General features: G+C 36.1%; 6 protein-coding genes across 9 annotated transcripts; 3 read left to right on the top strand and 3 right to left on the bottom strand.

The window, feature by feature from the left end:
- The first annotated feature begins 2,178 nt into the window (after positions 1-2,178).
- LOC127793042 (myb-related protein 305-like) lies at positions 2,179-3,755 on the top strand. The gene is made up of 3 exons (XM_052323807.1): positions 2,179-2,537; positions 2,637-2,766; positions 2,929-3,755. Exons 1-3 carry the CDS (start codon positions 2,357-2,359, stop codon positions 3,518-3,520), a joined length of 903 nt encoding a protein of 300 aa, XP_052179767.1. The 5' UTR covers positions 2,179-2,356; the 3' UTR covers positions 3,521-3,755.
- A 2,527-nt stretch (positions 3,756-6,282) lies between these two features.
- On the top strand, positions 6,283-9,432 carry LOC127792807 (40S ribosomal protein S7-like). Of its 4 annotated transcripts, none has more exons than XM_052323405.1 (6): positions 6,283-6,365; positions 7,951-8,035; positions 8,156-8,229; positions 8,321-8,444; positions 8,741-8,923; positions 9,231-9,432. In XM_052323405.1, exons 2-6 carry the CDS (start codon positions 7,961-7,963, stop codon positions 9,348-9,350), a joined length of 576 nt encoding a protein of 191 aa, XP_052179365.1. In that variant the 5' UTR covers positions 6,283-6,365; positions 7,951-7,960; the 3' UTR covers positions 9,351-9,432. The 4 variants fall into 4 exon arrangements, with proteins under 4 accessions (XP_052179365.1, XP_052179366.1, XP_052179364.1 ...); XM_052323406.1 differs by having other exon boundaries at positions 6,339-6,482; XM_052323404.1 differs by lacking the exon at positions 6,283-6,365 and adding an exon at positions 6,378-6,722.
- A 2,627-nt stretch (positions 9,433-12,059) lies between these two features.
- LOC127793207 (cysteine-rich receptor-like protein kinase 44) lies at positions 12,060-22,106 on the bottom strand. Its single transcript, XM_052324009.1, has 5 exons — positions 21,757-22,106; positions 14,052-14,262; positions 13,705-13,942; positions 13,384-13,534; positions 12,060-12,606 (listed from the first exon to the last, which is right to left on the bottom strand). Exons 1-5 carry the CDS (start codon positions 21,973-21,975, stop codon positions 12,226-12,228), a joined length of 1,200 nt encoding a protein of 399 aa, XP_052179969.1. The 5' UTR covers positions 21,976-22,106; the 3' UTR covers positions 12,060-12,225.
- An 11,810-nt stretch (positions 22,107-33,916) lies between these two features.
- Positions 33,917-35,596, top strand: LOC127792812 (uncharacterized). The gene has a single exon (XM_052323412.1). It carries the CDS (start codon positions 34,279-34,281, stop codon positions 35,062-35,064), a length of 786 nt encoding a protein of 261 aa, XP_052179372.1. The 5' UTR covers positions 33,917-34,278; the 3' UTR covers positions 35,065-35,596.
- A 5,550-nt stretch (positions 35,597-41,146) lies between these two features.
- LOC127792837 (uncharacterized) lies at positions 41,147-42,556 on the bottom strand. The gene is made up of 3 exons (XM_052323449.1): positions 41,677-42,556; positions 41,474-41,551; positions 41,147-41,350 (listed from the first exon to the last, which is right to left on the bottom strand). Exons 1-3 carry the CDS (start codon positions 42,355-42,357, stop codon positions 41,345-41,347), a joined length of 765 nt encoding a protein of 254 aa, XP_052179409.1. The 5' UTR covers positions 42,358-42,556; the 3' UTR covers positions 41,147-41,344.
- Positions 42,557-43,661: 1,105 nt separating this feature from the next.
- On the bottom strand, positions 43,662-58,403 carry LOC127792976 (zinc finger protein BRUTUS). The gene is made up of 14 exons (XM_052323684.1): positions 57,917-58,403; positions 54,352-54,561; positions 52,912-53,106; positions 52,423-52,793; positions 51,383-51,611; positions 50,971-51,139; positions 49,654-50,865; positions 49,329-49,500; positions 48,950-49,171; positions 48,740-48,877; positions 47,449-47,683; positions 47,260-47,319; positions 44,523-44,594; positions 43,662-44,188 (listed from the first exon to the last, which is right to left on the bottom strand). The coding sequence occupies exons 1-14, from the start codon at positions 58,199-58,201 to the stop codon at positions 44,042-44,044; spliced, it is 3,717 nt and encodes a 1,238-aa protein (XP_052179644.1). The 5' UTR covers positions 58,202-58,403; the 3' UTR covers positions 43,662-44,041.
- Between the last annotated feature and the right edge of the window lie 12,984 nt (positions 58,404-71,387).

Genomic DNA, 71,387 nt, shown 5'->3' with positions numbered 1-71,387 from the left:
TATTAATTAATTAACCATTCATCTTCATCAACCCAACATCTAACGATAGAGTACTATCAATAATAATATTATCAATCGCGATAAGTCAAAAATCATATTTTTTAAGATAAAAATATCACATTAAATGCGAATCTATTTTTATTTTTTTAGAGAATTAAAATTAAAAAAAGAAAAGAAAAAGGAGAGAAGAAAGAAAAAAACAATATTGTTAAGCGAAGTGGATGTCGTGGATATATGCATGCACATGAGAAGCCAAGAAATTAAAAAGATATTAATTAATTTGGGCGTTGTTTTGAGATTCCAAACAAAACCTTAAACCGCCGCCACCCTCATTCGTTAACGTAAACAAATCGACACCACGTTCTGGTTGGTGTATATTTTGTTCAGTCAACCACGGTTTCATGTCTGCTGATCATTCACAAGATAAGATAATGTTATATAGTACAAATGAAACATTTATATCCATTCAAATTGGTAGTTCCAATGGTCATATCTATCTATCTTGTCACGTTTTAATTTTCGGCTTTCTATTTAATATATATATATATATATATATTACTGTTGTGTGATGATGAGAATAAAGTATTATTTAATGTTGGATGACAAATAAGCAACTATATGGAATTTTAAAAATTAAAATGAAAAGAAAAATGGCATAATAGGAGATTCAAAGTTTGTGACTGCTAAAATTAAAATTAAAGGTGAACAAAATTTTGATTAAATCAAAATAATTGAATTAAATTAATTAAAATCGATGGTTCGATTTGATTTTTGAATTTGAAGTTTTTTGTTGTTGTGGTTATGTTTGATTTGGCTTCTTATTGAAAAAAAATAAAATAATTAACTAATTGAAGTGTAAAAAATGATATTTTTTTTTTCAAAATTGGACAATTCGGTTTGATTTTCAAATTTGAATTTTTCGATTATTTTGATTCGATTCGATTTAGTCTTCTTATTGAAAATAATTAAAAAAATCAAACTGACCAAAATATAAAAAAAATGTTTTTAATCAAAATTGGATTTAATTGAAATTTTGAATATCCCTACTTATTTCTATCACTTACATTTAATTTGTTATTTTTGATTTTTTAATTTTTTTTATTTAAAAAACTATTTGATTAGTTCAATTTTTAAAAATAATTCAATTTATTTGATTTGAACAACTCAGCTATTTCAACTATGGTCACTCTTAGTTAAAATTTTGTTTACTATTAGAGTCACGGTGGAAATAGGTGGTGGTGACGGAGGAAATATTTGGATTTAAAAATATTTTAATAATTAATAAAAAAATTAAATATTAAAAATAAAACATATTAAACAAACCTTAAATTGCTAATTTTAATAATCTTATTTACTTGTGACCTGGGAATGTGTACGTTTGGATCAAATTAATTTTGACAAAATTATGTGGAATTGATGACAAAAGTCAAACCGAATGACTGCTTGGAGTGCAGTATTTGAAGACGTATTCGCTAAGGAAGGAAATTTGACATTCCCAGGTCACAAGTAAATAAGATGAGATTTTTTTTTGTTTTTTTGTTTTTTTTTTTGAGAACCCACAATTATTATTATTATTATTATTTTTATTGTAATGGTATTAATTAACTTAATTATTATATAAAAAATAATAGTCTACTAATCAAATATATTATACTAATTAATGAAAAATCACTTTTTTAAGTTGAAGTGGGTACCGGCTATAGCTATTGGATTAAAACTAAACCATCCATGTCATTTTCCTTAATTGAGAAGCTAATCTAGCTAGGTTTGGGCACCATTCTCATTCTGGGACCCCCCTGCTTGAATTTCATGGGCGACAAAGCTAGGGATGGTCATTTTATTTATTTATTTATTTAATTTCACAACTAGTTACATTAAACAACAAACCCAACCCAACCCCCTCCCTAGGAATAGGATGGGGTTGGTCCGTCTGGTAAAAAGAGGTTATAATAGTGTAGTAGTGATTGTGGGTTTTTACTGATAATAAGCCATCTGCAGAACAACAGACAACGCTGCTCATTTGTTTGGATGCTCCTTTTTCCAAATTAAAATTTGTATTGAACTACTGATAGAGATGGACAAACTGAGTTTAAAGCTCAACGTGGGCTTTGTGGCCACCGTCCGCAGCTTCTTTTGAAAAGTTGCAATATAGCAGTGTGATAAGACCAGCAGGGCTGCACCTTTAGCCGGCCCCCTATAAAGCCTTCTTCAACTGGCTTCTTTTTTGGTTCACTGCTTTTAACATCAAATTAAAACTGCAAGCTCCAGCAGCTCCCAATACAGCCCACTTCTACCTCCTTTCTTACTCGATTTAGAAATCTTATCCTTTTTTTCTGGGAAACTAAGATTAGCAGCCATGTCCAGTTTGAGAAAGTGCTCTGCAAGCCGTACTACTGCAACTACCCTTACTACTGCATCCAGTGATGAAGAAGCTGAGCTCAGAAGAGGTCCATGGACTCTTGAAGAAGACACCCTTCTCATCCAATACATCTCTTGCCATGGCGAAGGCCGCTGGAACATGCTTGCCAAGCGTTCTGGTAATAATTAATTGGGTTTTCAATCTTCTTTGATTATCTTGAGGTTTAATTATCTCACCAAGTAATTAGTTTCGATAATTATCTTATTATTATAATTAGGTTTGAGGAGAACCGGCAAGAGTTGCCGGCTGCGATGGCTGAATTACCTTAAACCCGACGTTAAGCGCGGCAATCTCACCCCCCGGGAGCAGCTCTTGATCCTCGAACTCCACTCCAAGTGGGGCAACAGGTACTTCCCATTCTAATGGCTTCTGTTTTAATCATCCGATTATGATGAATAAGTTGACATAAGAACAGTTCCCAATTAGTCCCATCAACACAGCAAAGCAACTCACCACTGTTGCTGACAACATTGTCTTTTGATTCCAACTGTTCCCAAACTCTTCACCAGATGGTCCAAGATTGCGCAGCATTTGCCGGGGAGGACGGACAACGAGATCAAGAACTACTGGAGAACACAGGTGCAGAAACAGGCGAGGCGGCTGAAGATTGATTCAAACAGCAAAGCCTTCCAGGAAGTGATCCAGTGCCTCTGGATGCCGAGGCTGCTCCAGAAGTTGCAAGCATCATCATCATCTCCTTCTCACACCTTTCATCCGTCCCCGAACCAGCAGCAGCCTCCGACTCTGATCAAACCGTTTCCCCCCATTGATCAAGCAACACCCAACGGCCTCGATCATCATCCTCTCTGGAGCTTCCCCTTGGAACAATGCACCAGCCCGCAGATGAACGCCATCTCTGAAACCATAATCCCTCAGATTAACCCAGAGAGTCCGTTTCAAGCCATGAGTAAGAGTGATTGCTGTTACAATCTCGACAGCAATATTGGGTTTGATACAGAGATGTTTAGCTCGGCATCCATGCCGGATTTTGAAGACCCGAATGTTGCCGGGTCGGATTCGGCTCAGAACAACTGGTTTGGCAATGGCATGGTGGACAGCTTGTGGAACATGGATGAATCGTGGCAGTTCATGGAATTCTAACAATTCTATGATACTAATTAATTAGATTTTTCGATAGATTTGCTTACAGTGAGTGAGGTACATTTATTCTATAATTTTTAGGATTAGACAACATTTGGGTTCCCCAAATTAATCATTTTGCAGAATGTGGACTGGAAAATGACAAGTTGATGCTTAATTTAACTCTAAACTCGTGTTTATGGGCTTAATCTCTGGCATTTTACAAAGTATATATGAATGAGCTTAATTATTTCAATCACTATTTGCTTAAATTAGGATTAAAAACTTTGGTAATTAGTTTCATAATATATACTATCAGCATCCAACTTAGTTTCTCTGTTCAACTAATCAGCTCAAAACAACCCACTAATCAAACTGATTATAGTCAACCTCCAATTACTAACTTACCTTCCTACTCCAATGTTTATTCATATATCCGTCATTTATAATTTTCTTTAAAAATGACCTCCTTAATAATTTTATAAAAATAAAAAATATATTTTTTTTTAATTGTGATGCAAAATCCAAGATCAGAAACTAAATAAAAAGAACGATTGGTCTTACTAACATTAGTCTTAGAAGAACTCCTTAAAATAAGTACATCTAGTTAATCACGTGTGATTGTGAAGGAGAATTTAGTTATTGTAACATCATTAGATTGATTCACACTCCATGTGAAAGTGTTAGCTGTTATTATTTGAGGGGTCATAGCTCTCTCCTTTGCATAGCGACTCACCTAGTCTTGCATCTAAGAAGGCAAAAGAGAGATTGGTCTGCTACTCAACCGAAGACCAACAAAAGACCCAATTAATGCAACATTAGTTAATTATAAATAAATGATGTAACTAATTGGTGGGTCATTAATTTCCATTAGAGATTACAAATTGATCATGTAATCACATGTTGAAATTCATGGCTGGGCAGCAGGGAGGAATGGGATGAGAACAAACTTGACCGGAAGAAGATAAAGAACAGAAGATATGGGGAGGGATTCGAATTGACAAGTCATTGCTATGGTAAGTGAACACAGGGAAGAGTCTGGTCTCTGATGGAGAACCCAAGCATGCATGGAGCTGCACATTAAGAGATGTGATGGCCAACAATGACTGCTTTAGCATATTCTCTTCCTACTCCATTCATTTCCCCCTTCTCTCATGCACATATCCTGCATCCTACGCTAGTTTAAGATCGTTGGAGAAGCACTAGTGACGTGTCGTAGTCGGTTTGGACAGTTGGAGAAGTATTTTTAAAATTAAATTGTTAACGATCATTTGTTTATTTCTCTAACTTATAGTTAAGTCGTCACGTAAATTATAACTTAACGATTTGAGTGATTTGTGAAACATAAAAAATATATTAATTGAAATTCAAAAATCACTTGAACTATAACGTAGCGATTTGAGTGATTTGTGAAACGTAAAATATATAACAATTGAAATTCAATAAAATTAAAGTAACCATAAAATATCAAAATCTCAAAACATGTAAAGTTTCAAATTAAAAGAAGACAATCATATATTGATGTGTCCAAATTGGCACAATTACCGAGAATTAGTAGCTACGATAATTTTTAGAGTTTTAATTAAGAGGCAATTTTAATTAAAGGGTATAAAATTTTAAGCGTTAAGTCACGAAATTGTGAATTCGAAACTGATCTCCATAGTCAATTTTTTCAATCGTCCAAACTACCACCGACCACCCAAATTAAAAAATTTGCAATTTGACAATTTGGGTTTGCAATTAGTTCAATTTGGACAATTTGTTTTTTTGTGATCGAAAATAAATAATCTTACAACTTGGATGGATGCTAAAAATAAAATCGAAAACTCTTGCTAGTAAGAAATTTTAAAATTTAAGCATTTTCTATTGCTTTTTTCTTATAAAAAAAAGAAGTTATATTTTGATAAAATTCATTACCCGTTACCTATTTTTTTCCACTAATAAAGCCATAAGTAGTTTAAAGATGATAGAATTCTTCCCATTCTCAAAAGACTTTTTTTCTTTTTGAGTTTTTAATTATTTGTAGTTCCAATTGTCAAATGCTAACATCTCTTTCTTTCTATGAAAAGGGCCTCTTCACTCGACCTGGAAGAGAGGCAAGTCTCTCCACGCATCTTCGACAGTGAGACTTCCATTAATATTATAAATAAATAAAACATAATATATATATATATATATTTTCTTTTTTAATAATTTAGTTTTTATCAGATCAAACTAATTACCGAGCAATTAAAACGAGCTTAAACTAAATGCAATAATGCCTTAAAATCAAAATTTGTAGAACTTGAGAAACTTATTGGAGAGTTTACGTGTAATTTTAAATTTATTGATTTAGATTTTAATAATATAATATGATTTAATTTAATGTCATGTCAATTTATAATTAAGATTAACGTTGATATGATTGTTCCAAATTAGAAAACATTTTAATTTTAAAATATTAATAAAAAAATTAGTAAATGTTTTTAAATTCAAAACTAAGACATTTTAATTTGAAACAATAGAAATAGGACATACGTGGTCACATCGGAGTGTTTTGCTATATGAAAAGACAATTTTGCCCCTTTTACTTTTCAAATGTAATGTGCATATATCAGCCCAGCCCATAAAACAGGTCTTATGGGCCTGGAAACAAGAATTCTGGCCCGATCTCTCCGGTGCGGGATGAGTATAAATCAACGGATCAGATTCAATATCACACTCTGATGTGGGCCAACTAAATCTTTGCCGTCTAGTCTAGGCTTCGATATGAGCCCATCTGGGCTGCTGAGTCCTTCACATATATAAGCACCAAGGCCTTGGGTTTCTCTGCCCGTGAGGCTAGGGTTTTCCTTCGAGCCACGGATATATCTGCCTTCACCTTTGTGTACGTTTATGGTTTTCTTGCTCCTCTTTCGCTCTGTTTGATAGCTGAGAAACTGTAATGAGAACATGAAAACTGTTGAAAATGAGGTTTCTGAACCTAATCTGAACGGAAAAAGTGGTACAAGAAGCTCCGGTTTTCTATTTTGATCTGTTGATCTACGTTTTCCAGCCAATTCGCCTTTTTTCTTCACTTTTGGAATTCGTTGCCTGAATTCTTTTTGTCAGTCTGGTGGTTTTCCTTTATAAGTCTATAAGCATGGTTGTCTAGGCTTCCAGATTGATTATTCCTTGTATAATGCCGATAAATTGAACGGCTAATGAGTAAAAAGTACACCTTTGAATGCGATATCGACGGGAGGTAAACAGTACGAAAAAGCAAAACCAGTTTACGTTAACTGTGTCGATCTGAAGTTTTTATTCAATCATTAAAATTCCTCTTTATCTCTATATTTTGATTTCTGCATTGTATTGTTCGTACTCTGGTTGTTTTAGGTTAATTTCCATGATGTTTTGATCGTGGGTGCCAAATGAAGCTCTGTTGTTAATGAGGTTCTGGGGATGTAGTTTGTACTAATTCAAAGTCTACTTTTACTTGAACCGAAACTTGCATAGTATTTCAAGTTGGATTGTCGAATTGTTAGTTTCTGTTCAATCTCAGTTGAATTGAAAGGTATAGTAGTGTTGAAAAAGTAAAATGCTTGAAGTGGGAGGGACAGGTGGAACTCCGAGGTTCATATGGCAAGCTATAGCAATGTGAATGTTTGATGAGGCAATGCTTTAGATGGCTAGTCTTCCTGTATCAGTTTTTTTTTTCAACTGTCCATAAGAATGCTGAGAAACCGAAACAAAGTGTAATATAATTGCTATATCAGTTTTCTTTTCAAGTGTCCATGAGAATGCTGATAAACTGAAATATATTTGCTCGAATTGTTTATGCAGCTTAAAGGGCATCTTGAAATATGTGAAACCAAAACAAAGTGGGATATGTTTGCTTAAATTGTTCTTTTCCCTGAAAGGGCAATTTCCTCATCCCGTTTGAAGAGATAATAGTGAGGAGTATAAGTGTTGGAATCAGTTAACATTTTGGGGTTATATTAGAGGTTGCTGCCCGTGAGTTCTGATTTATTTTTCTTTTTGATGTATATTGTAGAAAACTTGTCAGTAGCCGAAAAGAGTCAAAATGTTTACCAGGTGTTAAGTGTAGCAGAAGTTTTATTTAATATGAAGTGCCTTTGGTTATCAATAGCCGTAGGTCACAAATTGTTTTTATGTGAGATTTAAGTTTTCTTGTAATTTATTATTAAGTCAAGAAACTGTCACTCTTATTCTGGGTCGTTTCCATATGCAGTAAAATAGTTTTGTTTGCATTCACCACCCTCTTTCTTTGAATGGTCAAGGCTTCTTTTATCTTGGCTTGACACTTCTTACTGAACTTTTTTCAACATAAATGATTAAAACATTTACACATGTTCTGCTGTTTTACATGTTCTTCTTATTAAAAAGAGAGTAAACCCGTCTAAATATTTAACATACCTATGACCTATCTTCTGCATAGTAAATCTGTTACCTACCTACCATTTCCTCAGATCCGTGAAGATGTACACCTCAAGGAAGAAAATCCATAAAGATAAGGAAGCTGAACCGACTGAATTTGAGGAGTCTGTTGCTCAGGTTCTTACTATTCCTGCTTCAACAGTTTTTTTTTTTTTAACTATTTACAATAAAGCTGCATCTTCTCTGCTAAGTCCAGCAAGTTTACGCGTTTCAGAACCTACTCAACTGTCTGTGCAGGCCTTCTTTGATTTGGAGAACACTAACACAGAGCTGAAAAGTGACTTGAAGGATCTATTTATAAATTCGGCAGCGTAAGAATGGTCTACAAAATCATGCTTAGATAAAAAGTCTGGTCCTTGCATAGCATGTGAATACCTTGTATTTTTCTCTAAACTGCTGCAGTCAAGTTGATGTTTCTGGAAACCGGAAGGCTGTTGTTATCCATGTACCTTACAGGCTGAGAAAAGCCTTCAGGAAGATTCATGTCAGGCTCGTGAGAGAGCTTGAGAAAAAATTCAGTGGGAAGGTAATCAATATCAATCCTGTTCCCTGCCTAATAAAGCATTTCCAATAGTTTTTCTTTATTTTTCTTTGCCTTTTCTGGGAAAAATAATCACGGTGCTTGTTCATCCTTACGAATCTTATGAAACATTGCTTGGAATTCTACAATAATGACCAGGGTTTGCACCTAGGAGCACACACAGCTGGGAATTTCTTTACTTTGTGACGATTCATGTGTATTAGAGGGAGAATTGTGCCGGCAAATCTCTCTGCCTGCGACCCTCCTCTCTATGGTTAATAGTTTTATGATATTTCTTGTAGGATGTGATTCTGATTGCAACTCGGCGGATAATGAGACCTCCAAAGAAAGGTTCATCTGTACAGCGGCCCCGCAGCCGAACACTCACTGCAGTGCATGATGCGATGCTTGAGGACATCGTTGTGCCTGCTGAGATTGTTGGGAAACGAGTTAGATACTGCCTTGATGGATCCAAGATTATGAAGGTAACTTAACTTACCATAATAACCGTTGAAGAAAATTGCTTTTCCTGATTTCCGCTTGCTTCTTTCAATCTAGCGATTCTCCTGTGGCAGTATGCCTTACATATCTTAGGCAAAATAAAACTAAAGGTAAGTTCCAATTTTTTTTTCCCAAAAAGCAAAAAAGTGAAATGAACTGAAAACACTGCAAGAATAGAAAAGTGAAGAAATTAAACAAGGAACAAAGTAGATCACCCAAAATGGATGGTGTTGGCCTAGAAAGAGCATTTAGGTATGGTGTTCTAATTTTCCCTTGTTTGGTATTGCGTAGGTATTTTTGGACCCCAAGGAGAGAAACAACACCGAGTACAAACTGGGAACTTATGCTTCGGTATACAGGAAGCTTTCAGGCAAAGAGGTGGTATTTGAATACCCTGTGATAGAGGCTTAAAGCTTAGGAAGCACTGCCTTTTTTACATTTAGTTAATCAATTCTTTCCCACCTGCAATGAAGTAACTTCAATTAGTTTGGTCTATTTGGGAGTTAAAAAAGTTTTCATGAGTTTATGGCCGAAGGGCATATAAACGTGCATTTCTTTAACATTTTCCCCCTCTGAATATTTTCGCTGCACTTTCGTTGTTTTGATTGTAGAAGAAGATTCATAAGAGTAAATTCTGTGAAGAGTTTTAGTAAGATTCTTTCTATTTGAGATAATCCCATTAGTTTATAACACATGCGATGATGCTGTTTTATTATTTCAGCAATTAAATTCCTAAAAGAAAAATATGTAGTAGGGAAATGTTATTATACCCATGTTTTATAAGTAATCTTTATAAACTGATGTGATACAAAATTTACATAAATATATGATCGTTTTATTTATATTCATATTAATTTTATCTAAAATTAATAAGGATGTCTTTGATTGCATTTAGTTGAAAAATAAAACATTAACCATAGAAAACAAAAATCACCCTATTTTAGAATCAATTTTTCATGGTAAATAGGTTAAAACATGCTTTAAAGAGTTGTATCATAAAATTTAGTTCCATAAAAAATTGTAGTATGTCCAATAATAAAAGTGGAATTTAATTCTTTGAACATGATATTTTTTTAAGAAATTTTTATATTATCAAACACTCTCTAATGATGTGTTTGATTGTATTTAGTTGAAAAAAAAAATAATTATAAATTTTAATGAAAAATAAAAATGATCCCATCTTAGAATTAATTTTTTTTTATAAAAAATAAGTCAAAATATGTTTTAAAATGTTATATTATGAAATTCCATTTTATGATAAATGTAATATGTTAAATAGTAAAGATGAAATTTAATTCTTTGGAAGTAATATTTTTTATCAAATTTTCATGTTATCAAACACATCTTAACTATTAACTATTTATTTTAAAATGAATTTGATTTATTATTTATTTTAAATAAAACAGATAAAATATTATAAATTTGTGAGAGTGAATGAATTTATGTGTGATATCAATTTGTGGAAGTTATTTGTCAAATTTATTTGTGAATATGATATTTTCCCATTTAAAATGAGTCTTGGTTGGGATTGTTTAAATTAAAAAAAAATAAAATTTATATTTATATTTATATTTTTAAGTAAATTATCAAGAAAAAGTTGTTTACACATGAATTTTAAATAGCTTAAAATTATTTTAGATCAACCAACCTCTTTCTTGACTACATGCTCACGGTTTTTCTTTTAAATTTGTTTATACTAATAAATAAATTATCTAAATCATTTATAAAAGATAAATTATCTAACAAATAAATGACGCACCCAGGATTTTTTAAATTTTATATATATGCATAACAAAAAAAAAAAAAATGTATAAATAGATTTGTTTTTTCTTTTATTGAAAATGAACAGTCAGATGATGTGTACTCAAGGTGAAGAGACAATTTTTGAAAATGAACCGTCAAGGGAATGAATGGACCTACCTCCAGTCCAGTTATCATTAACACGAGAATATCGATCCCAGCTTTAAAATTTGTTAAGTGTGTAGTATACGGTGGGTGGTTTAAGAGTATAACAATAGAGATCAAATAAAGTTAAGGGTGAAATAATAATAATAAAAATATGAGTTGAGGGTGAATTGAAGGCATATTAATTGATTCAGGTTGCAATTCAAATCAAGTAATTAAAATTGTGGGTGTCAAATAATAAGAAAGGTAAACCCAAAAATTAAATCTTCTTAGAAATTAAATATTTATATATATATATATATGAATATTTTATTTTATGTATGTTTTTGTTGTTTAAGAATGAATGAATATTTAATTAATTGTGCAATGCAGTGGAAGTACCTAAAAGCAATGGTATCATCATTTTGCTGAATAATAATAAATAAATACATAATAATAATAATAATAATAATAATTAAAATAAGGCGTTAAGTGGCGGCACCGATACAAAAGGCCGCCAGTCAAACAGCCGCCACCCACACTTTGTATTGCATCTACCATTTAGTGGCCGCAAGCAACGATACCCGCCAATGACACTTGGACCCTTTTTCAACCAAAGAAAACAAATTAATGAAATGAAAATACTACTTAAGACAATTAATCTTAATATTTTAAATAATATTTTGTACTAACATATTATATGTATTTATATTAATATGATATGTCAACGTAATATGTTCATTTAAGTGTTAAAAGTGATATTTCTAAAAAATTAATTAGATGATGATTGATAATACATTTTCATTTTAGTATAAAAACTACACTATTTTTAAACAACGTGTGAACAATTAAATGGGCTTTTTTAAATGTGCGTGACATTTGCTTTGGGGAGGAAAGTTTATGTAATGTAGCTATGTCCAAAATTTTAAATTCACAATTCTTGCTTTAATCAGAACCTTACCAACCAAGGCTTGCTTTCAATGGCTTGTGAAAAATTAAAAATGTAATGGTTAAAAGTCCATTCCCATGTAATTTAGCTTATACAATTTCGATTCATTTAAACTCTCTTATTTTTCTATATATTTAATGTATATATAATTATAATAATACCATGTAATATTATAATTACGTTAAATATTTTCTCCTCCCTTACATCTACCAAAAAGTATAACAGGTAACAGAATATCAACAATCCCAAGCAAGCAAAATATACATACATACATACATACATATAGATAAGAAAATATCAATAATGAAAATCAAACACTACCAAAGAATTAATCTACTTGAATAATTACATAAATATGGGCCGCCGGGCGAGGAAAGAAAAATAATAAGGCTTTACAGAAAACCTTTGAAAAAACATGCGAAGGGAGGGAGGGAGGGAGATCTTACAACTAACTCATCTACCTTCGTCAATAGAAGAATAAGAGATGGAATTTCTTGAATAATCCTCAATAAAGCTGCTGCCTACAGAAGCTTTGGTGGCGGCTGTGATGCTGCTGCTGCTAGCATTGTTATTAGTGCTAGTGAGAGCAGAAGTGGAGGTAGTGGTCCACCGCTCTCTGCGCCCTTGGATCGCGGGTTTTCCAGGCCGGGGCAGGGTGAATGAGTCGCTGGACAGCATCAGATGAACAGAGTTCATGTCAGGCCTGTCTGCAACAGTTGCTTGGCAGCATAGCAACCCCAGCTGAATGCACATTGCTGCCTCATCAGGATTACACCCTGTCAGACTTGGGTCAACCAAGTCCAGTGTTTTCCCTGCTTGATACAGCCCCCATGTCTGCAGGGGAGGAGGAGAAACACTGATACATGTCAGCTAACTCATCCTATGTTTGTGTGTGTAGGGGCAGATTCAGGAGAGAGTTGGATTAGACTTTAACCCGTGCCAACCTCAGTTAAGACATCAATATATATATATATATATATAAAACTGTCAGTGTTACATTATTTCTACGCATCATGCAGCCATGCCATGCATCTCTGCTCACTCCACGCAATTCACTGCCCAACTGCTCCCTAGATTCGCCTGTGCGCGCGCGAGCGTGCATGTATATGTACTCCTTAAGAATTGAGGGTTTCGCTAACCCACTTGATGAGAAGGAGCCCACATGCTTCTATGAAGCAAAATATGTCCGGTTTTGCTAATCCACTTAATGAGTCTACCGTCTACGCGCTTTGATGAAACAAAAGGCATCATGGTTCTTCTAGACTCATCCTATATCAAGTCCTAAGAGTTTTGAAAGTGCAGGCTACAAGCTCTCATAAGACAATTATCATTTGAAGGGAGCAAGAATGATGAATATCTAATTGGCGCTCCTCAGACGTGTTGTATAGTGTTCTAGTTTTTGTCTCATTTGCCAACATGCGGTCTTGGTAAATGAGACAAAAGAAGGTGGTTAAGCTTGAATTATGGAGAAATGCATTAGAATCAACAGAATTTAACTTCAATAGGTTGAGAACTGAATATATGAAATGTAAGTTCAAGAACAAAAACATTGATGAAGTTGTGCAATTTGAAAAAATCAAGATTGCATTAGAATTTTTCCAGGAAACTTACATAGATTAAGAGGTCTGTGTTATCTCCACCAAGATTCCTACCATGATTCTTTCTTCCGCTCACAATCTCCAAAACTAAAACTCCAAAGCTGAACACATCAGTCTTCACAGACAGAAATCCGTGCAGTGCATATTCAGGAGCCATATAGCCACTGCATTGGAGAACACAAATTGCTTGTTATGTACTTTTCTTGGCTCTTCACAACAGAATTTGACATGGAAATTGGCGGGGGAAGAAAAAATGTCCCAAGATGTGATGATAAAATCAAGAGTCAGACCAATAAATGAGGATAAGGCACAAAGGTTGAGAAGAACTACTCACTAAGTACCAGAAATCCTAAATGTATTTACATGGGTATCTTCCCCAGGGAAAAGCCTAGCCAAGCCAAAATCTGAGATCTTTGGATTTAACTGCTCGTCTAGCAAGATGTTGCTAGCTTTAATGTCTCTGTGGATAATCCTTTCCGGAGCTTCTTCATGTAAGTAGAGAAGACCTCTTGCAATGCCTAGGACGATTCGAAATCGTGTCGACCAATCCAAGGATGAAGACTTCTTTTTATCTGCGAGAATTGGAAGTCATATGAAGATTGCAAAATAAGCTTCGAAATCCTATTATGCTTCAGCCACAGATACAAGTTGTGAAGTCGGGAAGATTTTTATTTTCTTTACCAAAAAGGACATAGTCAAGGCTCTTGTTTGGAAGATACTCATATACCAGCATCTTTTCAGGTCCTTCTACACAACATCCCAACAAAGTCACCAAGTTCTTGTGTTGAATTTTCAATAATAATTTCACCTCATTAGTGAATTCTTTCATCCCCTGCCTTGAATTTAGTGATAGCTTCTTTACAGCCACTTCTTGGCCATTCGGCATCAATCCCTGTAAAAAAATACACGTCAAAATTTGATAAAAATTAGATGGGCATAACTGAATGGATATTGTTTTGTGGATGATCATTTTACAATAGAAACCCAAGCTGTCTCCTTGACATCATTTGCAGGTAACGGAAACAGTATACATGATAGTGACAAGGAAGAGAGGAGCTAAATGATTTCTAAGCCCACAAAACAAAAACAAGGGAAGTGTCCACCAACAACCAAAAAGTGGGATAAGTGCTATAGTGTGCTACTACTGTTCCCACTCAGCATGGGCAACTGATCTCTTAAAATCAACCCCCAATAGATTCACTGGCCCCTATACCTCTTTATCTGTTTCTGGATAACACCCATGGCCCATTCTCTGCTAAAGCTAAACTTCAAAATGTGTCCTTAAATTCCCTAACTTGGGCTTGCATTTGGAGCAAGGTGAGATATAAGTATTCTTCTCAAGTTCTTTCAGAATATAAATCGGATACAATGCCTAAAAACCTGTAATTTCCAACTTGCTGCAATATTCATTGATATGTTATTTCACAAATATATCCTAAATCGACAAATACAAATATCAAAATAAACTAATAAAGTTCCTGTCAGATGTGCTTATATATGTTTCAACGACAACTTAAGGAGCTCTCCCAAGATACACATAAGCCTTTCTGGATCTTCAAACAAAAGATATTTGGTGCTTGCTGAGGTTCTTTATTAAATCTTTGATGATGTTATAACAACTTAATTGGTTATATGGTTGTTACATAGTCATTTTTCCATGTTATACAAGTTAGTTTCACAATATCAACTATGTGATGAAACATAACCATGTCAATTATCTTCATTCACTGCCACCTAATGAAATTTTTCCATATGAAAAAGGTGGTGAAACTTTAAGTCGTCGTTCCCTCGTGTCATAGCCCAAGGGCAAGTCTGTAATTAGAGGAATATAGCAGGGTATAAGGGGAGGTTGGTATAACTGTAATAACCCCACTTGGCACGTGGCCACTTGGAGGTTCTAGAGAAGCAGTTAGAGGAAGTCTCTAGTTGTAACCAACCCCTATAAATAAGAAGCGGCTCACGAGGATGGGGATATGTGAAGATTAATCCACAAGTCATTTCCCTCCTAATTCAATCTCTATTCTTTCTCTCTCTATCTCTCCCTCTCCTTATTTTCCTTCTTCCCGCCTATTCTCTTCCTAAATTCTGGAAGAGCTCCCCGATCAGATCCCGAGATCTGACAAGATCTGACATTTGGTATCAGAGTTGGCAACCTGTCGGAGCATGGAATGGCTAAAGGAACGCGAGCAAAGCAAGCGAAATCGTGACTGGATGCCATGGAAGCTGAGCTGGGCTAGAACCAGGCACAAGTAGAGGATTGCTTGGAAGTTCTGGAATTAGGCATCCGGAACACCCAGGAGGAGATTAGCAGGAGTCGATCCGAATACACAACTAATCTGGATCGGGTTGCGAGTGGAATTCGATCGAAATTTGCGAGGTATGCTGCCAACTTAGATCGGACCATTAGTGGAATCAGGGAGGAATTTGTGGGGTTAAGCTAGCAAGTGAGTGCTGCTCTGAGCATCTTTGCTAGGCATCCCCAAGCCAATTTGCCAACTAATTTTCCCCTGAGGGCCTCATTGGCGCCAATTCTGACTACACCAAAGGCGAGGCAAGGGCTTGATGACCCAGTAAAGGCAGGGGACAAGGGGGAAATAGAGGACGGTATCACGAACTGAGGAGGAGGATTAAACCACTTCAATCCTCAAGGGTCGCAGATGGACATTCCCCTGTTCGAACGCGACCGACCTCGATGGTGGGTGAGATGTTGCAAGATGGTCTTCTACCAGTACAGAGTGGCGAAAAGGGACGAGGTGAATATGGTCATGGCTTACTTGGATGATGTAGTCGATGTCTGGTTCCAGAATTGGAGCAGGGGAAGAGAAGAGCTGGGTTGGCCACGATTCGTAAATAACATATGCAACTGGTTTGGGGAGAAGACAAGGACCAATGTCATAGAAGAATTTAATAAGCTAAAGCAGAAGGGATCAGTGGAAGAGTACTTAGTGAAATTTGAGGAACTGAGATCGCTGTTGTCCTTAACTCACCCCTCCTTGGATGAGGCTTATTTCGTATCTAGCTTCATCATTGGGTTGGATGAACAAATCTACCACATGGTCAAGATGCTCTATCCTACGTCAGTGGGACAAGCCGCTGAACAAGCTTACCTACATGAGATGACCCTGGACGCCTTCGCTAAGAGGCATAAGTTGTCTCCTAAAGGGAGCAGGGAGGAGAATTTGTTTGGAATTGCGAACAAATGCAGCAATCCACCATGGCAGAGGAATGGGGTTGCAGGAAGGTCTCAATTCGCGCCAAACCAGACTAAGGACCTCACTCTCGATCAGAAGCGACAGCTAAGACTCTACTTCCGTTGTGGGGAGAAGTTCGGCCCTGGACACCAATGCAAACGAATGTAGCTTACTATGGAAGGCCACCGGGAGGAAGAGAAGGAAAATGATAGGGGGAGGAAACGGAAGAAGACGAAGGCGGGGAAATATCAATACATGCATTGCAAGGTCATGAATCGGGCAAAGTATTGAAAGTAAGGGGAACAACAAGGAAGAGGAGTCTGGTGGTGCTCATTGATAGCGAGAGCACTCACAGTTTCCTTCAGGAGGAAACAACCTCTGCCCTCCAGTGTGAAATGCAAGAGACGATCCCTTTATCGGTAATGATTGCAAATGGAAGCTGGGTGGTAAGCCACTACAAGTGCAGAGAATTCAGGTGGAAGATGGGGGGGGGGGGGGGGATCATAAGTTTGCAGTAGACCTAAGGATCCTCAGGCTTGGGGGATGTCACATTGTGTTAAGCGTGGACTGGATGAGAACGGTAAGCCCTATCGTGTTTGATTTCAACACCCTAGAGGTCACTTTTGATAAGGAAGGCCAAAAAATTACTTTGAAGGGGTGTCAAGAGACAGGGGAGTGCAAGGCAGTGTCAGGCAAAAGATTGTAGAAGCTACTGGATCAAGGGGGAACATCGATAGGACAACTGCATTCCTTATATGCCCTGGAGAGGGGCAGCTACCGAGGGGAAGGCAATGCCTCTGATAAGCTAAGGAAAGGTGGCCAACCTACAGTCCATTCTTCTGAGCTTAACCACACTTAGGTACACTCTCTAGACCCTATTCACTTATTGTTGATGGAGTTTGAGGATTTATTTGCCACCCCTACTAGCCTACCCCCACACTAATTCCTTGATCACTCCATTCACCTCGCACCAAATGTTGAACCGGTTAACCTAGAGCCTACCAATACTCACATGTCCAAAAGGCAAAGATTGAGAAACTTATTAAAGACATGATAGACAAATCCCTCATTCAACCCAGCCAAAGTCCCTTTGCCTCTCCAGTCCTCCTAGTCAAGAAAAAGGACGGATCATGGAGGTTTTGTGTCGATTATGGACAGTTAAACACACTAACCATCAAAAACAAATTTCCAATTCCTATCATTGAGGACCTCCTAGACGAACTGACAGAAGCAACCATCTTCTCACAGCTAGACCTTATCTCCGGATACCACCAAATCAGAATGAACCCTAATGACTGCCATAAAAAATCCTTCAGAACACACCAAGGACACTACGAGTTCTTGGTAATGCCTTTCTACCTTACTAACGCTCCTACCACTTTTCAAGCCCTCATGAACCACATCTTTGCTCCCTATCTTAGAAAATTTGTGCTGGTCTTTTTTGATAACATATTAATCTACAACCCCAGCCTAAACCAACATGTAACCCACCTTAGAAAGGTATTTGAAATCCTCAAAAGCCATCAACTCTTTGTGAAGAAGTCTAAGTGCACCTTTGTCGACCCAAGAGTGGAATACCTAGGCCATATAATAACTGGTCAGGGAGTAAGTACAGACCCCCAGAAGGTGATAGCTATGGAGAATTGGCCTAAACCTAAAACATTAAAGGAGTTGAGGGGTTTCCTAGGGCTCACTGGCTATTACCGACAGTTCATAAGAGGCTATGGTGTATTGAGTAAGCCCTTGACAATTTTGCTAAAAAAGAATAACTTTCATTGGGGTAGCGAGGCAAATAAGGCTTTTGCAGAATTAAAAGAGGCAATGACTCAAGCTCCAATGCTGGCCCTTCCAGACTTCTAGAAAGAATTCGTGCTAGAGACGGATGCTTGTGATGTGGGTTTAGGGACTGTGCTAAGTCAAGAGGGTAGACCAGTATCTTATTTGAGCCAAACCCTTGCACCCAGGCACTTAGGCCTCAGCATATACGATAAAGAATTATTGGTTGTGTTGGTGGTTGTGGACAAGTGGAGGTATTACCTAGAAGGCAGGAGGTTCATCATATGAACAGACCATGAAAGTTTGAAGTTCTTGTCTCAACAAATGGCACAAAAGCAATTGTAACGTAAAAGGATCACTAAATTGATGGGGTATGACTATATCATCTAGTACAGGAGGGGTAAAGAAAACTTAGTGGCAGATGCACTATCAAGGAAAGTGGAAACAGTTGGTTGCCACGCCATCTCCGCTTTGGTACCAAATTGGGTGCAGGAGATAACTAACAGCTACGAGCACACAACATGGATTAAGGAGAAGATAACTAGGCATCCTCAAGGGGACGTAGGATATTCATTCAAAGGCGGCTTGCTGAGATACCAAGGCCAAGTGGTTATAGGGGAAGATGATCAACTGCGATGCTAGATCCTACAAGCATTACATGACTCACCCATAGGGGGGCACTCGGGGCTGAATGTAGCATATTGTCGGGTAAGACAGTTATTTTATTGGCCAGGCCTAAAGAAGGACATCACTAAATATGTGTTGCAATGCACCACCTGCCAACGATGCAAACATGAGCAAATACCCTATCCCGACTTATTACAACCCCTGGAAATTCCTTCCGAAGCTTGGGAACAGATCTCTATGGACTTCATTGAGGCCTTACCCAAGTCTAAGGGATTTGACACCATCCTGGTCGTGGTATACAAGCTAAAATTAGTCCCAAATACTATGGTCCTTTCAAGATATTAGCCAAGATCGAAACCGTGGCATACAAGCTGCAACTGCCTGAAGGTGTGGGTCTACATCCGGTCTTTCATGTGTCTCTTCTCAAGAAGGCAATTGGGACTACTACTGATACTAGTTGGAACATACCCGAGTTACAAGATGATACGGTAATGGAAGACGAGCCTAAGGCAGTGATAGATCAACGAGTTATTTACAAAGATTCCCTGCCCATTTCCCAAGTTCTGGTCCAATGGACACACCTGCATCCAAATAACACCACCTGGGAATACCTACCAGAGCTTCTTCAACGATATCCCAGGGTGGCCAGCTTCCTCTAATTTCTTGGGGACAATAAATAATTTAAGGGGTGGAAAGTGTCACAGCCCAAGGGCAAGTCTGTAATTAGAGGAATATAGCAAGGAATAAGGGTAGGTTGGTGTAACTGTAATAACCCCACTTGGCACATGGCCACTTGGAGGTTCTAGAGAAGTAGTTAGAGGAAGTCTCTAGTTGTAGCCAACCCCTATAAATAAGAAACGGCTCATGAGGATGGGGATATGTGAAGATTAATCCATAAGTCCTTTCTCTCTTAATTCAATCTCTATTCTCTCCCTATCTCTCTCTCTCTCTCCCTCCTTATTTTCCTTCTTCCCGCCTATTCTCTTCCTAAATTCTGGAAGAGCTCCCTGGTTAGATCCCGAGATTTGACACCTCGCTAGAGGGTTGCATTAGGAAGCGCGTTTGGTGTAAAATTTTGCCACATTATTCTTTTGAATGGATTATTGTTAATGTGACTTTGAGAAATCAATTGGTATTCTATAAGAAGCCATGCCACCGACCCTAATTTTAGTTCAGATAAGATGCAGTTGAGGGTGATGATGATGGTAAAGATATAGCCATTTCAATAACAAGTGCATGCCACCATCAGCATCATTATGAAAAATACCTGAAGGATCATGAGGAAGTTTTATGCTTAGCCCCACCCAGAATCTATTTCCATTGTTAAGGATTTATGGTGCCTACTAGGATTAATTGATAGTTGCCAACATCAATGTTAGTGCAAAGTATCACTAACGCATTTCTAATCCAGTAAATAGTATATGGTGTATTAGTAAGAAAACATTATCATTACTGCATATTTAATCTTAACCATATGAAGTATATATGAAACGCATATAATAATTAAATTTAATATAAACATCCAGAGGTACAATCACGTATCTTATCTCACTTCATCCCCCTTTCTGGAGAAATAAAAACTAGAAACGAAATTCTGTTATATTTGATGCATGATTGGTGATGCCCCTTTAGCATGCCACTTTGCTTCCCCTCTTCTTTTATCTTTTAGTAACTAGATATGTGTCTATACATGATGGATCTAATTTAGATATATGGAGAGTTGATACGCTGGAAGCATTAAAACCCAGAAAAATTAGTAGTTAGCAATTAGAAGTCTGTAAATGAAACGCTTGACTTGTTTTTTGGAAGTGGCAATTGGTTGATAGGAGGATAAGATTGTTTTATTTTATTTACTGTTTTTTAGAAGCACAGACCAGAGTTCATTAAGTTTATATGGTGAATTTTGGCAATTGTATTGATGATAACATACCATAATCTAAAGTAACATTTGATGAATAAATAAAACTATCCTTTCGTCCCCAAAGAAGACCTTTCCATACTTGCAAGGAAGTTGTTGCACAATTACGGTCTGAATCATCCACATTTATATAAGAAAGTGATAAAATTTTTAAGGTTTGACTTACAAAAAAAAAAATTAAGGTTTGCAGCCGATACAAAAACATTATATCAAGGAAGACATTGTCAAAGAAGGTATCATCTTAAAATAGTAATGCAACCCAACAAAAACTGATCTAGCAACTTACTGAATACTATTCCACATAAACCTGTGTAAAGACTATCAGCTCAAGCAAGAGATAAATTCAGAGAAGGACCTCAAAATCCAAACACACAGTCCTGTTTTTTAGTTAGACACTTTGTCTTACCATTAAATAAATAACCTCCAAGAAAAGACATTCTCATGTACATCCATCCACCTGAGCTCACCTAGAATGCGTATTTTGTATGCTATTGCGAGTTCTAAACTTGTAACTGGTAGTAATATGTACATCCCTTTGTGTGTCTATGCCAAGTTCCTAACTATACAAGCCCGGGAAATGGAAATCAAGAAATGCTAGTATCCAATAGAACGGATTAGTTGTTCTTACACAGAATTATGCCGCTCAATGTTGTCTTTTGAACAGGAAAGAGTGGTAGTTAACCATTCAGATAATTCGAAATTGTTTATCGAAGCAAGAATCGCATCAAATGACGCAGCTAAACACGGTGAGCCTGAGCGCTCAAAAGAATTATCTACCGAAACGAAGCGATCACATCGAACTACGGCGAATCTCTGGAAAATTCTAGATTTTCTTAATTCGGCCCTAACCGGCGGCCAGATTCACGAAGCGTACCTTGTAGACAGGGCCGAAGCCTCCGTGGCCGAGCTGGTTCAAGTCCGAGAAAAAATTGGTGGCGACTTGCAGCGTCCGAAGCTCGAAGAACAAGTCCGACGACTCTCCGGCGTCGTCGCCGTCGTCTTCGCCGGCGCCGCCTTTGAGTCTCTTCGCCAAGCAACCGCAAAAGCCTGAGAGAAACCCCATGTAATGATTTTCAAACCATAATTCAACCATAAGGCTGAGATCTCCTGGCGGCTACAAGCCTTTTGAGCTCTTTGTGTCAACGCGGTGAAAGTTCCAGAGGCCAGACGAGGGCTCAAAGGAAGTGAACTTATAAAACTCAGGCCGCTGTGCGAATAGTAAGAAATGATGTCCTTCTTTCAAATGTCAAATGTCAAATATTTAAAAGTTCGAGTCAATCCGGCGCTTGTGCCGGCCATGTGATTTTCTGGAAATTACAGTTTGGCCCGATTGGAATTAAATATTAATTATATATATATATGATGGATTGACCAACGAGAAACCGAGTCCACCCCAAAGACTAATCCAACGGCACCGCCACGTGACCTGTGGAATCAGAAGTTTTTTTTATAATAAGTAAATAAAATATTAAGACAAAATATTTTGTATCTATATTTGTAAAATATAATTACTAGAGTATTTGCACGATAAGATTGGAAAAAGATTGAATTTTCTTTTTTTTTTTTAACATTATTATCTATACTTATCCATACTTTGTGAATAGATTTTTAACGAGACATTTAGAATTAATCATCACTTAACTTGAATAATGGTCATAATCTCAATTAGTTCTTCTCGATTTTAAGATATTTTTTACCTAATAAATTATCTGATATTGAAGTCAATTGTTATATTTAAAATTAAATGATACATCATCAATGCAATCAATGTGTAATTAATAAAATATTTTATTTTTAAAAGATTATTATTCCTTTATATAAATTTATTGAAGGGCCAATAAAAAGTTGAATGTATATCACATAAAAGGTCGGATTTAATTCTTTGAGCGAGCTTGACGAGTCAACGATATAATTTAAGTGTAGGATTGAGTGTGAACTTTTTCTGTCCTCCTGACTTAAAAAAAGTTGGGCATGATCTTGAGCTTGTTCTGAATTTAAGCATAATTTTTCAGATTTGATATTCTTTAACCTTCATAATTAAATTTGGATTATTACCCTAGATTTTATCCCTTAGAATTGTTTTTGTATTTGTTAACAAAACTGGGATGCCCCATCATAAGTACCATCTTGCTAATATCATATTTCAATGAGAAAATCCAAAGGTGACATGCAATGGCTCATAATAATTGAACTAAACAAAAGTAGGATAATGCTGTTTATTGTTTAGTAAAAATAAAATATTATAAAATATGATATATTTATTATTAATTAATAAGAGTGAATTTTAATTAAAAAATAATATATATTTATTATACCTTAACTACTATCTTAATGATAATAATTAGCAATCTCGTTAATAAATAATAATAATAATAAATACAACTCAATCACGGCACGGTTCTAATCAGTTCAATGTACGTGAAGTCAACGCCTTGAATTTGAACGTCTATATATATATATGCAGGGTGTATTTGATAGCAAGGGACGTTGATTAGTCAACATGAAAATTAACGTTGCTTTGGGTCAAATCATTTATGTATAGCACATTGAGTGGATTAATCTGTTGCCGCGTCGGGCATTCCTATGTTGCCCGACGCGGGCCCCCCTCCCCACCATCACCAGCCGCACTCGCTCACGCACGCACATACATACATATATATAATTTTATATTTTTTTAAATATTACCATAAATTCTAATCTAAATAAATTATTAATTTAATCTAACCAAATCCCCCTCTAATTAAACTTCCCTCCTTAAAACTAAATTATCTTTTTAAATAATTTGATTGATTCAGTTACACTTCACAAATATAATTAAAAAAATATAATTTTAATTATAATTAAAAAATAAATAAAATTATATAAGTATATGTATGCATGCACGAAGAAAGAGAAAGGATTGGTGGTGCACAAAATAAAGGTTAAAATTGAATGAAGATGAAAAGAGAGCCTGTATCGAGCCCATTAACATAAGAATACTTAACACAGGCAACAAATCAATTCTCAAGACATTGATTAGTCAACTTATTAAATGGTTGCGACGTAGTATCTTTTGATTAGTTTAATAGATATTAAAAATTATTAAATATTAATCAAGTAAAATTTAAGTGAATTTTTTTATTAAATAAAAATATTTAAATAAAATGTTATTAGATTATATATGATAGTTATAATTTATTTTTTAATTTTTTAAATAAAATTTAATTTATCTGCGAAACTATGGATGATTTTCTCTTGTGAATGACCCACAAGAAAGTAAAACAAGACTTTTAGAAAAGAATTCAAACGCATACTTAATTGAGCTAAATTAAAACGTACGAATTTGGTTAAATTGCATTCTTTTGACAAAAGGGTAATTAAAGAGGTAGGTTAGAAAAATGCATTTTGTCAAAGATGTTAGGTGTGTACTTGCAAGAGAGTTATTGAAAAATTATACAAAAGTTATTGAGAAATAAGAAATTCAAACTTCTTTTCTCTTTCTTCAACTTTCTCTTTCCTTATTTTCTATGTTTCTTCTTAATTTTTCATTTTTTTTTTTTTGTCTTATTTCTCCGTTTCTCTCTCTCTCGTTCTACAATTTATTCTTCGTCAAATCCTAAATCAAGATATGATCTTAACATATTTTTATGTGTAGATCAAATCGGACTCAACTTTGATTCTATTCGTAAAGTTAAGTTTGATATTACTAAGATATGTAGTTAAATTGGTGAAATCAAAAAACAAAGCCCAACCTTTCAATTTGATTTCATTAGACAAAAATCAAAATTTTTGGTTTGGACTTGATTTTGATGTTGAAAAACTGAACTGAAACAAAAACTTGAATGGAGACTTGAAAATTGAACTGAATCGATTCCAAACCAAAGTCAACCACTTTGTTAAAATTAGTATTACATTGCCCATATTTTGATTTGTACTTTGGGGATTTCTTATTTCTTAGTTTTATATAAGTATTATTGTTTGTGTTAAATGATATTATCCTAATAAGTTGGTTATATTAATATTTCAACATTTTTTGTCCAAATTTTGGTTTTGAAAAAGGAAATAAGTTGGTTTTATTAATATTTTGACTCTTTTTTTGTCTAAATTTTGGTTTTGAAAAAGGAAAAAAAAAATCTCAATTTTCCTTATCAAACAAAATTGAATCGAGCAATTTAATTTCATTTTAGTTTTTTCCCCTTTTTGGTTCTATTTCGATTCAACCATTTTGAAAAACTAATTCCTATTTTGAAAAATCAAACTATCCACACTCTTACCTACTACACCCAAGAAATGTAAATCTTATTTTATAAAATTAACAAACCAAAATATTTTTAAGAAATTTAAATCAAACCAAAATAAACCCAACTAAAAGATTTGATTTGGTTAATGATTATTAAACCAAATTATACACGATCTTAATGGACTCCACACTATAGATTCAATTTTTGACTTCATTCTTACATTTTAACTCATCATACATGACTCTTAACATCTAAAGTACAAAAACACAAAAATGGTGTTATTTCAGTGTTTCTAAAACATTTTCTATCCAAAATATCAAAAAACATTTATGAACTGTTTTCGTAATTTTAGAAACGTTTTAAGGTTATTCTACAATATTAAAAAAATATTTGAAACAATATTTTGTTTCGCAATCACATTAGAGACGAGATCAATTTCGTCCCTATTATCATGATGACCACGTTAGATACAAAAATAACTTGTGTTTATATTTATTTGAATGAATGATGGAATTTATATTTATGTTTGATTAAAGAATTATTTTTTATATTAAAAATTATATTTATAAAAATACTTTTATATTTCTCTATTTTTATTTTATATTAAATTCATTTCATATTTTCGTTTTCGTGTAACTTAGCTCTCAACTCAAATACAAGTGAATGTTATGGTAGTATATATATATATATATAGTGTCGTACCTGAGATTTTGGGTCCTAAGTCGAAATGTAAAAATGAGCTCCCGAATCACATTTAAATTTTATTTTTTATAATAAAATATAAAAAAATAAACAAATATTCATTTAGACAGGGACAAAATAATGATTTACAAATATTCATATAGACATAAGGGCAAAAAATAAACAAATATTCATTTAGACACAGAGAAGAGAGAGAGTTCATTATGCAGATTTTGGATTGAGGGGAGTGATTTATATAAGGGAAAAATTATCATTTAGACACAAAGACAAAATAGTAATTTTCTCTCAATTTTATGGACCCTTAAATTAACATAATTTGTAGGCGCTGAGACAATGAGCTCTTGATTTACACTATAGTCCGGCCTGTATATACACTCATCAGAAGTGTTAAATCAATATTGAGAAGGGCACTTAAATTCATTTAATTTGTATATTTGGCATAAAATTTGTATAGTGATATATCATATCATGCATCATATTAATATAAATACATAATATATTATTATAGAGTGTCACCTCAAATATCAAAATTAAGTATCTAAGTAATATTTTTTAAATTACGTTCATGTAGGAGTTATTTTGAATAAAAATTTAAATTATTAAAATTTTACAAATATAAAACATTTAATTTTATCATTTTGTTAAGCTTGCAAATAAATTTGTATTTAAATTTTATAATAAAAATATAAAAACTAAACATAGCACATGACCCCACTTGTAATTTTAAATACAAACTCTCAAAGCCCCCAATTTCAAAGTTTGGGTCAGCTTGTTGAGCAATTTTGAGGACCATCATGTGAAGCCATGATCTTCTTGGCTAACTCTGTTGGGGTGCTATCACCACACCAACAGCAACCAACCATGATCTCCATTTCTAGATTTGAAGGTGATATGATGAATCATTTTAAGAAAAAGAGTTGAAAGCGCGTATGATCGAATTGGTCTATTTATCATGTGATACGTGTTCTTTATCAATTATATCTCTTTCAGTATTCTGCACCTTTATATTATTAGTTTAATTAACAATAGAAGAAATCTAGTCCCCAATCCTAGGTCAATTTGACGGTTGACGTGTCATACGTAAAAATTAGGGATAAACAAAGTTCGGGTAAATTGAAATAATCAAATTGAACTTGTCGGTTTGATTATTTTTTTTAAAATTTTTAGTTATTTGATTTGATTCAATTCAATTACTTTTTTAAGAATGTCAGTTGTTCAGTTCAGTTTTTTTTATATTAATAATTGAAAAATTGAACCAAACTGAAATAGGCTTTTTTTCAGTTCGGTCTAAACTCTTTTGTCTATTTTTTCCTTGTTTTTCTCGATTCGATTAGTTCATTTTTTTTTCGATTATATGTGTTACTTCGGTTTTCGATTTTCGATTCAGTTTTGTTGGTTTATTTTGGTTTTTGGTTTGGTACTCGTGCTTCAAAATTCAGTTAGTTTGATTTCGATTAATTTGGATAATTCGGTCGATTCGATTATATGTCTCGATTCAGTTAATGTCAATTAGTAATTTTTTGTTGGTTCGATAACCAAACTGACCGATTACACTCTAGTAAAAATCTATTAAAAAACTAAAAAAAAAAAATCTAAGATAATTTTTGAATTAAAAATGTATAAATTTCCCGAATACTTGAAAAATAAGATACCATTACGATCTCTTACATATTGGTCTCCCAAAAACTAAACGATCAAGAGACATTACGGACTCCCTGTATCATAAATGATCTCTAAGAGACCTATGCAGAGGGACTATTCTTGTCCCTCAAAGACCGTAACCAAACTTTGACCTAAAGCTTATCCCGTAAATTTCTCCTTGATTAAGGTTCTCAAACAAAACACAAACAAAATAACTTCGATATTCAAAATTCCTCTAAGAGTTTTACAAAAAGAATAGATATTATTTATAAGAATCATAATTCTAGTAAATTTTGGAACACTATAATAATAGATATTATCAGTAAGAATTCTAGTTTTAGTAGATTTTGTAAAATTCTATATTTTTCTATAAATAAATGAGTCTTTATTTTAAAAAATGTCTCTGATATAAATTTTAATATTATATTCAATTCTTTAAAGAAATTTAGTGTTTAATTTAAGTATCTGTATAAAATTGACATCCGCCCTCTAAATGTTGTTTTTTTTATAAAATTTAAATGAGTTGACGTTAACATTTTTAATTAATAAATTAATTATTTTGTTTGAGCAATAACACAAATAAACTTCTATCATTTTTTTTATGTTTTTTCTTCTTTTATTATTCGCCTCTTCAATTTGTCTCCAAATTACTTTGTCCACTGAAGGTCGAAGCCTATCAAACTCGAGCTTAATAAAATTCTAAATATACATTCAAACTTTTAAGAGCTGGCTTTGGTTGGTTCCTATATTTATTGACAGCACTAGGGTTTGATTTTAAGAAAAAGTTGCCAAACAGGGCGTACCTGCGGTCCATGCCGCCGCAGCCGCAGCCTTCTCTGTTCTGCAAGCTGAGTTCCGCCGGCCCTACCTTTTCGCAGTGTAGAAAAAGCATCCGACAAGAAGGGCGACCGGAAGCGAAGACGACGAAAGATGCACCGAGAGAGGAAACACGACGGAGTCGCCGTCGATCGCCGTGCAAGTTGCAGAGAATTAAGCATGCTGCGATGGATGAATGAATGAAAGCGGTAGTGGTGGTGGTGGTGGGGCTGCCGCTAGGCGACGCGATCTATCACCTTCCATGGCCGGGCTTTTTCCGACAACCAGACAGACGTCAACGCCATGATTTCTCGCTTGATGTCGCTTCCTGCTGCTTGGAATATTACCTTGAACGATATTCGACATCATAGGCTTTTTTTTCTCAGGCTACGTTCCGAATGACTTCTAGGCCCAATTTTGATACCTTGTCCAAAAAGGTGAATCACTCATGCCAGGCACCCCATATTTGGTCTAACAGAATGTGAGGGGGTTAATCATGATGACTCAGTCAGGCACAGTGACTAGACCAGTGCTCACTGCGCACAAGGAACTCTCTCATTTTGAGAGATTGCTCCTACACTGTCACTGACAAGACTCGATTCCTGGTCCTTGTCCCAAAATTCACCTTAGAGGTACTTTGTGCCCCCAACTGTGACCAGCTGAGTTGTCCATGCAGGCCCAATTTTGATATCTAAGATGAGATAACTTGTATTAATAACATTCATATTTTTTATTCTGTATTTTTATATTTTTTTGTGATTAATTAATTTTTTATTATTTTAATTATATTTTTAAATTTATATTTTCTAGTTAATTAAACTCTTATATTTTTTTTTATAATAATTTAAATTTTTTATTATTTCAATTATATTCTTATAGTTTTGAATCAATTTAATTATAATATTTTAAAAAATATAAAATACGATGAGTCAATGAAATTAAATTAATTTTAAAATATAAATATAAAAATATGATCAAAATAATAAAAAATTTAAATAACTATAACAAAAAAAAGGTACAAAAATAAAAAAATATATTTTGACCTTCATATTAATGCAAATATACAATATATCAAAAAAAATATTATCTCAAATATTAAAATTGAGTATCCAAATAACATTTCTAAATAGGAAAAGACCAAATCTGTAATGTTATTTTTTAGTGATATTTTACATTGAATATCTTATTTTTGTGTTATATTAATGTAAATAGAGTCTAAAAAAGTAATTTTAATTAATTTTAAATAACTTTTAATATTTAAGATTTATGAAACTAATTTAAAGATGAGACGTGAGTGTGGCCTTAGGCTCTTAGCAAAGCGTTTATCCCAATTACAATTAATTCCACATTTAAATAGGGGAAATTATTTTTTTGCCAAAATGGGCTGTTTTATGGAGTAAAATACCTATTTTACCCCTGAATACGCCCGTTTCGGTTGAATAATTATTTATAATTCTCATTGGAAACGCCGAACGAACAGCTCATCATCATCCACGTGTACCGGTTGGCCACATGTCAGGGCTGGGTGCTGACATCTGGTTTGTACCCCCCCGAAGACACGTCCTTGCAAAGTGTGAAATCTTTCAAACCGGGCCCCGCCCATCATCACACACAGTTGGCATATCAATTCTTGGATCTGGACTCTTCACCTAGTGAGAGCGAGATGGCCCCATGCTTTTTTATATATTTCGTATACATACATGTATATATATATTTTTTCAATACTTTCACGTAAACGGGTGTGATATGTGATTTATTATTTTATTTATATATAAAAATTAAATTACCTTAAAAAATTGTAAGTTCAACGATATAATTAAAATAATAAAAATTTTAAATTATCACAAAAAATTAAAATATAATGATTAAATTGATTCAAAAGATAAGTTTAAATATTTACTTAAAATAATAAAAAAAATTAAATAATTATATAAAAAATGTTCAAATACAAATTTAACCAAATTCAAAAGATAAGTCTACGTTCTCTTTATTATTTTTAAGTCATTTTTAATTTTTAATTTTTTAAAATAATAAAAATACATTCTCTTTACTATTTTTAAAAATATATTTTTGAAAATAAAAAAATATAAAAAAAATTATTTTAAATATTTTCATCCAAAACAAACTCTAAACTCAAAATATATTTATTTATTTATTTATTTATATTTTATTATTATAATAAAAAAATATTATAAAATTTATTAACTTTAAAATGTATATATTATTTTAATAATATATTAACATTAATATTTTTAATTTATTAAATAATCAAATTTATTAAATAAAATATTATTAAAAATTATTTTCAAAATTTAAAAGAGAATGCGTTTTCTAATTTTCTGTTTTGAAAAATAATTTTTTAAAATGACAAAGAGAACGAATTTTTAATTTTATAAAAACATACTATCAAAATAAAAAATTGAAAATGAATTCAAAATTTAAAATTAAAAATTTAAAAATAAAAGCAACGCAACCTAATATTTTTATGGCATTTAAGATACAAAAGTTAAATATATAAAGGCCGTGTTTGGTAGCAGCAGGCTAAATGTCAAAGAATTTTTTTATTTGGGATTTGATCTCATTTTGTCATCTCAACTACCCCCCTTTGTAATATGCATGCTGGCATCTTATTATACGAATGCTACGTCATAGTAAACAAAGTCCACACGCCTTAATTCGTAACCTAATCTGATGACATGTCAATAATCCAACCAAAAACTAAACCTAATGGAAAAAAAAAAAAAAGTTAAATTAATCTATTGTAGGTAAATTAAACGCTAACCCAGCTCTGTGATGAAATATCAAAGCTTATATAATATTAAAATAATATTAAAAATCATGACCGATGATACCGTCATCAATTATGTAATATTTTTTCATTAAAGAATGATAAGAAAATCATGTGTCATTGCCTCCTTTACCTAACATTTTCTTCAATAAGAATGTGACATATGACTGGACATCATTATTAATCATGATATTAAGCCCTTTAAAAATGCATCTAAATACACAACAATGCATGTAACGTTGTTGATAACATAAGGTTGAATTTAATTTAATTAAGTAGTGTTTGTTAATTAAGATATAGATAAAAAAAAGTATTCCAGATAAAAATATTTTTTATTGTATTTGTTAAATTTATCTAACGACTATTGAAAAAGAAATCACGTTACTTTTTATCTTAAATTTTTTAAATAAATTCATCTTAGACCTTATAAATAAAATAAAAAAACGCATACATCTTTCAATATATTTTAAAAAATTTAACAAACAGTTTGATAAAAATTTTAGAATACTTTCCAATTTTATCTTGATCATTTCATATCTTAAAAAATATTCTAAGCTTATCTTAATATAATTTTTTCTTACTTATTTTAATAAATAAACTTTAGCTTAAGGGAATGAATGGTTTTGATGAGTGTGACAAATCATGGCTTAAATAAATAATGGTTTACTTGACTAACAAGTTGGAGTTGAAGAAGCATATCATCAATCCCTTTTGCTTAATAGATTGGCTTATGTTATGACAAAATCAACATAACATAACATAATCATCATTGTCATTTTCCAGACAAATATTTCTCACAAGTCAAAGTGGAGTTTGGAGAATGAGTCCAAGTCATTTGTTGAGCAGTTAGCCCCCCTAAACACATATATATGTTATCTCCTTATTGATTTTTTTTAAAAGTAGATAAAAAGGGGTGAGTAATTTACCTAAATTAAATTGGATTGCGATCGAAAAGTTTTTTTTTTTTTTTGTCAATTTAATTTTAGTATTATTATATGTTATTTCCGCATCACCCCTTATGGGTCAGGCTCAATTTAATGGGCCGACCTAATCACTCAGAGCTCGAAAAATCCCGACAACCTCGTTAAATGAAATCCATACACCACCGAAGCCCGCAAAGCAAGCATCTTGCGAGCTCTTGTAAAACCCCCTAGCGAGCTCTTAACGATCGACTAACGGGGTCACTATAAAACCCATAGTTAGCTGGACCGCCCAGGTGGCTGGCGTAAAACCATCAGCTCACATAAGTGGTAAAGCTGCTGAGAAGTCAGAGATATAGACTATTCACTTTATCTACAGCAGCCCATGCCCCTTGTAATGAGGATCACACTCCCAATTTTGTGTAGACGATAAGGGCTGTTTGTCTTCCATTATGTAATCATTATATTTTTATGTGTTATCTAAATTATAAAAGCCCCTCAGTATAAATAAGAATCATAGATATCATGAGGGGTGGGGACACAGAGAATAATCAGACACCGCAATTCTGAAGGAATAATCAAAGTGCAGTGGTGGAGTAGGCATCGTTTTGGTCGAACCATGTAAAAATTCTGGTGTCGATTCACATTCGAGATCTTTGTTTTCTTCTTCTTGGCACTTTGGACTTACTCATCGCGGCCCAAGACGAATCGGAGTCGGCTGAAATTGAACGTCGACAAGTATTTTAATTTTTTTGTGTGATAACTTATATATTTTATTATTTCAATTATATATTTAGATTTATATTTTTAAATCAATTTATTTTTTATATTTTAATGTGAACAGAGTGTGATATATATTTTATTATTTTATTTTTATATATATAAAAATATCAAAGTTAAATTAATTCAAAAATATAAATATGTAATCGAAATAACGAAAAATTTATATTGTCACATGAAAAAAGATTAAAGTATAAAAATTAAATTGACTCAAAAATCAAATTTAAATATATAATTAAAATAACAAAAATTAGACTAATTAGATAAAAAAATGTGAAAGTATGAAAATAAATATATCGAAAAGTAAGGGAAAAGAAGAAGAAATGGTTGGCTGAAAGAGCATAAACAGGAAGAGGAATCTGATACAGCATTAAGGAACTAAAGATGGTAATTAGTTTAATATTAAATCTTGATAAATGATATTTTATTAAATTTTCACCGTAGAAGTGTTCAATAATGATTAATATAATACTATTAAGAGAATATTAGCCATATAACATTAAAGATGATATGTGTTTCAGAATATAAATCGAGCAGTTAGATAAGTAATATTTTAGTATCAATTCGATAAATTAAGAATTCAATCTTTATCAAGTATAAAAATAAAAGATTTAATTTACGATTTATATTTTTTAATATAATTGAAAACACAAATAGGGAGAGTGAAGCAATTACGATGATTTAAGATTACAGTCATCTAATATGCTTATTGTTGGAATAAAAGAGTATTAATTACTTAAATTAAATTAAATTAGTACTATATTTAGCAATAATTGTGCGACAGTACTGTCTTGTCAATTTTCAATCCCAATGGTTGGTAGTAAAAGACAACGGAAACACACAGATTAAAAGAGTAAAGAAGAAAGAAGGATGATATTCCTATAAGTTGCAAAGCATATATGTTCAGTCTACCTCAACTAAATGAATTGATGATATTCCCACCAGAAAAAGTCTGCTTTAATTAATTAATCTGACTTTATTCCGGATAGAGGGTTATGGGGTTATCATCCCATTATGAATTTTCTTTCATTCTTTCTTCCCTTCTTTTCTTTTTCTAATTCAAATCCAGAGGTCTCAAGTTGTTCTAGTCAACTTAATTATTCTATGCTCTGCCTCTCTATAAATATGCCATTATAGGAAAGGAAAACTCTCTCTCTCTCTCTCTCTCTCTCTCTCTCTGTGTTCGAGGAAAATTAGGCTGCTTTGTCTTGCCTCTGATGGAATGGAATCCAAGACTTTGAATTTTCCATTTCCAACCTCCCTCTCTCTCTCACCACTATTCCCAGAGACATGAGTTTCTTCTCAGCTACAGTTCATTTTTTCCTGCACTTTCTCAGCTTCCAAACTTCAAATCAAACCTTTCCTTTGCAACCCACAAATTCAAACCCCTCCGGCTCTCCTTTTTGACTTCCTCAAAACCATATCCGTCGTCAATTTCCAGCCTTCAATGCCAATCGGATCCGCCCACCATCTTTGAATCTCACCCACCTTTTCTTCAGTTTCCAAAATTGATCCATCAGGAACCACACATGGCAATCGATTTCTTCTCCGAAAATCCCAGCCTTGGAACCAGCCCCAGAATCTCCTTCTCCCATGATCTTCAACACCACCGAGATGATGATGATGATGATTCAAACCAGAGCTTTCCATGCCGATCAGTGGACTCATCAATATCAATGGCGGCCGATTCCTGCCCTGACTTCAAATTCTGGGTCGGAGACAGCTTCGGAACCGAGCCTTCTTCTTCGGCCGACGAGCTCTTCTCCGGCGGCCTAATCAGGCCCCTGCAAATTCAACAAAGGTTTGTGAATCCAAAGCATGTTTCTGTTTCTAGTGTTTCTACAGTATCCAAACCAAGAACAACTTCTTCTCTTCCACCTCTTCCTAGCAATAATAATGTTGAAGTTTCGAAGCAAGAAAGTGTGAACAATGAAGTGATGATGAAGCCTCCGTCCAAGTCCTTCTGGAAGATCAAGAGAAGTAGCAGTCTCCATTGTGAAAACAGCTCCAAGAAGAGCTCCTTCTGGTCATTGCCGCTTCTTTCCAGAAGCAACTCCACTGGGTCGGTCCCTAGTCCGAAGCAGAAGCAGCAGCAAAAGTCTTTTGCAGCAGCTTCATCTTCATATAATAATTCACAGAAGCCTCCATTGAAGAAGTATCATCATGGAGGGGCTAATTATGGCAACGGGGTTAGGATAAGCCCAGTGCTGAATATTAATGTGCCATCTCCTTGTATTTCTGGAGGAACTACTGTCTTCTTCGGTTTGGGTTCTTTGTTCAGAAATGGGAATAAGGAGAAGAAGAACAAGAAGTGATGATCTTGATTAATATTGCAGTTGGGTGGTTTTCACAGTTTATATATAGTCTTCGTTTAGATTCTTTGATCTTTCTAGGATTGATTTTGTCGAGCAAGTAAGTTTGAATTAGTTAGTTAGTGGCTAAGTGGTTTGATGATGTAAAGTTGGAGAGTTCAATGGGTGGATTAATTACGCCAGAAAGATAATGAAATGAGAGGAAGGGGTAACAGGGATGGAGAGAGAGAGAGAGGGAGGGTCTTGATATGTTCTTGTATATCAACATGTTATAGGCTTAGGGGACACGAAGAAAGAACAGGTACCTTCCTAATTCATATGGCTATGGCTGTCCCTACTCTCTCTCTCTCTCTCTCTCTCTCTCTCCATTGTATATTTTTGTTTTTCGTAAGAGGGAGAAACCTCTAGATACAGGGTACGTAATCTGGTAAAATCATTGGGTTGCTGCTCGATGAGCAAATGCATAAAGAAAATTCAGACCCAACACCACCAGATACTATTAATTAAATCTATTAATATGGTTTGTTCTTGAGTATATATGGTTTTAAGTGTACGTAAATCTTGCATATAATGTTGATAAATGTCTGTTCTTATTGTCTCCAAGATGAGTGGTGCTTTTTGTTGCTGCTGGAGTAGGGTTGGGATGAAAGAGAAAGAAGATAAAGAGTGAGGAAAGCATTAGAGAGAGAGAGAGAGAGAGAGAGAGAGACAGAGTGTTGATTTGTTGTTGGTGTTAGAGATAATTGATTTGATGAGATGTACACCTTTGCTTGCTACTAGTCCAGTCCAGCATTTGGACGGATGGACCATTTCCTCTTTTCCTTCTTTTTCTACATCACACTTAAAAAAAACTTTTTTGGTCTGTCCATGTGAAGAGAAGCCACCATCATTTGCAGTTGGACCAACGACACTCGACTTATATCTGCACCACCATTATTGGTACTGTAGCATGCTCCATGCCCCCACCTCCTCCCCCTTCTGTATTACGCAAACTCTTAATTTGTGACTCAACCCAACCCACAATAAAACATAAATTAATTAATAGAATAACACGGAAATTGATAAGGTTGGTTTTAAGAGATCCATCCACTCCCACTGTTCCACTCAATATAGAATTTTGGGTAAATTATCAAAAGAATTCTTAAAACTTTTTTTGTACGTTTACCAGTGTTATATATAATCAACTTTTAACTTTTATCAAACATATATTTTAACTTTCATAATTGTAATAAATACATAACACTGTTAAATTTAAACTAACGGTGGAATTTTTAATCCAAAAATTAAATATCTTTTACAAAATTCATCAAATTAAAAAAATCAAACCAAAGAGAGAATTGAAAAAATAAAAGGTAAATTGCACTCAAACTGCTCCATTATTAAGTTAAATTAAATTAATTAAATGATAATTAAGTAGAATTAAAACTAAATTTAACCGAACAAAATAAAAAAATAAATCCAAAAATTTTAAACAGGGAAAACGTCGAGGAACAAAACTTGCTCTTCAGCCGGGCAACCCTAAGGCTTCTTCAGTATTTTCTTTATTAATTTTTTTATTTTTTATTTTTTTGTATTTGCTAGGTTAAATTTAGTTCTAATAATTATTCACTTTTTTCTGATTTTTTTTTTTAAATTTTTGAATAAAGAGATGCCCTGATAGTTTAAATTTAATGACATTATTATGTAATTGTTACAATTATGAAAATTCAAATATATGTTTAATAAAAATTTAAATTTATTATATAATTGATACACGAGATAAAGTTTAAATTTTTTTTTAATAATTTGACATAATCTTTCAATCATCAACTATAATATTACTTGACAAATTAATGGTGCATGATCACCCAAAACTATAATATATAGGAACACTTCCTTTTATACAAAAGGCAACAACTTCAATAGAATTGAGTTCCCTTCCTCTTATCTAGATCTATTTCTATTCATATATTCAAAATTGAGTTTATTTAAAGAATTTCATGTATGTCAACTTTAAATTTGAAGAATTACCTAACACAAAGCAACAGAAGTAATAAATATGAAGTAAATAAACCCCCTATTATTATACACTGATGATTCTTCTGAGAAAACAAACAAAAGTACAACAATTATGTGCTTCCTATGATATTATTCCTGTCTCATTTTCTCTTCCACAAGTTCTAAGAATCTAAACCTAATCTGACAAAGAGATGACGTGTCATCAGTTGGGCCAACTTAGCATGCATCCACCGGACCACCAGCTCATATTTATTAAAGAGCACCTCCACTCAATTGACCTACCGGTCTCTTTCCACTGACTTGCCGTCCTAATTCTAGCCTCGGATTTAGCTGTTACTGTTACTGTTAGTTTCAGTAAAAACTGCCTACCTTTCTGATCGGTAATGCTGCTTTAAGTTAAAGCAAATTAATTATTCACTCACCTAATCCACAATTATGATTCTTTTTGGAGCTTCCGAAACCAACCAGTGATTAGGTTGACAATTGGTGATCCTAATTATATGTCAATTGAAATACTACAACCATCATACTTTTACCAAGTGGCAGCCCAGAGTGACATTGCAATTGAGGTGCCCGGGAAACTGTCTCCAGTGTCCCTGCCCTTCTGGGCCTAGTTGATCGATTGATATTATCTCATACTTAAGGATAAAAGACTAATAATGTTACTAATAAAATCTAACAGAAATACTGTCAGCTTTATGAAGGTCACATAGGTGCAGTGAAATAACTTGACCTCATTGAACCTAACATAATGGTGAGACAAAAAATTGAACAAACTCCTGCAGGATCACTTTAAATCTACACTTACCCTTTTATAAAAAAAATAAAAAAAAAAAGGACAAAAAATGGATATATAGATGATTAGATACCTTGAACAAGAAAATGCAGACTTCTCCATGTGAAAGATAACTTCCAACCCATTGAGATCTTGAGGGGTCTCTGAGATCTCTGACACTGGTCATGAAAATGAGTACAATGTGCTTCCTAATTTGAAAGAAACTTTTACAGCTCAAATCTCTGATCTGTACAGAACTTGAAACATTTTATTTCCAAATAAATAGTGTACTATCCATCTTTTGAATCAAATCTTTACAGATTTTTTATGCAGAAAATACAACTACAATGATAGGAAATGCATTTTTTAGCTATAAACTGCTTTGATGTTATCTTTCCTTTTTAATGGCTGACCTAGCACCTGTTATCAAAGTTACCTCACAAATAACAATGTTGGGTCCATTGTGAGCAGTGGAGAAAGGGATAAGCAATTGTTAGTAGTAACTCATAGCTTGATGTATAGTCTCACTAATGTTTGAATAATCTCATGTCATATGGTCTATAAGTTTAAATAAGTCAATGACACTATAAACAAAATTCTAGCAACATAAAGCTGGCTCTAGGTGACTTGGAGAGCAAAACGCAACAAAGTGGCCTTAAGTCAGTTTCCTACCTTTTTTAAAACTATTTTTCATAAAAATTTACATCCAGAAGGCGGCCAGAAAGTAGAACAAGTATAAACCAGTGCAGCTACAGTATACTCCAAAAGGGCCTTGGTGGAAGTGCAACATCTCACTTGGAAAGGCAAACATTATGCATATCCATTTGGGCTGAATTATCAAAGTCCAAAGCCCAATAACAATTCCATGATATAAGCGACGAAAAGAAAAAGGACTCATAATAGTTTATAACAAATTCGCAGCAGATCCTGTGCACTAGGAAACACGACTATCTAAGAACAGTTTAATGCAGCTTGCCATTATTCAAATGCCTCAAGAGTAAGCTCAAAACTATAATATAATAGATCAACTATGAGTGCATGTCACAAAAAAGTCCCACAAATTAACAGGATTCACAGAGTTCTATTCTGTGTTCAATCCCAACACTGTTAATTATAACAAGGAGAAGGATGAGGATACATGATGCAAAACTAAATCCGATGTTGTTTTGAACTTCGAGTTCTGGATTCTCTCGATTGAGGTGCTGACTGGTATCAAGATAGATGAGTAGATGGACAACAGGGTGTAATATCATGAATTTTCACTTTAAAATATTAGTTTAAAAGAATTATTGAGTTCACGGATGAAGTAGTTACCCAAACTTTTCAGGGATACTACCGATACGGGATTAGGTAACCTTCAATGGTGAATCACAGACCGAACTACATAGATGGAAATGAATTCTGGGTGCAATACTTCCCCAAGAATTCAAGAGCAATGCGCCAGATTAACACCTCCTTTGCTTACCAACACTTAGTCACCACCAGTGGAGGCTGCAATGTGCGTGCTAGTGGAAGAAGATTTCCCTCCTAAAATTAACATATCATGGGAAGAAAGGAGCATCACTCTCTTTGGAATGTATTTTCAGGTGATATGAATTGCCAAAAGACCTGATGCTAGCAGATTTTCCAGGTGTCAGCAAATGGAAACGACTCCACAAGCAACAAAACATACTCGGAGAAAGACGCATAAGGTTGTAGAACTTCCGCAGCTCTCTCATTTGAAGCCTAGGAACTAGCTGTGTGATGAAACTAAGTTCGAGAACACATCTTGACTGCCAAGCCAATTCACGAAATGCAAGAAAACTAAAAGTAGAACAGAGAGCAGCTGTATATAAGGAGGATTGCGTTTTGCACCAAAGCAGCATGAAATAAAAGAGAAACCTTAAAATAGAACAGAGAACAGTACATGAAATTAAGAACGTGATAAAGTTTTGCTCTTCCAGATTTAGTCCAAACACGTATTGATGTCAAGGACCAGGAAGCAATGCAATTTCCTTGAGATCTTTCACAAAATGCTATATCAAGCTTGCCTTTCAACATTCTTTTTCTGAAAAATACACAGGCTACATTTGGAACCCAGTTTTGTGGAGGGAAAATAAAAGGAAAAGAAAATAAATCACTTGTGTCAGTGCCATGTGAAAATACAAGCAGACAAAATTTTCTTTTCATTTTCTGTTGCTTGACAAATCCTACTTGAGGACATACTAAAAGGAATACAACTGAAAAAATCTAATGACTGTCAACAGTGGGAACAAAGCTGCAGGTAGCTGTTGCAAGAGATTTTGATCTTATCTCCATGTCGCAGCAAATGGAATTTTAGTCATATCTGTATTGGCTTTAGCCTGTATTCAATCATTTTGCATCATGTACAATGCAACCTCTCCATTTATATGTTGATAGTAGCAAAATTGAGTATTTTATGCTGAGATTCATATACTTACCATAGAGCCTCCAGCAGATGCATAAAAAGCTCAACCATCTAACTAAAACATTATGATAGCACACCATACCATATATCACATGAATCACATATTTACATCCAACGGGATTTGTAGAATAATGCAATCGAAGGGAGTACCATAAACTGTCATTAGTATAGCATAAATCTCGTAGCACCTTTCCAACTCGCTTAGCAGACCAGGGACAGAACTCAAAAGTGATGAAGCCAGTGTTTGGTACTTGACCCAACTTTATGTTGTGACCAATCTCTGGAAAATCCAAGGATGGCTGCAGTGCAGCAAGAAAGACAACTAGCATGAACTTGCTTATAGCTAGAATAGAACAAATATGTAACCATAATCTAGCCAGCAGGACAAAGAACAATCAGAAATATCACAAAAGTGATCAAACCAGATTAACATCAACTTGAATTGCAACAAAGTTTCATGGTAAAATCCAAAAGGGAAAACTCATGATCCTACAACAGAACCATCTGAAATCCAAAGGTATACATCCACAATCAGCTCCAGCCAGTGCAACGAAGCAAGGAAGAAGAAAATTTGCTGACTAATACAGCAGATTCTGGGTGGTAAACTGAACTACTTATGTCGATTGAAATTAATAACAAAGTTCTTCATTTAATGTATTGCTTTGTTTTTTCTGCGTGAATATAGCTTAAAAGGGCCAGCAGATCAAACTTTTGGTATGGCATATGCGAACTCCCTAATACAGAATGATGCATTGGTCTTGTCTACAAACAGTTACATATATATATGAAAAAAACTTGGAGAGTGCATCAACATTTTTTCTTCCATCTAGATTGCCTCCTGTCCGCTAAAAGATACTCATAAAATTTCTCAAAACCAAATCAAATAAAAACAATGGAATTAATGAATTGAATTAGATCTATAATATCTCTAACCAGTACAACTCATCATCAAGAAATCAAGATTGATTTTATTGGATTCCCCATTTACATAGATTGCGTTATTATGATTAATTTACTTCACATTGCACCATAAGTCAGCTATCAGATTATCAGAAACTCCAGAACCATCTGCGCTTTCATCTCTACCCCTGCAGAAACAACATTGACAAAAATCAGGGTCAATAATCTGAATAATCACCACAATGGCCAAGAAGAATGCAAAAGGCAATCAACGGAAACCATAAAATAATTGAGAATTGTCAAAATACTACCTTCCCGGGTTCGGGGATATCAGGAACTTTGTATATATCCGCTGTGATTTCCGTCAACCACAAACCTGGAAACAGCGTCTGTAAAAGTTTCAAAGAAGGGGGGGAAAAAAAAGCCAGATTGGCATCAGACAGAGAATTCTCTTTCCATGTACGTGTTCACGTACGACCGAAGAACAAGAAAAGAAAATTGGATTTTCTCTTACGTCTAGTTGTTTCTGGACTATCTTAGGCCTCTTCTTCGGCCTCCGCGGCGGTCTTATCCCAGCTATTGACAGAAAATCTCTTTCAACCTCTTCTCGCGAGAGCGAAACCGAGAACTTAGCTCTTGGCCCCTTCTCTGTTCTCTCCGGACTCTGTTGCTGCGCCGTTGACCCCATCCCCGCCGCGCCTCTAAGCCGGCTCGGTTTCGCCGGCGCCGGCGCCTGACTTTCCGGCGAATTACAAACTTTCCGGTGTCCGCCGCCGCCAGAAGACTCGTCGGTCGGCGCCTTGCAGGCGGCCCGGCGAGTCCTCAGATTCCAAGGCCGTGCGGCGGAGGTCAAGTCCTCGAGCTCCTTCTCTTCGAGAATCGAGACCTTCATCTTGTCGGCGGCGACTCGGAGATCGAGCAAGAGCTTCTGGCGGACCGCCTCGATTCCGATGCAGTCTCCGCCGCTAATCGGCTTCAACGGCGACGATCTCCTCAAAGTGTCGGGAGCGATGGAGGAGGAGGATCTGCTGCGCTTGATGCCGGCTTTGGAACCGTCGGATTCCAAGGATCTGTGATCGTCGCCGTTGGAATTGGTGACTTTCATGCACCGGAGGAACCTCTGTTGGCCCCATTTCAAGCGCGGCGGCAATGCGAAGTTGTGCAAAGGCCTCGATCTCTCTCTCGCTGTAGCCATACGTTCGTTCGTATATATATATATATATGCAAAAAAACAATGTTTCTCTGTCTAATAAGAGTCTTCGCAGAATCACAGGCACAGCTTGTTATCTCCCTCTTGCCTCTTTCTTTCTCTCGCGCTGCGTTTTGAAGTCTGGCGGAGAGGAAAGAGGAAAAGAAAATTGGTGGTGGCGGCCAGTTTGAGTTTGGTTTTGGTTTTTAGAACATCGCCGGAAGGTACATTATTTATGTATATATATATATATATAGAGAGAGAGAGAGAGAGATACTCGGTTTCAACGTTCGGGTAGACTGCTTTGGATTGTCTACTTCCAAGTAGATTCTTTCTACTGCCACTCTCACGCTAATTTTATTTTATTTTTTTGAATTTTGAATTTTTAAGAAAATGAATGAATCCAATATCTTTCGGTAGATAGGTGATACTCTGAAAATCACAAACTAACAACTTATGATGCTTTTTGCACCTATATATCAAGGGAAAATAGCTTAAAATATATTATTATTATTATTTTGGGGGGTTTGATTACCATTTTTTGTTTTTATTTTATCAATTCACTTCTTAATTTTTTATTGTGATATTTTTCTGATAATCAAAACTTTGTTAAATTAATCTTCTACTCTCACGTCAGATGTGACTTCCAATTAGGGTTATAAGTAACCTTTCATAATTTATAATTAATTATATATATATATATATATTCGCTTCGCTTGCCTTCTTTCGTTTCCTATTAGAATTAAATATTGAATCAAAACAGAGGTTTTCTCAATCCTTCAATCCACTTGCTTATCTAAAATCTTTATTTACTCACTTAGATTTTAAATAACACTTTACATTATTGATATACTATATTAATAATAATCAATATAAAATATCACTTTAAATATTCAAATAACATTTACCTTTCCATATCAGTTCACGCCACCCTTTAAAAAAAAAAAAAAAAAATCCATTTGTTCGTCTGAATTCTTTTCATCAAATTGGCCTTTGGGCTCTGGACCTCAACGCAAAGCCAACCGTCCCTCCCACTTCTTCTATTGTTTTTTTCTTTTTGGGATGCCTAATAATGCATTGCTTAAATTTCATCATTAATTTGAATTATTTTGTCCCCCCGCCCCCCGGTGGTTTACTCACTATTTCAAGTTTTCTTTAGTTTATGCTTTTTAAATACATTTTTTTTTTTTTTTTACCAATCACAAACAGAAATTATTCTTTTGGGAAAGAAAAGAAAAATCATAAGAACTTGAAATACAAAAAATAAACCACAAAGGGTGTTTTAAAAAAGTACCCACGCACAACTCAAGTGATGACTAACACCTCACAAGCAGCATGAGATTATAAGTTCGAACCTCCAAATAGACATTTAAAGTTATTTCTGCTATGCTTAAAAAAAAAAGTGGTTGTAAAAATGACTGAAACCGCGAGGGTGGGTGGGGGTGAAACTTACCCTAATGTATTTAACTAAATAGAAAATATAAGCTTAGGAAGAAGAGTTGGAGATTCTCCTCTGTTCTGACCCCATTACTATGTATACATGAAATCATTGAGCAGCAGCAGATGTGAAGTTGGTTGGTATTTTGGGCACGGAATCAAAAGTTTGGGGAACAAATTTTGAGAGCATGCTCTGTACAAGTATTTACAAGCTATTCTCATCATACTGGATCGAGAAAAATGAAGAAACCTTTCACTGGTTGTTGGATGCAGGGCAGTCGGAACTTCTGGACTCTGTTTTGATCACTCGAGTGTTATATGATCCACAGAACCCACACTTGTGATATAGCCAGTGGAACCGGGTCGTGCCCTTGTGTTCGCAGTCGTTACACAGTACATCCTGGAAAGCCATTTGATAAGTAACATATTAGTATAAGATATCAACAACAACATGACATAAGTTTTCCTACTAGGTGAGGTCGCCTACAATAATTTTAACTTGCTAGCCATTTCTATCTATGGCGTCATATTCTATGAGGCCATGATAAAGAAGAAAGTAGGGCAAGCCAGCACTGCTTGATGAAACTGTATATCGTAGTAGTTACGTTAAGGCATTTAACATGAATAAAACAATCAACATGGCCAAAGCAATCCATTCAAGAGCATGCAGGTGTTCCTAGCAAGGATTAAGAAGGGGTAACATCTTGCATTTGATTCTAGACGGAGCAAAATACCTGAACACGATCCCTGTATTCCTCTGGAAGCTCCTCGGTAGCCAAGAGAGCATCAAGCATACCGAAGTAAACCTGAGATGGAACAACACTTGTGACTGTGAGCTCACAATAGGTCATAGCGAATGTTAGAACTAATCATCTTGAGTTCAACAAAAGATTGCAAAAGGTTGGCTCCACCACAAATTCACAGTTTCCTTTCCTTTTCCTCTGTGTGGATGTGTGTGAAGAGAGGCAGTAAAATGGCAGGAAGGTAGGCCACAAAAATGAGCTTTTGTTCTACAAAAACTACAGGGAACTAAATCTGTAACAAGGATTTTTATCCGCTTGGGCATGAAATCCACATGCATTTTAGTGCTTTGAATTGGGTGGGTTTAATATTTCAATTTAGGAAAGAATAAGTAAATGGCGTATTAGATATCCCCGACAAAACTGAACTCAAGAGAGCTTAGATATGATGCAGCTGCACAAAAATACATACTAGTAACCAAGGAGAACAATGCTGATGGCTTTATGACAATTGATACAGCTGAATGAGAAAACCAGGATTTAATGAACCCAACCCAAATAGCAGTTTAGTTTGCTGAATAAAGACCTAACATCACATATAAGTCAACAGAAATTGTAACATGATATGAATAAATTTGACAGCATTTTGCACTATTCTAGAGCAGCCAGCAGATTTCTTGCAGTGTAACATGCATATTTAAATGACAGTACTTACTAATAAAGGTTAGGTTTTAGCATGCTGGGAACACTATTAATAAATATATTTCAAGCCAACAATTCTAAAATCAATCTAGAAGGGATGCCATAATGAAGTGGTGAAGTAGCTGCTTCCCATTTTCACCATCCAAACAAATAACTTTCTGGCCCTTTACTTAAGCCCAGTCAAAATCCTGACAGGAGAATACAGACAAGTTCTGCTAGACTTGAGGAAAGAGATCAACATGACTTGATAATGGTAGGTCAGACATCAGTAAGTATTAGGCAGATACATTGCCTTAAGTTCCAATAATTATGCATCGGATGCTAGGAAGAAGGATGAATACTTCAAATAGTTGATATCCAGATCCATTGCACCAAAGCTTCATCAAGCTATGAGGATAAATTGGTAAAAACTCACCTCCTTGGCCCCCATCACATTAAATTATTTGTTCAACCAAGCAATTTATTAACTTGGGGGAAGACTATGTATGAAGATACCAGGACAACAGGTACTTTTGAGTGCCCACATTTTGTCATTAAACTTGAATTGGATCTTAAGTCCAAAAAGTTCTATAAATTTCATGGTGGTTGCAGAGGAAGTTTCACTGTGAATCCTTAAAGACATAAATCTTATCTCTTGTTGAGCCTTGTTGCACTGTAAAAGTGGTTTATCTTCCCCAAACTTCAAAGCCTTCAACTATGAAGTGGTTTGAGTTCCACAAACTACTAATACAAGTTTGCTTCTCTGATTTATCTTATTGACTTTGGACAACATAAGCAGCTTATGGCAAAAGGAGAACACTTTGAACTGTTATGGAGGGGGCAAGCGTAATGCTCCATCCGGGCATTTTCACAGCATAACCTTCTTGAAGCACAAGCAGAAAACTAGGAAACTAGATATGGAGAGTAGCAATAAACTTGGAAAGACAATGCCAGAAAAGGAGAGAATAGCAAGAATTTAGGAACATATGTTCATGCTACTCATTTGGCAATCCAATGAAGCAACATTTATGATTGTGAATTTTTAAGGATCTTGTTTATTTGTTTTTTAGCTAGATAAAGTCCCTTGTTTGTCTGTTTTTATTATACTTTCCTAGTGTTCCAATGAATTTCTCTCCCCATCTAGTGGGATTAAGGCTTGTGATTGTTGTTGTTGATGCTCCAATGAATTTATCTCATACAACAAGACTAACATGCGTACTCTGAAGCAATCCAAGGAAGCAACTCATTTATCATTGTAAATTTAAGGATGTTATCTATTTGCTTTTATTACTTTTTCTAGCATTCCAATGAATTTATCAGAAGCGACAAGAACTAACCTGTTGTTTACTCAGTTTGTACTTTTTACCTCTCATTAGTAGAACCTTTAACTATCTGGGAACTAATAACTACATAAATACACTCAATCTCGGGATCACAAGCTCCTTAATCCACTTTAGACACAAAAAAATTATTTTCAAGGATGTCAGAATAGGGAAGAAAAAAGAAATAGACGAAGATAATGTATCTCATTGCCAATCATTCAAAGTCTAGAAATCATTTTTGTTTTCAATATTTTCTTGTTTTCTTTTGCAGCAAATTTAAGCACTGCGACCATATATATGCATCTTCCAAACATACTCAGTTAGTCACCAATGAGCTTATTACTGATTATTCTGATAAAAATTACACTAAGATAATGTAGACTCAACATGCATTGAGAGTCACAACCAAGCATCTAATTGAAGAGCAATAAACAAAAACCATTCAGCCCTTTCAGCTGATCGTGGACCAGTTCAAAAGCAATACCAAGTTAGCTGATAAAAAACAATTACATAAAGCAAAACCTTCCTAGTCGAGCAATTTCTCTAGAAATACAATCAGAAGTATATTGTTCGTCTTTCTTGGCCCATCTTCAAAATTATGTTTGTTCATCAAATTTGACAGATTTTCTATTGGTAATCAATTGTGCCCTATCATCACACCTACAAAGCAACAAAAATAAATAATTCAAAGAAAAATCTAAATCAGAGAAAGCTACAAAATTTCTTACCGCCATATCTCCCATGGATTTGCAACATATTGGACATATGTAATTCCTGGACGCATATGCCTACATGTCAATAAAAAAACTATTTTTCAGGAACTCCCTCAAAACTCTCCAATCATTTAATGAGGAATGAGAAGCAAAAGTAAGAAAAACAAAAGTTCAATGATATGATAACATAAGAAGAATAAAGACCTGGAAACAAGCTGAATGCATGTAATGGCCACAAGGTAGACCCCTGACTGTTGCACTTGATGTGAACAAGAACTCGCAGCAGATGGGACAGTTTGTTTCTAAACTTTTCTCCAGACATTTGTGGTTTACTAACTTCAAGGCCAAACAACAATTACATTTCATGCAATGAAAAAAATCGACACCAAGACCTCTCCCAAGTCGGCATAAATTGCAATATGGACAATGATAGACGGTCCTGAAGGAAGAAAATAATTATTTCAAAGGAATTATCTAGTATTCTCCAGATAGGGGGATAAAATTGCAAGAAATATTAAATAGTAAGATGAGAGAGAAAACAAACTGACTGTTTTTCCTGTGAAGTGTGACTGTGTGAGTGTGTGTATTTGTGGATTCATATCTATGCTTACTGTCGAAGGTAAGACACACCCTTGATTTCTTGAATGGGGCTTAATTATTCCTGAAGAGGAGCTTAATTATCCAAATCAGGTTTCGCATACAAGCAAAATGTGAACTAGGAATTGTTGATCCCGAGTTTTATTATACTGAATAACTAAGACATGAATTATATCTCAAGCAAAAATGTCCATGTGCTTTTTAGGGTTTAGGGTCAGAACAAAGTTTATCAGCACAAGTATATAGTGACAATTAGAATGATGCTGGAATAAAGCACACCTTTCAATTATAAACATTACAATTACATTTAGTTATAATCCAGATATGATATTGGACCAGAATCGTGAAAATAGTTATAAAAATGTTAAAGAAAATTGTAAGAACATCAGTACAGAATAGACAAATATCTACTGAACTTTTGCGCTCCATCACATTCACTGTCACACAGCATAATCCAGAGAGTTCGAGTTGGTTATAGATCAATGAAAATCATAAGCTTAATCTTCTTGACTATTCATCTTGTTGCCAGCAGTAGCAAACAAAAGAAAGAGAAATAAAACAATATATTCATCTGATTGGACAAGTCTCAAGGTCTAGCTAATGCTTTTAGAAAGATCCACTAGGGACTATTTACATATGAATGATCTAGATCAAAATGGAATAACTTCTGACAGTAGAATCTCCAATAAAAATTAAACAAGTTCTAAGAAAATGTCTTCAAAAGGCACATGGATTCATGACTCTAGAAACGTTGTTGAAACATACAACAAAGCTTGTGCAGTTGAAGAACTTCATAATTATATTATCCAATGGTCCACTTTATTTGAACACAGAAAGAACAAAACAAGGAGTTCTATAACATTACAAAGGTATGAAAATTTCAAATTGACTTGTATACCTCTCGTCATCAAAAAACTTGCATATGCTACAATAGTACTTTGCCATGGAAAGCCCATTGCATGAAGGTGTTGTGCAAACAGGTCCTACTGCCTGAATTTTTAAGCAGCGCATGCACATCATTTCTGTTGTTGCTTTCCTACAAACAATAAATAAAACATAAGGTATACAGAAGCCAAACCTCAACTTCATGCATTAATCAGAAGATTACCTATCCATTGAGTGGTCGCTCACATTGTCATGGCAGAACCTGCATGTAAACAATTTTCCACAGCAAGCAGCACGAAGCTTACAGTTTCTCTTGTAGTGGTCACATCCAAAGACCCGTTTCTCTGAATCCTTAAATGATGGTGAGCATCCTGGTATACCTTCACCATCAGAAGCTTCACTTTCTGCTGCTTGAGTTGACTTCTGCTGTGCAGCTATCCAACGACTAAAAACAAACCATGAGATTGGTCAATCAGAACTCTATAATGGGAAATGAAAGCATCATCTTAAAGCTCGTGATTGAGATGCTGTATAAATATAATTATAAGAGCTAACTAACGTGACAAATTCAAAGTATAGCATTAACTGTCAATGGATCAAACCTAGTCATAAGATTCTGAACAAGATATGATTTTCTCCTTGGATCAAGAGTTGAGTCACAATAAACCTTTCTAATCTCAGCCTCCAGTTCATTTTGATTCATTAGAAAAATATCCTTCCAGCCAGGCTTAAACATCTGGTCACTCAGGTCCATGCTTTCCCGAGAATCAATACCTGTAAGCAGTGCCGCGTGCATTATTATAATTCAATTGCATGCTACATGACAATTATTGACATGAAATATACTACAACATCAAACCCCAGTCAATTTACATAAAGTAGCAATACCACATTTACAGATTGCAAGAATAGATATGTAGCACAAACCTTTACAAGAATTACTGTCTTCCGATGTATCGGGCTGTAACGATAATTCTTGAGTTCCTTTCCAAAATTCATCAAGCCATTCATTAAACATTGTGTTTTTTGTTGCGTGCTTCCATGTGTCCATCATTTTATTTTGCTCATCTTGAGTAAGTGCAGATGTTACCCAAGGTAACATTGACTGGAGCACTTCAGCACCTGTACTCCCAATAATGCGGCCAACAATTTTGTCCTGCTCCTCCAGAGAAAAATGTTTACCAAACAATGGCCACAATTCATGTTCTTCCCGGAACAGATGATGGTCTAGGCTGACTCTTATTGACTTGCACATCCCTTGAAGCTTTGTAGCTAGCTCACTGTAGTTTCTCATGCTATCACCATCATGGCCAGTAGAGAATTCAACATTACTGCTAGTTGAATCCTCCATCGAATGGCCACCCTTCAAGCCTTCATGAAGGTATGAAAGGTCAGAAAGGGCAGAAGAAATATCTTCAAACAATTTTTCTTCCTGCTTATGGTCCAACGTGTACGAGTGAGAAACATTGTGAAGTGCCTCTTTGGATTCCAATGCTGGAAAAACTATTTCATCTTCTGCATTACTATGAGCTCTATATAGACCCCATAGCAGGCGAAATCTTCCAGTGAACCATCTAAGAAATGACTCATCACAATGGCTAAGTTTTCCAGATTCAACATCTAAATACTCCAAATCTTTGCGAATGGCTTTATGAAACTTAAAAATAGTATCAATTGGATGCACTATGCGCCCAACGTCAGAAGAGCTATTATCTGATTCCCAACAGAAAAGACTGGAATTAAGTGAAGGAGGAGATGAACTGAAGGATAAAGAACGCCACGATTTCACTGTAGAAAGAGTACTCAGTCCCAGATTATTACCGCTCACTCCCAGACCTGGGACACAGCAAGATCGTTCTCTACGATTCTGATAATCGTCATTTACAGTCTCTAGATGGTTATCTACATCATCTTTTTCACTGAGCATTGAAACGTTTCGCTTGACTGGTCTTTCAACTTCATCCATCTGAACTAAGAGTGGGCATGGGCAAGATGGCGGAACAAAATCTTCTTCGATGTCTGTGAACCTTTTCACAGGACAACAACCAATTGCACCAGAGGACAAACATGTACCCTGCTGGCGTCCCTTGCATGCCCAACCTGAAAAAAGCGTTACTAGAGCAGTATCCATTGCCGGAGCTGAATCACAGAGTTGCAATAAATTAGAAACAAAAGAAATACATATAATATCAGTTCCACATAGATCATAGTCTTAGACAGGAGTATATAGAATCAATACACAACCTGCCATATACATGTTTCTAAGGAAACTTGAGGCTTCGTCTTCAGTCAGTGATCCCACCAGCCATGGTAACACACGTTCAATCAATTTCAGTGGCATCACGCACAAACTCTGATACAACAGTTCCCGCTGTCTTTTGAAGCTGAAATGTTTTCGAGCAAGTGGAAGAACCTGTATGTGCAGAAAGCTTAGAAGTGCCCCTGAGCAACAGAAGCAGATGTTTGATGACACAGGTTTCAAGGTACGCCAGTTAAATTAACCAATTGGGAATGGTAACAAATCACATTAATTTCATCTTTCAAAAATAACTTTTATAATTTATCACGTTATTCACAGGAAGTTTGGGCATAAATTGATACTGGTCATCAAACATCTTCCCAGAAAGGAATATTATAATATCAAAATAAAGCTCACCTGAGCTTCCTCATTTTCAAAGTGGCTCTGTATGGTTTCCATTATATGATCAGCGTGTGAACATAATTTTGCATAAAATTCAGCAGCAGAAGAAGCATTGAACCCTCCACCCTGAATATTTTCAATTAGAGAACGAAATTGGTTAAATTGACTTTCTTCTTCAGCATGTTCCTGGAAGAATGATAATTCTCCATCTACGGCAGGGAATATGACTTTGTCCTCAGCTATACTGCAGAAAAGCAAGGCAGAAGGCTCATTATGTTGGATAAAGTCGAGAACAAATCTAAAACAGTATCAAAAAAATCAAAATAATCCCCAAGTGTATGTTACAACAGTAATTTTCAACAAGATAATGAACAAAAACATAAAACCTATTGCAAGAGGTACATGCTCTGAGTTATGTTTTTTTTTTTTTTTTAAGGGAACCATCCCTGTATCCTTCTTGGTGGTTGAGAGAGGATATGACTTTTTGTTTATCCTCTTTTATTTCTTTCATTGATCAGATCTGTATGATAGTTGGGTTTCTAAGGTTCTGAACCTCCCTTCTATACAGGATCTTGCCCGTTTAAGGCATTTCTTTTATACCATTGTCTTACTTATCAAATTTAAAAAAAAAAAAAAACTTGGGATAATCTAGAATCATATGGTCATCTCAGTAATACCCCCTGCAGTAACCATAGCAATTAAAAAGTTTTAAATTAGTATAACACAACTACTCATGGATAGTTTGACAAAACTTCATTAAAAAAAAAAAAAAAAACCAACAACAATTATTCATATAAGATTCGTTGCATATTCCACCCCCAATGCAAGACAAGGATAGGAAAAAAATAAAAAAAATAAAAAGAAAGGAAGGGCTACTCAAGACAAACTGCTAAATAGCCACAAAAATAAGGAACAAAGTCCCTGTCATCTTAAAAAAGGGCAAGGAAGGAGAACACTTAAATGTTGCTACAATTTTGCATTACTGTAGAAGATAGCTTGGTCTAGGAAAGCTAATTTTACAATATCTAAGTTACAGATCACTAAATATAGGTTACCTGTGAAATATGCAAACTTCAGCTATAAACTGGAGCCTTTCATTTAATGCTGCTAAATTAGAAAAATCCCCAGACAGCTGTATTTTCCTAGCTTCCTCTGCTATGTCATTCAACTCTCTTTTTATAGCATTATGCCAATGCAATATTTCATTTATTGGATGCATCTCATAGGCATCACAATCATTACCAATTGATCCCAAGTATTTCCTCTTCCCAGTCTTGGAAGATTTGCATGCACAGGTTACTTTGTCTGTTTCATGGGTTAATTTTCCACAAGCACTAGAGTTTGTTGAACACTGGATATGGGAATCACCATCAAGATTTCTAGTCCTGTTGCTAGTGTTCATCCCTTCCATCCAGGAAAATATAACCTTCAAAAAAATGAGAACGGAGGTCAGTTTCATATATTCCAGGAATAAGAACATTAAAAAAGGTAAAAAGAAATTAAAAGAAAAAGTTCTATAGTTCCATGCAGTAATGCGCCCCCACCTGTTGTAGAAGCTTCTCTTTTGGGACTATCTTCTGCAAAAACTTCAGCATCACCTGACCCTCATCAGGTGAAATAGAAGATAAAAGCCAAGGGAGGAATTTTGTCATTAAATTCACAGGAATGCTGCACAAGAACTGCCAGATCAAGGATGCCTGCTCTTCAAAAGAGAACTTCTCAATAAGCAAGGGGAAAACCTGCAATAGTGGAAGGAAAACCAGAAGAAACTTTATACTCAGTCAAATGGTATAAAAAACTGAAAAAATAAAAATAGAACATCTAAAACGTGCCAAGTTTCACAAACTCCAAACTTAACATTTAGCCCAGCTGAGAGAGAGCAGGGGAACTAATTGAAACAAAACTGTGTTACATTATCTAGGTTTTCTTTTTGTTATGGCAGGTTCTACCCTTGCTGAAGGTGAGCCTTGATGTACCAACAGTAAGGTTGTTCTTTTATGTTCGAGTTCTGGAAACAATCTCTTTGTAAAACAAAGATAAGGTTGCATATAAAGACGACCCTCCCCCCAACTCTCGCAGAGCAGGAGCCTATTGCACTACGGTCACCCTTTAGGTTTTCCCCTCACTAATATTAAACAAATAATTAATTAATTAAAATGGAAAGGAAAGCTGGAATTGCAAGTGGTCCCATTCTCAACAAGAAGAATTTGGCTATAGATAGGGTACCAACATTCTTTAAGTTAAAACATTATGGGCTGTTCTGGATCATTGATGTACATCTACCATGCTTTCATTTATATAATTGTGCTCACTTATTTCAAAAAAAAAAAAAGTTAAAACATTATGGGCATCCCAACTGCATGAGGTTCCCCACTTTGTTAGAGTCGGGGAAGGGTCATATTTGCAAGCAACCTTTCCTTATATTGCAACCACGACTAAACCCGTGACCTTCTAATCCAATAGAGCAACCTTACCATTGCTATCAAGACTTTCCTTCAAGGTAATACTTTACACATTTAAAAAAAATAAAAAAATAATTTAAATGTCGTTCAGTCCAGGAACTGTCACATGACAGCTGCAAGCAGAAATCATTAAGTAAATTACAATTGACAACATATTCATAAAATATAGAAACTGGATAACTACATATCCAGAAACAATAGGGCATTAAAATGTTGGTTCCTTGCTGAGAGATCATCAAAATGATAATGCAAAACCCTGGTAAAGGTTACAGCTACCATAAACACATTCAAACACAACATTGAAAAGGCAATATTTTCTTGGAATCATTTTTTGAAGTCATGAATACACAAATACCTTAGTTAATAGGTTAAAATACAATCGTCAAATGCACATTTTCCAGGAAAAAAAGATACAATGTATCACGATCCAATGCCATTTTCGTGGTTATAGTTATTCTTCGAAGTTGTAGTAAAGATTCCAACAGGATAGGCCAAAAATTTAGTAATAAAAAAAAAGGGCACCTGCTCCTCTTCTTTTGACATGTGCTGGTTAAGTGATGTCTGAAGGGCTCCTGCACATGAAACTAGCTCTCTAGAAAAAATTTCATCTCTTTCTTGATTAGAATTTAGCAGCTCAAATAAAAGGTCAAACAGATCACTTTCTCCTTTGTGCTCTAATGAGTATGCCTGTGCCACATTCTTCACTCGAAAATCAAGAGCTGGAAAGATGACCTGCAATTTAAAATTCTCTCATCATGTTATGGCACTAACACTGCTTCTCGCACCAATGCAGCAAATGCATTTCTTTTCATTTGAAGTAGGAAAGACATAATGCAGCAGGTGTCCTGCATTACATAAATATTATATACACACATACATGTATAAACACACCCCAATTCTTATTGACAATCTCAATAGTAAAGGAAGCTTATACAGCAGAATCAAACCACAGAACCACCATCAGCAGTAATTGTCGGAATTTTTTTAAGAATAATCAGATTTGATTATACAGAGACTAAACTCAATTTTCAATCTTACAATCTTACCCAGCATTTAATTGGCTATGCTATTGCTTCCATAATACCTTGTTACACCTTGGTTTCCTGTTGGCTAGAACCAGATTCTTCAGAAAAACTTTGGCTCCAATAAGGATATGTATTGACATCATCATACAAATCCGTCCGTAACACAGCTTTCAATAACATTTGAGTTCAAACAATTGAGTTCACAAAGATTTTAGAAGTATTACATAATTAAGTGTTTGGTAAGGTTTCTAACAATTTAGAGAGTCCAATCATATTCAACATGCCCTCTCTGAAATCTGGATTATAAGCATTTAGGATGATGGAGGCAACCACTAAATAGCACCAACAGCTCTTTCAGATGGAGAAAACAAATGTAAGGAATCCAGAAGTGCCAACAATTGATCCATCTCCTAATCATCCTTCACAGCAGCGACAGGGTGTATTACAGATGCTACGAAAAGAACTAGCAACTGCTCAAAACAAGATGAAGCAGTTTGCTGATAGAAGAAGAAGTAAATGGGAATTTGCAGTGGGAGATATGGTTTATCTTAAGTTGAGACACTCCCATCAATGGGCTCTTACTCACAGGCAGGTTTCTAAGCTCAGTCCTAAATTCTATGGCCCTTTTCCTATTGTTGCTAAATTTGGAACTGTAGCTTACCAGCTTCAGCTGCCTCTTGACTCTCACATTCATCTAGTGTTCCATGTTTCACTGCTTAAAAAATCAGTGGGAACACAGCGCTTCGTCCTTCTTTTCCATCATATGTTCTGGATGCTCCACCTACAGTGGAACTGGCTTTCATTTTGGACAAACGAGTCATTTACAGGCATGGGACTCCCTTAACTCAGGTGTTTGTTCACTGGTCTCACTGTCATCCTAATAATAATACCTGGACATATTTACCTGACTTGCTTTCTCAGTTTCCTCAAGCTGCCCGTCTTCTCTCCATTTCTTGAGAACAAGAAATTTTTTAAGAGGGGGTAAAGTGTCATGCACCTAATGTTGTAACTTGTAAAGGCTTTAATGGCGCCAAACTTAACTGCCTGGATCAGTATATTAAACCTAAAAAGCTGAATGCAAAGGCATCAAAGCATTTTTCCAAGGAATTCTCTCTCTCTCTCGTCTCTTTCTGTTTCCCTCTCTTTCTCTGAATTTTCTTCTCATTTCTCCCTAAATTCTGCCCTAATTCTCTCAATTAGCAGAGAATTGACCTTGTCAGATCTGAGGACCTGACATAAGCCATGTACAAAAGATTCAACAGATCAATAGGGATTATATCTAAGTATCTGCAAAACTAGAAAGGTAATCTAACAAAAACACAAAGACTTCAGAGCAAAGGAGAAATCTCTCTTGATCCCCAGAAAAGGGGAAAATATATCTTTCCTGCGTAAAATCCTTACACACCATCGGCCATTAAAAGGAACGATTAGAAGTAAATGAAAAAGATACTTGGGCACAGCCATTACTTATTGGAACCTATCAAATGGAGGGTATAATATGCATTCCAATGATAGGGTTCTATTACATCATTTAACCTCTATGCTAACATTGAAGAGTTAAAACCCATTCTTCCTATCACAACTGGAACTGCTCAATGTGCTCGTGCTCGATAACATCCACAAGTCATCTTGATGGGTGCCGTTAGTCACCAGTTGTTTATACAAACCGCCATAAGTTGGTTAAACAACATTAGTTGATGTATAAGCCAGCAACTTGTCAAACCCGCCGATAATTATTGGCAGTTTCAACCGACCTTAACCTAGTATCAAAAATGAAGAACTGCCAAATATTTATCCAAATATTCAACAAAAGGCAATTAAAACAACTTGCAGTGTCCGTCAAATGTTTTGCAACATTCCAAGAAAATAATTCCATCTCCGTTCTTGCAAACAAAAGGTCATATCCGGTAAAATGGGCCACCTTGTTGACAAAGATCCTCCAAAGAATTAGAAATCCATGCAAATGCCGCCATTATTACTACACTATAGTCCATATATGACGAGTCATTACAATTGTCAAGAATCAATTTATATAAATGACATGCACAACAAAAACAAACACCTCCATTTGTTGTTTTGTATGAATGACATAGACGGAAACAAATAACAGGAGAAAACAAAAAAAATGGTATTGTGTATAGCCATTTATTGATGAGGTTTCTTGGCACCAGAACTGGAATCTGGATTAAAAACCAAGTCATTTGTAGGAGTTGTTAAGGTACCGATGCAATGGAATTCAAACTTCTTGATGTCACTTTATGTGATTTCATTTCTTTGATTACAGATAAGGCAACAGCCAACTGTCATCAGATAAAATGCAGGGATATTCATACTAAAGGGAGACATTCAGTTAGTAAACCCATCAACATTCATAAGCAATGCTAAATGTGAACATGGAATCCAGTGAATGTTCTGTGAACATGTGTGAAACAAAGTTGTTTGCACACCATATACCAAGGAAAAGGTGAAACAGCAAACTGGCAATGATAAGAAAATCAGTGGCAGTGTATTTATTACCAACATAGAGGCATCAGCACAAATAACCAAACTAAACAACAGGATTCCACAAAAGAAATGGAAAAAATACTAGAGGTCGTTTGGACCTAAAATTTCTAAATGAAAAAAGAAATTACTTAAATGTGTAAACTGTCTCTGGATAAACAAACCAAAACATAATTTTTCAAATTTTCGCAGAACCAAAAAATAAGTAACACAAACTTCATTCATTCATTCTCTTTTCTTTACTTTTCCCTCAACAAGTTCAAGTTCCAATCACAGTTAACCCTATGCTAGGATTGGTCAAGGGCAAGCGAAATGAAGGAGAGTAACATAAACGTATACATGGTTTATGCATAAGCATAATTGAAATAGAGCCTCTCTTTTTTTAGAAATAACTATTCATTTTCTTCTTATTCCTCAATCTAAACATAAAATCAACCAGTCGAGTTTCAATTGTTTCCTTTCCTTTCCTTTACTCTCCATAAATCCAAGTTTCAAAATATAGGGATTTGAAACACTTGAGTTCATAAAAAGAGGAATACGCAAAAATTTCGAAGGCGGACCTCATCCTCGGCATTGCAATGGTGCTTGTAAATCAACCGAACGAAATGGCAGCGGTCGAACAAAGGCTGTAAGTCGGCGAGCTGGCCAGTGGCGAAGGCCATGGCGGATCGCTGAAGCTCGTCGAGCTCCAGCCGTATAGCCTTGTGGAAGAACAGGAAGATTAAAATCGGGGATTTGAGGTCCGAATCGTCCACGCAAGCCTTGGATAACGTCGAATTCGAATCCACCGGACTCAGCACCGCCACTCCTCCACCGGCGTCGCGCCCCGTCAACGGCGTCCCCATCCTACAAACCCTAGGGTCTATCTACAATTCTCTCTCTATCTCTGAATATGTAACTATTGATTTGTAAAACGGAGAGGAAGACTGGAAGGAGGAGAGATTGCGACATTCGAGCATCGACGGTGGGTTCGATAAGGGGGCGAGGGTCTTATAGTTGACCCCGACGCCACGTGGCTTGTCCTGGCCACGTCGGACAGCTGGGCGATGAGATCAGCTGCGACCAGGAGTTTATTTAATCCGGAAATGCCGTCTTATTACATATATATATGTGTATGTATGGCATGTGCGTATTCGGATGAAGTCGCGATTTCGGAACGCCTGTGGCTCGCACGTGACAACCCAAACTCGTGTGACTGCGTCGCTTGCCTCTGCCCTTCGCCTAATTTGGTTTTATTTTTAATTTGAAATAATAATTTTATTATATGAAAAGTCTAAAATGCCCTGGTTCATCTTAAAATGCCCTTCATTGATTTCAATAATAATGTTAAAACCTGGAAAGGTGAAGGCGTGGAGAAGACACGTGCATGGAGCTGGTTGGCATCTGACAAACCCAATCCGGCGTAGCTCTGGACAATGCTTGCCATTTGTGGCACACGTTCTTCGGTGGGCCCACGCAACCAGTCTGCCACGCTTTCTTATGGACCAAATTGCCCTTCTTAATTACTCTCAAATCAACTTAACATGCCTTGTCAATTCAATAAATCATATACACTTTGTATAAATTTCTTACACTTAATTTTGATATTTGAAATAATAATTTAAATTAAATTCATATTTTATTTCTTAAACTTTACATAAAAAGTCTATCACCGCCCTAAATTTCAAATTTAACATATTAAATACTTAATTTTTATAATTTATATATATTAACTATTTAATATAATTTAAAATAATACATGAATTACATGCATAATGAGTTACAAAAAAATAAATAAACTAAAAGAATAATCAACTAAATTAATTCTTCTTTTTATCTTTCCATCATATTCAGCTATCGTCTTTATTCTCATTTTTAGTCTCCCATCAATCCAAATTGAGTCTCCTATTAGTGATAGCCATTTCGACCTATCCCAACCCTTCATCTTTGCTTCGATTGACGACTCATAAGTCATGATCAACCCACTTTTCTCTTTCTTCAACTAGTAACTCACGATTAACTTACCATTTATCTTTTTCTTTGTTTTGACTTTCGACCTGCGAGTCACCAACCCATCATTTCCTTTTCCATTTTGCTCCAACCTGTGACAAGCCCACCATTCCCCTGTTATTTGCCCCTACAACGACTCATAACCTATCTATTGGTGAATTTATAATTTAACGGTCACTGAGTGTGGTATTTTGTTATTTTATTTGCACATGTTTAATGATATATTTATTACACACTCAATATTAACTAAATAATTAAGTAATCAGTACGTATAAATTATAAAAATTAAGTATTTAATATATTAAAGGGTGATAAGCTTTTCATGTAAAGCTCAAAGGAGAAAATATAGATTTGATCAATAATTTATATTAATTTATTTTATATTTATATTAATGTATAACATAATATATTGTATCAATAAATAAATATTAATTTAAGTATAAAAATAAAGTGTTTAAATAACATTTTTGATCAACTTAACATGATACCCGTGCTTATCATTTTCGCAGTGGCCTCTCAACCTTGATTGATTTAGTATTCGATTCTAAAAATTTCAATCTCAATTCGATTCCAAATTGAATAAATATTCTTACAAATTTACCCGCTCTTTAAAACATAAGGTGAATATGGCACGCAAACAAAAGTAAGAGACATGCAACGCTACAAGCTTATTTATCAAAAATCTAATCACCAAAGGTGGTGATTAAAATAAAGCAATAATAAGCTTGGACGTGATTAACTAACTGTGTGTGATTAACAAGTTTAGATAATTTATATTTCATTTAACATATTCGAATGCTAAAGGCATAAATTCAAGCCCCCTCATTTTTTTTCATTTTAATATTCTCAACTTTACTTAATTTCGATTGTACCTCATCAACCATTCAATATAGAGTAAATTTACCTCCCAATTTTTTATCCTCTTTTTTTTTTGTTTTATTATGACACCCTCAGCTCTACTTGGTTCAAATTATACTCCTAAACCAGTCAATTTTATATCATATGAATACTTGACTTATGTAACTCATAACGCGTAATGTGTATTCGCCTGATAAAGAGCGATGAGTTATTAACGTTGATAATATAAATTTGATTTGTATTAAAAAATTCAAAACCAAAATAAAAGTTAAATCCAGTTCCTCTGTTTCATTTTCCTTCTTCTAACACCAAACTCTACCCAACAAAATTAGAAGAATCGGATAAATCCTTAATCCAATTCTCAATCCGATCACTGCAACCTTTATTGTCATTGTCATTTTCATTGCCTCGGTTAAATTGGGAATCTTTGAAATCAGAACAAATATAATGTTATAAGTTTGAATTTTGTTCCCATTAATATTGATAATAAACTATACGATTAAGTCAAATTTCAAGTTATAAAAAACGCGTGAATATCAGTAGCAACTTCAAAATTAGTTAAGTATTCATATGGCATAAAATTGGCTAGTCGAGAGATGTAATTGAGACATAAATTGCAAAAAATTGGAAATGGAAAAACACATTTTTTTTTTAAATGTGTAAATAATTCTGAAACGAGAAACAATTCGAAAATGTCAAAATTGCACCTTTGAGTCATTTCCGTGCTGTCTTGATTGGGATAGAGCAAAGTTGAAGGTGTCACAATTCAAAAATGTAAAAATTGAGGGGTAAATTTACATTATATTGGTTGGTTCAGAAGTGCATTTAGAACTACAAAAAATTGAGTGTGCTACAATCAAAAAATGTGAAAGTTGAAGGGTGGATTTTATGCTTTTGACCTAGATTTAAAGGGTCTGGATCTAAATGTCTCTCATATACAAGGACATAATGTGACTTAATCTAATACCTTCTTGATATGATGAATTTATTTGTAATATTACATATTATTACCTCAAAAGTATTAGTTAGACGTAACTCTTATATTTGTAGAATTGAATAATATATTCAAAACCTTTTTAATAGACAACTAATGTGATATCATGATGCAACGAACTTTTTTCTAATTGTTTGTGTTTGTCATCCTCGCTAAAAATTTGTATCTTTATCAAATTTAAGTCAATTATCGATATAGTCATCATGAATTGATTTTAATATTATTTATAATATTATTGATTTTCATTTAAAAGTGCTAATTAAATGTAATTACTGGATCCATATCACTAATTAGTAATACATGTAAGACTTTTTATTAAAAATATATATAAACATTCTACTACGTATATCTGACATTATTTACACTTTATTATAAACTATTAATATGATATTAAGTCATGACATTTTTACTTGTTTGCCCTCGGTCGATTATATTGTCATTTTTAGGTATGATTCACAATTAATTTTAAATGGAGGGAATGAATATTAACATGAAAGTGTGAGGGTACGCGCTAGAGTACCAATAATTTGATTGCAAGAGTCCTTTGTTAGGAGGGAGAAGACTTGTAGTTTAGTCACCAATAGTTTTCAACTCGATTGAAAATCAAGCAGCCTTAGCTATTTGTTACTTAAAACCGTCAGCTATTGAATGCATATAGTTGGCAGAAAGCCATATGTTTCATATTATTAAATGCTAAGTTGCTATATATAAAATGATGACACATGTTTGGTAAGTTAGGGGAACATACTACATCCCCTTTAATTATATTCTTCAAAAACTAAGTGCCTATGATAAGGACAGATTTGGTGGTTTTGTTATGCATCTACTACCTACAACAACTACGGGCCATTTATGACGTTTTGAGGTTTGACATATATTATATTAAAATAATATTATGAATCATAATTGATAATGATGTCATTAACTATATAGTGTCTCTTAGGCTTAGTTTAGCTAGGCTTTTTTTTAGCAGCGAAAAAATTGGGTAGTGTTTAAATTGTGTAATAGCGTTTAACCTGATAAAGTATTTGAATAAATATGCTTTTAATCTATTAGTATAAAATTATGTATTTGGTTTGTAAAAGTTGATAAGTTATTAAAATTTGACCAAAAAAACTAAAATAGACATTATATTAAATAATGTAGATAAAATTTAAAAAATATAATTTTTTTTAAAAAAATAAATTGATGTCTAGCTAAAATACTTACAATTAATAAATTATAAAAATAATTAAAATATATAATTTTTATACTTTATGTATAAATTTAGATTTAATTCATAAAAATCTAAATATATATTAGATTAGATTCTTAAAAAATATATTTTATTAAAATTAATATATATTATATGTTATGTATAAAATTATTATATATGTTATATACAAACTAAATATATAGTATTACATGTTATATACATATATATATATATATACAATGAAGAATTGAAGAATAAGGCAAGAAGAAGATGGGCGACGGCGTAGGAGGCGACCGCGATAGGAGGTAAAGTAGGCAGTAGAGACGGACGGCGCTGGGCGACAGATCTGGAAGCAGATGCGGCGATGGCAGTAGCGGGATCGAGGCGGCAAAACTGGGCTTGCGATGGCGGTGAAGGAGCTGGCTTGTGGCGGCCGAGCTTGGCAACGGCGACAGAGAAGCTGAAGGCGAGGATGGAGGCGGATGGCGACAAGCGACAGTGGCAGTGGGAAATTGGTTGCAGAAGGTTGAAGATGAAGGATATTGATTGGAAATAGATATTTTGGTTGAGGATAAATGGGTAATTTCCATGGTCAACGCAGTTTTTTCTCTCACAACGGTTTGCAAAAGTTGATGGGAAGTAATTTTTGAAAAAGTTATTCAAATAACGTTTAAGCTGTTGAGCATTTAAACTATTTGAGTTTGCCAAATATTTAATTAAAGAAACTTGATAACTAAAAAGCTATGCTAATAGCTTATAAGCGGTCAAATCGCTTAGCCAAACAGACCCTTAATCGAAGGAGATTAAAGAGATTGTGTCATTATTTCATCTATTTAATATTTTTTCTAATAAGAATGCGACACATAATTGATAATGGTGTTATTAATCATGATTGTTAATATTATTTATTATATTAATATATAGTGTTATTGTGACTATTAAAAATAAGTGTCTAACTAAGATTTTTTATTTCTTAATTTCAAACATTTACAGTTGTTTTGTTGCCACATAACACATTTTTTTCACTAAAAAAAACATAATTAGAATAAGGGGCTATGTATATTCTAACTAAAAAATTAATATGCCCATTGTATATGATAAGTTATAATTATAAAAGTATGTTCTAATGGATGGCACCTAGGAGTTTTAAAATATTATTTCAATACTTAGTTGTGATATTTTTAGTGATAGTTGTGTATTTATAAGCCAAATTTATTTTTTTTCTCCGTAACTTCAATTTTTTTCATTGACTAGTCAAAAATTTCATTATTTTAATTATACTACAAACTTAATTTTTAAGTCAATTTAATTCTTATATTTTAACTTTTTTTTATATAGTAATTCAAATTTTTTGTTATTTCAATTACACACCTGAACTTATATTTTTTAATTAATTTAACTCATATATTTTTATGTGTAAAAAAAAAAAAGGCAATGTGAGATAACAAAGTAAATGTCATACGTTAAAGTACAACAATTAAATTGACTAAAAATTGTATGTTCATGGGTGTAATAGAAATAATAAAAAGATTCAAATTATTATATAAAAAAATTAAAATATATGAATTAAATTGATTCAAAAATACATGTCTAATGGTGCAATCGAAATAATAAAAAATTTAAGTAATCATACGAAAAAAAATGTGAAAGTATAAGAGAAAAAATATGAATTTGACTTGCATTAATATATTATATTTTATATCACATTAATGTAAATATATAACACATTAATCTATATATATTTTAAAAATTGTTAAAATTAAGTGTTTAAATAATATTTTTTTAAAAAAATTAAAAGGTGGCTCCATTGTGGGACTGAGGGGTTGTTGAATGCCACCCCAGTGGCGAGCAAGCAACCGCTGTAAGCCACGGTGACTTGATGTGCAGGATGGGACAAAGTGCCCCTGTGGCCGTCTCTGTCCAAATCATATATGTATCGTGAAATGAAATGCCCTAAAGATGGCTACCATGATCATATCTCTTGGCGGCATCTCTTATTCTCAGTGGTTAGGCAATTCAATTATAATATTTGTAAGCTCGTCTCCGAAAAAAAGTGTCCAAAGAATGATAGGGTGTTATTCTTTAAACCCTCAGATTTTATATTCGAATCTGATTAGGAAAAAAAATTTAACAATCAAGAATTATTCTGAAAATTGAAAAAATGTCAAGTCACCCTCACGTCAGCGGAGAGAGGTTAGGGATATAAACTGGCTACTAAATTTCCTGATTTACATCTCTTACTAAAATCGTGGAGTTGAGCAGTAAGGAGCGTTTGTGATGATGCGTTAAAAAAAGAATTATTTTTTTCTATAAGAAATAATAATAAAAAAAAAAGTGAGGTACAATTATTATTTTCAATAAAATAGGCATAGTAAACCCAAGTACAAAAAAATAAACATGTAATCTAATGAGAGATCTGTTAGAGATACTGTCGACGTTTGATTTCGGCCGACCGTGATTCGTTTTGGGCCGCGGTGAGTCAATCCAAAAAAATACCGAGAAGGAAGGAAGAAAACCCCCCCCTCCCCCAAAGTTCCAAGCGTGTACACCAGAATCTTTTACGTGGTTCGGCCAGAACAATGCCTAGTCCACGGCCGCCCTATGATTATTCTCCCAGAGTGGCGGTATCTGATTATTCTTTTTTCTGTCCCTCCTCTTTGCTCCTCATGGCCCCCTTTATTTCCATTTTTCTTGAGGGACTTTTACAATCTAGATAATATATAAAAATACAGTGTTTGTATAATGGGGGACAAATAGTTCTTACCGCCTTCGCAAGACCGGGAGTGGGATCCTCATTACGAGGGGCATGGGCTGTTACAGATAAAGTGATCGGACCCTACCTCTGACTTCTCAGCAGCTTTGCCGCTCATGCGAGCTGGAGATTTTAGGCGAGCGACCTGGATGGCCCAGCGATCTGGAGGATATTTCAGGAGCTCGTTAGTCGATTGCTCCGAGCTCGTTGGGGGATTACCGGGAGCTCGCCATACGCTCGCTTTACGAGTTCCGGGTCTTTGATGGAGGCTGGACCTTCCTTGACGAGGTCGTCCGGGCCTTCTTGGCCTTGGGTGATTGGGCCGGTCTATCGGACCGAGTCTGGCCCATGCGGGGAGATGCGGGAAATACATATAACATAAGCCCCCAGTTCGCGGTACGATCTTCGTGCTGGGAACTGACGCGTGCCAGCTGTTCTTCCATCCCTCCAACTTCTGTCCAATCACCTTAAGTCTCGTCGTTCCACGCAGCACGCTTTGTCGGCAGCGCATTTAATGCGCGCCCCCTCCCCATTTCTGCGCATGATTAAACTCGTGGGACCCACAAGCTGTTGTGCGGCCGCTGGATGCCGAGCATGTGATAAGTCGTCATTCGATCCGACGGTTGGGATGGATCAGGCCGTCAGTATAAATAGTGGGGAGTGTCCACCCGCTTCTTCTTTCACGCTATTTTGAAACTCCCTCAAACTTTTGCCTCCCTGCTTTCTTGTTTTTTCTCTCTCGAGGCCTCCGTTATCGCCGTGCTTTCAGACGTCTGCCGTTCTCGTCCGGTGCTTGGTACGAGTCCCCATTCAGTCGTCAAGCGCAGCTTTTAGGTAAGTTTGTCGTGTCTTTTCTTCTTCTTTTAGTGAGGCCGTCCACCGTTGGTTAGCCGTCGGTGGTTTCTCTGGCTTCGTCGATCGATGTCGTTCTCATTTTTGGAGAAACGGCACGATTCGGTTTGTCGTTTGCTGGGCCTTTGGGTCCAATGACCTTAGGATTAGCTTTTCATGGAACACCGGGCTTGCGGCTGCAGCCCCTCCGCCCTAGGCGGTACCCCTTTTTGCGAAGCGCTCGGCCTGGAAGACCTAGGGGACGTTTTAGGGTTTTTCTTCTAGTTTCTTGAGGTCTGGTTCGCGACTTGCGACCTGACTGTTCTCTCTTTTCCTTTGTAGATGTCCGACCAACACCGTGGAAATTCAGGTCAAAAGCGCTGCAATTATATCGTAGGAGAAAACGACACTTCGAGCTCCGAAGATTGTCTCATTATGGAGGGCCAAAATCTTGGGGGTGCGAGCTCGGGGTGCAGGGAGGTCGCCGTCCCGACCTCTCGGGAAACCGAGCTGAAGGTTCAAGATCAGATCGCTGCTGATCTTGCGGTCTTCAAGAGATTCTCGTCCAAGGCCAAGCTTCACGAGGTGATGACTTGTGCTCAGGAGTTTCGTCTCCCCAGGACCTGCCGAGTATACATCCCTGCATCGAGCTCCCATGCAGCCTACCCGCCAGCCAATTTCGTAGCTATTAGCCCCCAACACCTCGAGTCTGGCTTTAGGTTCCCAATAGCCCCGTACCTTATCGCCCTCTTGAACGACGTCAAGCTCGCCCCCTTCCAACTAACACCGAATTCGTATGCCCAACTTACTTCTTTGGCCGTTTTATTCCTTATAAACAAACTTCCTCTCCCTTCCCCAAAACTGATAAGATTTTTATTTTCTTTCAAAAATGCCAAGGACGGGCTGTATTACCTGGCGGCCCGTCCTTCTCCGTACAAGGCCGCCCTTCCTCAGGGTAAAGCAAAGGGGAAGTCCAACGTGGGCGATTACAAGTCCAGTTGGTTCTTCGTGTCTTGCCCTTCCCTTTCTCTACTTAGGAATTGTAGCTTCGCACTGACCCCTGGTAAGAGAAGATGAGCTCTCACGAATCTTTCCTTTGTTCCGAGAGTGCTTGTTTTAACTTGCTCATGTTTTGATGCAGATTTTGGGGGGAAGAAACCGATTTTATCGGCCGAGGAGACTGATATCCTTGGCAAACTTGTGGCTGCGGAGTCGAGCTCGGAGATTCTTGAGCTTTCGGACGAGCTACTTCGCGAATACGAGCTCGCCCCTCCTCTTGGCACCGAGACTGTCGAGGGAGATCATTTCAGGGACTTGGGTGCGGAGGTTCTCTCTTCCGGCTTACAGCTCGCTGAGACGAACAGTTCAAGAGGGGAAACCGACCAAGACGATAATATGGTTGATCTCGAGCTCCTCCAACCGAAGCGTCATAGGGCGAGGTCGAGCACTACGTCTTCCATAACCCCGAGCTATAGCTCGCGGGATGGCAGGTCGGAGCAGCCGCAGCCGCAGTCACGCCCCCAGCAGCAGCAAACCCAGCAGTCGCGGGGGGGGCAGCAGGAGCAGCGGCAAAGAACACTGCCCCGTCAGCCCCAACAATCAAAGCAAGCTCATCTGCAGTTGGGGCATCGGCCACCTGCCTCCCGAGACCATGGTTCGAGTGGAGCCCGTGGGAAGGAGGTTGCGGTGGAGGTTCGAGACGCTCCTGCTGCCAGCTCGAAACGGAGATCGGACCAGCTGCAACAGGGGGAGGATATCAGGGCCAAACGGGTCAGGGTCCGTGAGAAGGAGCTGGCCGTGGAGGCCCTGCCAGGAGGGGTCTTTGTTGGTCCCCTCCTGGATTCCGTGCCCGATTTCCTGGGTCCGAACTCCAAGCCCCTTGACGACCCGAAGTTAAAGGGAATCCCCCTTTGTGATTTTGTCGCCCGTCACAGCCTGGTGGTAAGTAGGAATTCTTCGTACCTTGGTTTCTTAACCTACCCCTTTGGTTTTTTAATGAGCTAACATTTCTTCTTTTGCAGACTTCTCTTGCTGCCGTGAAGCTCCGAGCTCAGTACAAAGATTTTGAGGAGCAGCTTCAGTCGGTGAGCACGTCCCGTCAGGCCGAAATCGCGAAGCTTGAGGACGAGAAGAACGCCCAAAAGGCCGAAATAACGAAGCTCTCGGACGAGAAGAAAGATCTCCAGGTCGAGCTTCTTGCCACTCAAAAGGAGGTGGAGGGTTGCTTGACGCGTCTGAGGATGGAGATCCAGAAGAATAAAGATCTCGACGAGGAGCTTCGCAGATCGAAGAACATGTGGGAGCAAGCCAACTCCGGGCTCACCGGCGAGCTAAATGGAGCGAAGGCGGAGTTGCGGAGGGCTGAGGAGCGACTCAGATCAACCGAGGCCGAGCTTAGGGAGGCGAAGGAGGAGCGGACACGGGCGGATGATCGTGCCGTCCGATGCGAGGAGCTTGCCAAGAGGACCATTGACGATATAAGGGCGGAGGTCGGAGAGCGGATGGACGCGGCTCGTAGGGAGACCAGATCCGACACCTGCTCGGCATTTCTGTACACCCTTTGGGTGAACCATCCTGAGATGGATTTCTCCTTTTTCGGTGCGCAGGCTGTCGAGGAGGTGGCTCGGTATGCTGCCGAGGCCGCGGAAGATGCTGATGATGCCAATACCCTTGACTCGTTTTTGGTCGCAGCGCAAGCTCCTCAGGTCGGGGCCGAGCTATCCGGGGTCGCCGCGGCTCAACCTGGTGAGACTGCCAAGGAGCCTCCTGTGGAGGTTGCCGAGGTTTTCCCAGCCGGGATTGTCGAGGTCGATCTCCAGCCGACCATACCTACTGAAGCTCGCCCTGTCGAGGTTGATTCTGCAGAACCAAACGCCCCTCTTAGCTAGGATTCCCACATGTATTTTTTTTTTTTTTTATTTTATTTTTTTGTAATGTGACCTTCATCTCATAATAAAAAATTGGCATTTTGTGCACGTTGCCTCAGATTTCCTCGCGAATTCAAGTTATCTCTGATGACGATTCTTGAATCATGACTTGAAAGTAACTTCTTCACGGTATAACTTGAAATTTCTTCAACAAAGCCCCCGTATTTTTGAAAGGTCCACTGATAAGGAACTTTTGAGTATGTAACTTGATAATAAACTGTTCGAAAATAGGTCCAGGTAGATCCGGAGTTTTATCAGCTCGTAAACTAACGCTCTTTAACCAGCTCGTTGATGATAGTTGTAATAATCAGCGCGAACACTCATACCTAGGCAATTTCCAGGAAACCCCGTTCGGCATGTTTTGACGAAATAACGAGAGCCTTCCCGAGATATATGTAAAGTCGGACGGCCTTGTGATCTTGTCTAACATGCGGTGGCTGAGAAGCTCGTTATAGGGCGTGTGCCTGATAGGTCGCGAATGCTTTATTTTTAGCCAAGTTAAGACGGACCTCAGCTGATAGGGTCCAATACGCAAAGTTTGCTAGGGTATGAGCTTATGCCATGGCCTCGGCCGGCATGTTGAGGCTTTAATAAGTTTTCAATAAATTGGGAGCGAACACTCAGGTAGGTCGCAGACCATGGCTTTAAGCCAAGATAGGAGGACCCCAGCTAGTGAAAGCGCAGCCTGTAGCACCAAGTTATATGTTCAGGCGGGTCATAGAGTGACCCCAGCTAACACACCATGGCTTGTTATTTCGTTTGACTTGTACGGCCGGGATATGTGTCCAGGTAGGTCGCGTTACGTCCTCAGCTAACACCCAGTGGCTTCTACAAGTTTTATTTGAACTGAGAGGGAACACCCAGGTAGGTCGCAGACCATGGCTTTAAGCCAAGATAAAAGGACCTTGGCTAGCGAACCCAAGCTCGGGGTTACTTGTGGAAGTGGTTGCTCAGTAGGTTCCGAACCATGACATAAAGTCAAGATGACTGGTTCTCAGCTCGCAAACCACGACCTGATGGAGGGACCGAGGTAAATGCTCGGTTAAGCCGTTGACCGTAGCGCCGTGGCTAGGTTATTTAGGCATCAGCTCGCAAACCATGGCTTCTCGACCCCTCGTTACGGGGGCATTCAATCGAATACCAATAAGAATAAAGTGTAATGAAAGTTCATAAATTCTGACCAGAATCATGAAAGTCATTCGTAATGAAAAAGACGGAGCATAGGCAAGAACGATTACATTTATCTGAAGTAAGGACGAAGATGTTCTGCGTTCCAAGCTCGTGGGAGAGGGAGACCGTCCATGTTTGCCAGATGGTATGCTCCGTTATTCAAATTTTCTTTGATGATAAATGGACCTTCCCAGTTAGGCCCTAAGGTGCCATCGCTTGCCGCCCGTGCTCCTGGTAGTACTAGGCGTAGTACCGGATCTCCGACGTTGTAACGTCGGATTCGGACCTTCCTGTTATAGTATCGTGCCACTCTTTGTTGATAAATTGCGATCCTCACGCGAGCTACATCTCTTGATTCCTCGAGCAGGTCCAGATTAGCCGCCAGTAGCTCGTTATTGCGATCTGAGCTGAAGGTGGCCCTTCGGTGGCTGGCCACTTTATTCTCAGCGGGGATCATAGCCTCCGACCCATACGCCATTGAGAATGGGGTTTCTCCAGTGCTGCTTCGGGCTGTTGTTCGATAGGTCCATAGCACTGTTTGCAGTTCATCCACCCAGGCCCCCTTTCTAGCCTCAAGCTTTGTCTTCAGGGTCTGCTTGATTATTTTGTTGACTGCTTCGACCTGCCCATTGGCCTGGGGGTGATCAACGGCGGTGAAACTCTTTTGAATCCCCATTGACTCGCAGAATTGGATGAATTGCTCGCTGGTAAATTGGGTTCCGTTGTCCGTTACTATTTGCTGTGGCACTCCAAATCTGCAGATTATGTTATCCCATGTAAAAGCTTGTGTCTTCGCACTGGTGATCTGTGCGAGCTCTTTGGCCTCTGCCCATTTGGTGAAGTAGTCAACTGCCACTATGGCATGTTTGCATCCTCCGCGAGCCGTGGGCAGCGGCCCGATTAGATCCATGCCCCAAATGGCAAAGGGCCAAGGGCTGCTCATCTGCTGCAGGTAGGCCGGCGGAGCTCGCGGAACCTTGGCGAACCTTTGGCACTTCTCGCATTTCTTGACCGTCTCTATGGCATCTTGCTTCACGGTGGGCCAATAAAACCCTTGTCGGAGGGCCTTTTGTGCCAGAGAGAGTGCCCCTGCATGATTACCGCAGTGGCCTGCATGAATTTCTTCTAGCACAGACTGGCAATCGGTGCCGTCAATGCACCTCAGGAGTGGGGCTGAGAATCCCCTCTTGTACAGTCTTTCATCGTAGATGCAATATCGGGCGGCTTGAGCTCGCAGGCGACGTGCTTCCAGCTTGTCTTCCGGTAGTTTCCCGTCTTGCAGATATTCCAAGATGGGGGTCATCCATGAGTTTTG

This window comes from Diospyros lotus, unplaced genomic scaffold (genome assembly GCF_014633365.1).
Source record: "Diospyros lotus cultivar Yz01 unplaced genomic scaffold, ASM1463336v1 superscaf1, whole genome shotgun sequence".
Taxonomy (NCBI): domain Eukaryota; kingdom Viridiplantae; phylum Streptophyta; class Magnoliopsida; order Ericales; family Ebenaceae; genus Diospyros; species Diospyros lotus.
The sequence above is the reverse complement of the archived record's forward strand: the minus strand, read 5'-3'. Positions and strand labels throughout refer to the sequence as shown.

What these genes read in the sequence shown, in the direction of transcription:
- LOC127793042 (XM_052323807.1), top strand. Translation starts at nt 2,357, where the DNA reads ATGTCCAGTTTGAGAAAGTGCTCTGCAAGCCGTACTACTGCAACTACC. An exon ending in CATGCTTGCCAAGCGTTCTG is followed by an intron (nt 2,538 to 2,636) that starts GTAATAATTAAT and finishes TATTATAATTAG; the next exon opens with GTTTGAGGAGAACCGGCAAG. An exon ending in CACTCCAAGTGGGGCAACAG is followed by an intron (nt 2,767 to 2,928) that starts GTACTTCCCATT and finishes ACTCTTCACCAG; the next exon opens with ATGGTCCAAGATTGCGCAGC.
- LOC127792807 (XM_052323404.1), top strand. Translation starts at nt 6,682, where the DNA reads ATGAGTAAAAAGTACACCTTTGAATGCGATATCGACGGGAG. An exon ending in GAATGCGATATCGACGGGAG is followed by an intron (nt 6,723 to 7,950) that starts GTAAACAGTACG and finishes CCATTTCCTCAG; the next exon opens with ATCCGTGAAGATGTACACCT. An exon ending in ATGGATCCAAGATTATGAAG is followed by an intron (nt 8,924 to 9,230) that starts GTAACTTAACTT and finishes GGTATTGCGTAG; the next exon opens with GTATTTTTGGACCCCAAGGA.
- LOC127793207 (XM_052324009.1), bottom strand. Translation starts at nt 21,975, where the DNA reads ATGGTTGAATTATGGTTTGAAAATCATTACATGGGGTTTCTCTCAGGC. An exon ending in CCTTGACTATGTCCTTTTTG is followed by an intron (nt 13,943 to 14,051) that starts GTAAAGAAAATA and finishes CAATTCTCGCAG; the next exon opens with ATAAAAAGAAGTCTTCATCC. An exon ending in TTTAGGATTTCTGGTACTTA is followed by an intron (nt 13,535 to 13,704) that starts GTGAGTAGTTCT and finishes TCTCCAATGCAG; the next exon opens with TGGCTATATGGCTCCTGAAT.
- LOC127792812 (XM_052323412.1), top strand. Translation starts at nt 34,279, where the DNA reads ATGGCAATCGATTTCTTCTCCGAAAATCCCAGCCTTGGAACCAGCCCC.
- LOC127792837 (XM_052323449.1), bottom strand. Translation starts at nt 42,357, where the DNA reads ATGGCTACAGCGAGAGAGAGATCGAGGCCTTTGCACAACTTCGCATTG. An exon ending in TAGTCCAGAAACAACTAGAC is followed by an intron (nt 41,552 to 41,676) that starts GTAAGAGAAAAT and finishes AAACTTTTACAG; the next exon opens with ACGCTGTTTCCAGGTTTGTG.
- LOC127792976 (XM_052323684.1), bottom strand. Translation starts at nt 58,201, where the DNA reads ATGGGGACGCCGTTGACGGGGCGCGACGCCGGTGGAGGAGTGGCGGTG. An exon ending in AAGAGAAGCTTCTACAACAG is followed by an intron (nt 52,794 to 52,911) that starts GTGGGGGCGCAT and finishes ATTTTTTTGAAG; the next exon opens with GTTATATTTTCCTGGATGGA. An exon ending in GAAGTTTGCATATTTCACAG is followed by an intron (nt 51,612 to 52,422) that starts GTAACCTATATT and finishes GCTTTTCTGCAG; the next exon opens with TATAGCTGAGGACAAAGTCA.